This window comes from Excalfactoria chinensis, chromosome 1 (assembly GCF_039878825.1).
Source record: "Excalfactoria chinensis isolate bCotChi1 chromosome 1, bCotChi1.hap2, whole genome shotgun sequence".
Lineage (NCBI taxonomy): Eukaryota > Metazoa > Chordata > Aves > Galliformes > Phasianidae > Excalfactoria > Excalfactoria chinensis.
Window position 1 is genome coordinate 127,618,725 of NC_092825.1, and position 71,437 is coordinate 127,690,161.

Genomic DNA, 71,437 nt, shown 5'->3' on the forward strand with positions numbered 1-71,437 from the left:
CTTTTTTCTTTAATTTTGATGGATGATGTTTTGTTCTGCAGTGAGTTCTAATGCGTGTCGCTGTGAAACAATTTCAATTGTCGAAAACAACAACAACAAAAAGCAGTATTTCAATATTTCTCAAGAAAAGGCTTCAAAGGTTTCAGATCTTTTTAAAATGTTTCTGCTTTATTTTGACGTGGCATAAAAGTTTTGTATGCATTCTCGCATCTGCTATTGTGACAGCTGTATTTAATGAGTGCAAAATGATCAGAAAAACATCCTTTACTGCGGGTTGCCATTGCCAGCAGATGACAGGAAAGAGGCAGTGCTGTAATAAGAGAAGTGATGAAGTAGTTCACACTGCCTCTGATGAGGTATTTCTAACTCAAATGCCTAGGTGTGCCTTTTGAAAATAATGCATTGGTCACATTACCTGATAGTTTCATCAGATTATGTTTCTGAGAGCATTTTGAAATAAAATTGTGCATCCATAGCCTCAGGTCACGAAGTGGTTGGTTGTCACGTATTATTTGTGGATAACGTAGTCGGTTTCCCTAAGATGAAGAAGAAAAGGTCCCGATCTTGTCTATAAATATGGGCCTTTCCATCAAACTGATGCTGAATAGATGCACGGATATGTTAGAAAGGAAACATTACACAATATGCCTGCTGTCTATTACATATGCATATTCAATATCAGAGTATTTTAGTCCAAATTGGAGAGAGTATAAAAATAAATCTAAATGGATTTGAAAGGCAGGGTATTTCTTTTTTCAAAGCTTTGTCGTTCCTGACTTCCTCTGGTGACTGTTAGCTTATCATGCCTTTGTACAGGAGATCTAAGTATTTCTTTCTCTCTTGTGTCTCCATATGGTACCATTTCCCAGATAGTCTTTCTTTGGTCACAAGATGACAGTGAGAATGGATTGTCAAACTGGACCACTATGACAATTTACTCTGAGGGAGAAAATCCTGTGGGTGTTCAGAAGCTTTACTGTATGTTATATTTGATTAACTTATCCTTCTACTGACAAATAATTAGGTCAGCAATTAATTTCAAAATGCAAATGTGTTACAGGCCTTCACGTTTTAAGAAATTCCCTTTGTCTTTAGTTTTTCTTTGTGTTAAAGTCTTAATGGATTTAGCTGGGTGAAGGAACAAAATTATGTTTTCTAATGCTTTATTTACTAGGTTGAGTTGGACTTTTTTCGCAAATATTGACGGCAAATGTTTGTTCAGATATGATCATGTGTGATGGATTTTAATGGAATGAGAAAACATCAGAGTAATGATGAACCACTCATTTAAAAATATATACATTTTCACACTTCTGCTGCAAAAAAATTATCTACCTTTGTGGAGTAGAACCAGAGAGACAAATCAGAGGGCCAGGAACAGACCATGGTAGCAAAGTCATTAGTACCTGCTTAGATAGTCTAAGAAATAGGGTATGTTGGAAAGAAAATATGCTTAATATTGCCACAAGCATGGCTCAAATCCTGTCTACCAGACTATCTCGAGGACTTTATTATTAAACAAACACAGATTAAAGGCTCATCCCTTCCCAAGAGAAGCTCATGGGAGTTTTCTGTTGACTTGAAGGGAGGAAGGCCTTTAAGTCTTAAGTTTTCTGTGATTAAAATCAAGAAAATTTAGAAAATATTCCAAATAAGCAGTTGTAAACAAGCCCAACATGATATATAATCTTTTATGTAGGTGGCAGACATGTACTAATGCTTAGTTTAATTGATTAAAGTCAAGAAGGAGAGCAACCACTGTGGAACTGGGTGAGATTTCTTCTTACAAGATTTATACTGACTTTAAAATGAAGTCTTAAAATGATCATGACAACCCACATTTTTTTTTCTGCTTAAACATTTATTAAATGGTGGAATTTCATTACTGATATCTAGTTTCTGAATTTTCTTTGTGCGCAGAATGGCATTTTTACGTCACTTCTGCTTGAATTACTAACATTGATAATGACATGAAAAAAATAAGAATAAAAAATCTAAATATTATATTTTTAGAAGATTTTTCACACTGGAAAGTAAGATAAAAGGAAAACTGTGTGAGATAAAAATTATCTGTCTCGCTCATTCAGACAAAGTTTGGTTTCCGATCTCCACCAAAAGATTAAGCCCATGACCCATTCCATCTTAAGAAGAGTCTGAGGGACTTTTTAGAACTCTCAGGTGAAAGAGGACAGTATGAGGCAGAAGTTTCACTGTGAATGAGAGACGGTCTCTTTCTTTCCCCCCAGAGCTCTGGTAGACAAATCAGAAATGTAACTGGATAGGAGAGAGAAATCTGTTGGGAGCTCTGTGGAGAAAAGTTTCAGTATAAGACACAAGCAGTGTTCATTCTACTCAGCTGAGCACTGCTACGGACCCAGTTAAAGTAATGCATTTCAAGAAAGATGCATGTGACAGGCACTGTCCAAAGGAGTGAAGTGGGGATGATCAGAACCCTGGGAAGTGCAGCTTGCAAGAAATTTGGACTGGGATGATGTCATCTCAAGAAGAGGAGAAAGAGAATGGACATAAGCAAAGACTTTAAATTTGAAAAATCACTCTGCAGAGGGGTAGGAAAGAGTTCATGTTTCAAGTCTGTGGTGGAACAACAGAAGGTAACAAATCTGCACTGAAACCAGGGAGATTCATGTCAGACAATAGTAAAATCTTCCTAGTAGCAAAGACATTGAAGCTGTGGAAGGATTTGTATGTCTGGAGTCCTCCCCACGTAAGACCTCTGAGAACAGTTTAAACAAACGACTGTTCAAAACAATGTGAATGTAGTTTCTAAAAGCAAGATTGCTGATTTCAATCCCTCATCACTCACTGTTTCGATATTTTTAATTGACTTGTAGATGATGATGGGACCCTTACTCGTGTCCAAGTATAAAATAAAATTCCGAATTATTCTTTGGCAAGGAACATACTATGAACGCCCAGCAGGGCTGCCATTATCTGCAGGACATCTCAACAAGTGAGAGACAGAATGGTCTTTATGCCGAAATGTTAGTTCATTAAAATAAAAATTAAAATTAAAATTAAAAACTAAAAAAAAAAAAAAAAAACTAGGAATGATTAATAAACACTTTAAGCGATTAGCAAGTAGAAATTCAATAATATAGAAGAAAGGAAATCAATATGCCAGAACTCCTACCTGGAAGAGGTTTATTCAGCTGCTTTTAGGATTGTAGTTGCAGCAACTGTGACCAATTAGAGAAGTAGAAGACAATCAGACTCTGGCCCAACACTGATGTAATGGTGTTTCAATAAGGATACAAATAATGCAATTGGAAAAATGCAAGTTTGAATGTGAAAGATTATTTTTCCCAGGTAGTAGCTGTTAAGTTACATGAAAAATAAATGAAATGCACATTAATAGATCAATTCCCTTTTAAATTAAAAAATAAAATAAAATAAAATAAAATAAAATAAAATAAAATAAAATAAAATAAAATAAAATAAAATAAAATAAAATAAAATAAAATAAAATAAAAATACACCACCCTAGTAAATTTATCATAGGTCATATTGTTTAAAACATAAATCTTTCAAATCTGAATGATCCCTGGAGGAGTCTACAAAAGTGTTAAAACACATAGTAAGCTACATGAAATTTTAACATATTATCACACTCTACAATTAGGACATTACAAGATATTTTATTAAAGCATCTGTATTTATTTACACTGGAATGAAACCACTACAAATTCTAGCTGCTTTACAAAAGCTTCCTGCTAGTTTCTCTCCCCTTGGTTGCTTGTGTGCTGCAGTTCTCTCTTTGTCTAAAACATGGTATGACACATCCTGCCTCATGCAGGCTGTCTTTTTCTTTCTCACTTTCTGTCACCCTTGGGAACCAAGGGATTTTCCTTATCCTGCAAAATGGTGACAGAGGATTGCCTGGTGGGGATCAGGAGGGCATTTCCCTTAGGACTGCCAGGCAATGGCATAGGCTTGGAGAGTGTTTGTTCTTCCCGTCATCCATTTTGAAGGGCATAATCCCAAGGAAATCAGTGGGGAGCTTGAATATGGACTTTGAAGGCCAGATATGCCTAAGAATAAAAAGGTGACTAAAAAATTATTCTGCTGAAACTCTCCTGGCAATTTGGGCCTTTTCTTTGAACAAGAAACTAAAATAAAGAAAAACCCTTACTTGTTTTTTCAGAAATGTCAAATGATAAATCTTAGCTTTTTCTTATGGCCCAAACTACACTTAAGACAGAACTGCAAATGGTTGTTTCAAGGTTCATGTAACATTCTTATGCTCAATCTTTTCTACTGGTGTCATTTGGTTCCCAAGTATTGCTTTGAAGTTGGTCCAGTTCCTTTCATGTGCAGCTTCAACTCCAGTAACACCCAAATCTGCACATATAAACAGTAGTAGGACAGCTACTACTAAAAATAATTGGAATTTACAAACTTTGCATAAAAGTCTGAGTTAACAAAACTAAGGGGGAGAAAAAAATCTTTAATCTAACACACCGCTTTAAGTTTTCTCTTTAGCAGTATAGAAGACCTTTGTTTTCTATAATACAACAGAGGCAGATTCTACAGACTGTCCAGTGTAGTCTCAAAGCATGTGTCTTGTCCACACCATGCAGCAGCCTCGCAAGCTTTCTCTGGATGTCCACTAAGAGTCAGGCACTTGGCACTTGGCTTTCCTTTGTATCGGGCTCTAAATCTCCAAAACACTGAGGAAGCACAGACTCCCAAAGACCCGCATCCTTCAGAACATGCTCTTTTCAGAATGCGTTGGAATAGGAAGAGAATGAGTCTTAACAAGCCCTTTCAGCTGTCCAAAATCCCCACAACTTGCTGACTTCAGTATCACTTTCATGTGTGCCACTGAATATGTTGACAGGTAACAGGGAGAAGAAAGATGCTTAAAATCGAATGGGATGCTTTGCACTGTTAAGGAGCCATGCAACCACACACAAGAGCCAACCAGAACAGAGACAAGAACAGGAAAAAAGAGGAAAATATATTACCTGGAGGAGAATTCATTATCTGGGAATCAGGCTCACCCTTTTGGGGTGAGGTGAGTAGCTCCCCTTCCCCCCCCAAAAAATAAAATCAAATATTGTAGCATTTTCATTTTCACAGCAAACAGAAATGAAACTTAAGAGCTATTACCTTAGTGCTGCTCTCTACTTTATTGCCCAAGACAGCCACCAATGGCAGCTGAGACGATGAGAAACCTAGAAGGGAGGGAGGGAAGAAGGCAGGCAGGCAGGCAGGAAGGGAGGAAGGGAAGAAGGGAAAGAAGGGAAAGGAAGAAAAGGAAGAGAAGGAAGAGAAGGAAGAGAAGGGAAAGGAAGGAAGGGAAAGAAAGGAAGGTGAGAAAGAAGAGAAAGAAAAGAAGATGAGAAAGAAAGGGAAGACAGATGAGAAAAAAAATCCCACATTCCCCAGCTGCAGGCATTGTGGAAAAGTGCCTCAGGCCCCACACATGTGACTTCACAGCAAAACCTACAGCCAGCCCTGAGGGGTCTAGCACAAAGAGCAAAGTAATGTGACTGTGATTACAACATGTGGAAATTAGAAGCCCTCTTGTTTTATGAAGGTAGGTTATCTACTGAGCCTGTTCTACACTTCTTTCAACTATAATGTAGTGAACAAAGGCTGCCTGCAGAAGATGCTTTATTTTTCTACCACGTCGATGTCACTTAGAGCTCTTTATGCTAGACTAGCTTAAAAAACCTCAATTTAAACCAACATGAAAGGTCCTTAAACAGTAAATAGCATATTATATCAAAAACAAATAGATTAAAAAGTGAACATCCATAGCCAGTATATTTCTTTCCAGAAGAGTTTCGCTTTTCACACTAACAAAAACCGTAAGACTGGCAGATCTGGGCCAGAGGTTTGTAATGGGCCTTTTGCTTTCTTTTTTTTTTCTTCTCTCTCCAGTGATAAATAATCAGTTTTAGAGAATTGATAAAAAGAGACAAGAATGAAAAGTGAGTGTGACACATTTATGAGACGGATTTTTCATCTGTTTCTTAAATACAGCACCTTTATTTCAGATCATATTAAAAAAGAGATGGGAGAGCCACCCAATTTATGTAGTGCTGCAGCAGTGAATACATGTGAATATATGGAGCACAGCCTAGGAGAGCAAGAAAATTCACCAAAAAAAAATCCTGACACATTGAAAAAGTTATGTTATCATTCAAGAGCCGTTTATTTAAAAGAGAGAAATAAAAAACAGGCCACACGACTACAGGCAGCAGGGGATAAAAACACATTGTTTCCAGACAAACCTCCCATCAAAGACATATGACTGAGGATTCTGAAGTCAGAATATCTTTATATTTTAACTTTACACAAGCACTTTCAAGAAAAGTTGCAGTTTTGCTATATGATTTGCTTCATGCTTTGCACTGCTGACTGGTTACAAGAAGTAGCATTGGCAGTTTTTTTCCCCCACCATTCCTCTGAAGCTAATGGAGTTGAGGATTTGTTACTTGATCTAATGGCAATAGCTTTCCAATAGACATGCACAGAATCATTGATTAGTTTGTCCTCTCCTTGTTTGCGTTGGAACACTGTTCAATTTACACCAATTAAAGAATGCTTGGTTTGTGTATTGAAGAATAATTAAGGGATGGAATTCCCTATAGGCTACTAAAAATGACATCTGACTGGAATGGTGATTACAGCATGAAGGCAGCATTAGTATTTAAATAGTTTGATTGCTATATAAAATCATTACAGCATCTCACCATGAAAAAGAGCATTAGTTAATTTTGCCTATAACAAAATTAGTTGTATGTATTTGCCTGGTCACTTTAAGCAAATTTGACAAGGCTAATCTTAAAGCAAGCGTTACAGGTTTGTTAGAAAGAACAGATAGAGCACTGTCTAAAGTAACCATTGTGGTAGATATTTATAAAATCTTCAACCAATGTACAAATACGCAACAAATAAAGAGCAGAGCTTTGTCAGAGACTGTCAAATCAAATTTAAACACAAAAACATATTGGTTGTTGCAACTGAAAATCCAAGGGTAACAGGCATGTTAAATGTAAAATAATCAAGGCTTCGCAATATGCAAACACAGAAGAAATTCTTATTTGTTCTACACTGTGGTTCTCCAACACTTAACAGACTTTTCAGCACTGCATGGTATGACGCATCATGGGAGGCAAATAGACATGGTGGAAGGAGTCATCCTTACAAGTAGGTCTCCCCTATGAAATAGTCCAAAGAATTTAAAAAGATTGATGTAACCCATCCATGCAATGCTTTCTCAGACAAGCTTTTTTTTTTTTTTTGTCAAGATTGTAAGGTGAAGGAGAGGTTCGTTCCTGAATATAAAGTTGAGGAAAGAAGGCTTCTTAACCTCAATTTAACTTTCTCATGTGTATATTAAATTCTATCTCCTAACCTTAGATTATTGCATCTACAGTAATGATCTATCTAAAATGTGACAGTAGCATTACTGTAACATAAATTGCTTGGGGCCATTCCTGGAGCATATTTACCTTTCCATAGACTATTTAAATATTGTGTATTTGTTTTACTAAACTTAGATACTATAGTATATTTTATAAGGTCATCCGCCTGCTTCAAGACCTCACATTGCAGCTACTATCCTCCCTATGAGAATTTATGTAGTTCCTCTTGAGGGTTGTCAACACCCTCTTTAATTCATTAAAGGCTTCTCTGTGAACGAACATGAGACTATTCCATTTAAGACTCTGAGGATAGTGAGACTTATTAGCATGTCTATATTGTGCAATGCACAACTGTGTTAAAGATGCCCAAGATCATATTCCAAAAGAGGTGACACATCTGCACAGCACAATATATTCTCATTTGTGCGACCAAGAATGTGGTCAGTCTATAGCACAGATCAAACTAGCCTGCACTTCAAGCAGTGCCCAGTTCTACAGGTGGTATACAGATATCTTCATGCTATATTTCAGTAGATGGATGAGCCCTAAAGCAAGGTTTGGGACAGCACATTTTATCCGAGAGTACAGCCACTGACTTTCCTCATGTTTTGTTTCAACATTTAAAAAGTCTTATGTTCTGACTTTTGTTTTGATTCTGCACAAGCTGTTTTATTTTTTGTGCTAAACCTTCAGATGGGATCTCCCACTATAATCTGCCTGAGTAGACCTTGAGTGTCCAGGAGTTAGGCTAACGCTTTCTTTCAGTGAATAATCTTCTCTTGCAGCAAGGCTGATATTAGGGTGTATTCGTCCCTCCACCCACAGGAAGAATGTCCATTAATTTCAATAGAAACTCTCCAAGCAGAAAAGGGAGAACTGTGCCCTGGGGAACATTCATGGAAGATTAATGGTGAGGAGAGGAAAGTGATACAGTACAAGCAGAACAAAATCAGAACCACCACACAAATAAAACTGGACAAGGGTTCATTTTTTAAAAGTCAGTCAAAACGGCAGGAAGGCTTTGAAAAAAAATCAGGGCTGTTTCAGTGCACTTTTGCATACACTGGCTTTCAAGAAGACATGAATAGAAACCTAACAGCATCTCTTTTTTCATACCTCCTTTCACAGGTCTCACTGGCAAAGAAGGATTTAGCACTTAATTCCTGTATTTTTATGTGGCAAATTAGGAATTTGCACCTTAAAAGGAAATTGCTTTTCAAACTCCCATAAATTCTGGATTTTATTTTTTTTTAATGGTGGAAAACATTCCCTACCTTCATCCCAACACATAATAAATAGCATTCTCCAATACTTCTCCTCAGAAAGATGTAGGAAAGTAGACCTGGCCAAAGAGAGGTGTTTATCATTCATTCTGAGGAGAGGTTAAGGGTCTACAGCATGTCCTTAACCATTTCATCTTAGCCCTTTCCAGTTTAAACTCACATATTGCTTTATTATTCAAAACCCAGTGTTTGTTGAGGAAAATGTTTACCTTAAGACCTAGACATCTGATGAAGTAGGATCTGCTGGTGCTGAATAGCCTAGACAAAAACTAGAATATGAATAGAGTTGGAATATGTTTTATTTCTCAGCTTAACATGAACTAATAGTAAAATCCCTACACTATCTCCACCATTTCAGATAGCGACTGGCTGGTACACAATGGCATGAGACAGCAGAAATGGCGGACATAACATAAGAGGATAATATAAGAGCATGCAACAGACCACAGTCATTGTCCCTCTGGAAGGAAGCACTGAAGGTATGGCCAGTTCTGCTGACAGCAACACAACATTCATTTTCAGGGGTGAGGTGGTGTCCATTGGAGTGGGACAAATGGAATAATTAGGGTACCCCTGAAGGGCTTTTCTTCATAAAGACAAGACTGTCAGACAAGAAAGTGCAATAATATCCAGTGAAGAAGTATATTCACAATGTGGCACTGCCCTGGCAACCACGGCTGTCAGCAAAATGCCCCCTCTTCAGTCTGTCAACACCCAAGGAAAGATAAGCTTAAAAAAGGTTAGCACACATCCTGAGCTGATTTATTTTTGGCCTTATTTCTTCCTTTCTGCACTTCTAAGTACAACAAAAGGCCAGAGGCAGGTGTCTAGATGGCACTCAGTTTTCTCCTTTAATATGTGAGGCACCATCAAAAAACAATCAGTGATCACGGAGCACGCTCTGGATTTGTCTAAGCATAAGTGACTCAAATACTAACATGTGAATTCAGTGAAGTTAGAGTGTGTAGAGTGGAGATAAATTACAGCAGCAATTGAAGTTGAATGTGATATAGAAATCCAACCAACAGAAGACAATCTGGAAACAATTATTCAGAAAGCTGCTGACCCTCTACTTCTTTAAAGAGTTAAACATTTGGATTGGTTAACTGGCAGCCACAATAACAGGCATATGCTCTAATCTTTGATCCATAGCTGAATTTGCAACTCTTTGAATGAGAAGCAGATCACATACATTCACATATATTTAAGGTTCTATAGGGAGAAAAAGAACAAAAATTGCTCTTCCAAAATCACATCTCGACATCACACAGAGTGTCATGGGTCTCCCAAAGTACGCAAATATTCAGAGCCAGTTGCTAGACTCCTATTTTATAAATGGCCCTGTACTGTGACATTCTCACCCGAAGTTCAATCAGAATTCTTCCTAGAACAAAGAATTGCAAGCCAAGAGTTTGCTTCATAGCTAACTCCTTACAGAGGTATGTGTGTCTGTCATTAAGATCTCATTTCTTAATCCAAACTTGTGTCAGAACATTCCTAAAGCCTGAATGATCCCAGGGTTAATGGATTAACAAGAAGATTCTTTGTGACCGATCGAGAAACTGTTGTCTACTCTCAAATGTATATGCAAATAACAGATTTCTGCCAAGGTCTTGACTTATCATAGTTTTGGTATATTTTTTGCTGTTGATAAAAATTCTGCAACACAAGAAAACAATGAATCATTCCACTGGTAGCATGAATGCAAACCAAACCTAATTTTATTTGTGTTCAAGCCTCATTTCTTGCACATTTCTGTTTTCAACGCTCTCTTTACCAACCGAAGGATATTTACTTAGCACGCATCAACAGCATGCATCAACAGTAGTGTCTATGTCACGGGAGATTTCTCCCACTTGGTAGTATTCCCCCAGAAAGTAGTTCCCATGGACTGAAGTGAGAAGCATATTGAGTATTGTGAAGTGATGAGGTAATCATCCCTGCAAATGTTATCAATTGTGAGATATTTCAACAGAGTCCTTAGTCTATTTGACTAATCACTCCATCACTTTACAGTATATGCTTTCTGTCTTGATTCCCCTACAAAATACTGTCTGATATCTGCAAAGAAGATGGTGATTTCTGTTATCTGTTATTGGCTTATGGATACTTCCTATAAATCTCTAACAAAGAAGATGGATCACTACATGGGGTTCCAGGATATGTGCAAAGAAGGCACATTCCAAGAAATATTCTGTCTAGCTCTCTTTGCAATAAGCCTTACGGAGGCACCAGGAATGGTAGAGAAAGGTATAAGATAGAATAAAGCAGTGCTTCCAAGCACAATATGCCTCATCTAGTGGGCAGACAAAGCACAGTAAAATCCCAGCAACAATCTCACAAAGTAGGTGGTGCAGACAGTAAGTGGTAGGTGCAGGAAGAAGGTGACATGACACAGTGGTATTATTTTGGGGGTGACCAAACTGTCAGTAGGTGAACCAGAACCCAAGCCAGTAACTAAGTAAATATAAATATTAAACTAATTGGGATAGCACAAAATTGATGAAAGTTGGCAATAAACTGCAACACTGGTAACAGGTAATGTCATCATGGTGGTTTAGTCCAAGGCAATCACCTACACTCATTCTGTAGCTCAGAGGTTCCACCAGTAATAGAGATCTATTTTACTGCAGAGATATGAGATACTACCATAAAGTGGCCAGTGAAACTGGTTGAATGGATGAATATCTGGAGATGCCATTTGAAAAGGACAAAGAAAGAAAAAGTCACCTAGATCGGATGCCTAATTCCAAGGCAGATTTTACCTAAGAAGGTTTTATAAGTCCTGCTCTGTACGTAAATTCTCAAACTTTAGGAAGTTAAGAACCCAAATTAATTTCTAAGGCTTTTTGCTTTATTTTACCAGATATATTAGGGATAAGCATGCTTGTTGGTATCTTGATATGGATTTTTTTTGACAGGACTTTGATTGACAGTTCTAGAACTGTGGATCTTGAAATACGTTTAAGATCAACATTAAAAGGTCAGGAAGTTCAGAGTCTTACCTACTCACAAAAGCCAATTAAAAAGTAGAGCTCTTTTGTTTCAGATTTTTCCTCTCCTTCACTTGAAACAAGAAGTGAGTGAAATAAGAATAACCCCAATCACAGCAGAAATACATTTGTCATTTGACAGATGAAGTCAAGGAATCATTTTCAGTTTCCATACTTGTGCCTCAGGCCTGATGTCCATTCTATATCCATCTCATACCAAAGGGCAACATTGTTTGTCATATATCTCAAATCAAGTATATATATCTGGAGTTTAAGCCAGCCTACAGTGACCAGAGGACATGGAGAATATTTTTGTACCATTTCTAATGTTCTAGTTCTGTCCTTCATAATCACTGAAGATTGGCTAGGCCGTATGGCAGCTTCTATCTTTCTTAAAACAGAAAAGGAGTGGGAAGAAAGGAGAGTGGCTGCAGTAATGTGCAGAAATATCCTTCGGTGGAACAGCAAGAGAACACCAGGTGAGAGCTGAGCCTCACCTGTAAGAGAATATAAATCTTACGTTGGGTTGTGCACCAAAACACCCCAGAGATCCTCACAAATCCGTATAAAGTGGGTCAGAAGATAAGTGCAACAAGCTAACAGAGAAGTTAAATAAATCCCTTGCATCATGTCTGCTGCAGAGAGTCGCACAGAAATTCCTGTGCCAAAGGCACTTTGCAAAGAAAATCAGAGTGTGGCCTTTATACAGATTGAAGTCTCTGAGGAGGAAGTTGTAGCGTAACTTGAGAAACTCAAATGCAGTAAATCACCACAACCGGATGGTGTTCATCTGGGAGTTCTGAGGGGAAATAAAGTGAGAAAAAGCCAAGATACTGACAAGGGGATGCCTTCTTCCCTTGAAAAATGCAGCAGCACTAGAAGGCTGGGAAGCCCTATTATGTTGCCTGTCTTCTAAAGGAGATGAGGAAAATCCTGGGAATTGCAGAGCTTTGAAGTTTACCACAGTTTTAGGGAGCCCAAGAAACCGGTTCTGAACAGTAGCTAAAGAGAGTATGTTGGACAGAAGAAACCCGCAAGGGTGTCCCTCAGTCTGTCAAATGGCTTCAGGTTGGCACTAAGAGACAAGTCCCTCTCTGTTTTACAGGAGTGCCTTAAGGAGTCAGCAGAGCAGCCTTCAGAGGGAGTGACAGGAGGGTAACAGGGACTTGTCAGAGGAGGGTGGCCATGTGCAAACGATCTAATTAGTTATAAGCAATTGCTAAATAGGATGGTAACAAACCAAACTGAGAAAAATATCCTGAAGACAGTGTGATTCTGCAATGAATTATAAATTAGACCAGAAGAAGTAAATATGTGAACATTTCTCTTCACGGTGAGGGGAAAGTTGAGCACCCAGCAGTGGGTATTAGAACTAATTTCATTACAAACAAACAAGATTGGATCCCAAATCCTAGTGCATTTAAGTTAACGTATCCAGAGCCTACCCTAGATCTGGATCCAAGTTGCACATGTGGTTCCTATCTTTAAAAAAGGACAAATCAGTTCCTGGAGTCAAACTTGAAGAATTCTGAGGTTTGAATACACCCTATCCAAGAACTATAGTTCAAGCCTACTTGATATACATGTATGAAATATGGAATGCAGGCATATGTGTGCATAAAACACGAAGGAAGCAATTAGACGTAAAACACAAACCAATTTTAGAAAGGAATCATGGCACAAACTGCCCTGATACAGAGACTGAATGTATGAGTGTTTGCTCTTAACATTAATTTGCCTCAGCTAGTTGAAAGGATAGAAGTCACAAGCAAAAGGACCATCAAACACTGTAAGTTATTTGGACTGATGTGGCTTCATACCCATTTCATTTCTTTCCTATTTTTTTTCTTTTTTCTTTTTTTTTTTTTTCAGTTCCTACAGGCCCTGTGCACCAAAGGCAAAGCTACTTCACTTTTAATTCACTCTGTCTCTTTTGAATTCATTAGATTTCAAAGGAAGTCAGAGGTAGGAATTAAACAAAATATAGAAAGTGGGACATTTCTGACTGGCTTGTGCGCTTTCAGTGTCTAAAAAGAAAGCTTTCTTTTAAAGCAAACTGTAGGAGGGCTTGTAAAAATAGATATTTACATTTACATACTGGGACGGATTCTTAGCTGCCATCAAACAATATTGTTCCATCATCTTTAACAGAGAAAAACCTAACCATTACAACTGAGAAGCTGGCTCACACACATTACATGTGTGTTTGAAGCATGTTTAAGATCCTGTGTTTTACTGAATGCATGGAGGACGCTGCTTCTTCCAGGTGCTTTTGCTTTTAAACTAAGATGTGGAAGTTAAAACTCTGCTGTATTTGCCTGAGGGTAATGGGTTCAGGGAGGCAGTGTGGCAAGGAAGGGTGGAGGGCAAAAGGGAGATAGACACATGCAACAAGGAACTGGCATGATCAGACCCTCCTGGAAAAGACAGCTGGGGGAGAGGAACAGGAAATGGAGTGATGCCCAATGAAGCCATGGTAAGGTCTAAGATGGTTACTTCTTGACAGCAGCTGAGCACAAAGCAATATCTACCTTCAAAGTAAAAGGGAGTTAAGCAGAGGCTGAGCAGCAACCATGACTTCTGCCAAACTCCTTGAGTGTTTTCTGTTCAATAGCATGAATTGCAGGAGAGCTGCTATTGATAGCAAGGTTGAGAAAAGCAGTTCTGCACTCAGCTGCGCTATCGTCAGAGTCATGTAACACAGGACACAGAGTATGTGTCACATCAGATAGTGCTAATAGGTGCCAACAGTCACCTTTGCTCCCTCCCCCTTAGCCTATCCCTGCATGAGAGCCGGGTGAGTATACATATGGAACCAGGCGTATTGCTGTGTGTTTCTGCTCACTCAGTAGGACCCTGGTACTGACTCAGACAGTACTGGACTCTGGACACATAATGTACACTGAATATCCATCATAAATAATAATTACCACAGTAGGGGGCAGCAGCCAGCTGTGGAGGAGAAGTAGGGCCAGCTGCTGGAAGAGAAGTAGGCACTGGCTGAGCATGCCGGCTGGGCACTGGGGAGGGTGAGCAGGCCGTGGCTGGCAGCCAGTGGCAGCTCACTGCCAAGAGGAGGGAGATAAAAGCACAAAAGAGGTTCACCAGAGGGAGCTGCTCCTGGCCACCCCTCAGCAATCAGCAGCGGCCTCAATCCAGGAGGGAAGGCTGATGTCAAAAAGGAGCATCGCCAGCCATAGTGTGTACCCATGCTGCTCGCGTACCACTGGAGCTGGCAAGCTGAGCATCAGTAAGCCCAGCGGGCCTGCTGTGAGGAAGCAGCCCTGCTTATGCCTCTGGCTTGCAGGAGAGCCCTACCTCCTCCAGAAATGAGCACAGCCTCATCCCATTCACCTCAGTTCCTCCCCAGTGGCACCTCCAGCTGAAGCAGGGTCAATACTCCAGGAATGCAGTGGAGCTGCCCGAGAGACTGATCAATGCTTTTCTGAAGAGCCCTGATACCTGGATCTCCTTGATTGCATTAGGAGGGATGTGTCTGGGCAGCACTGAAGATCCCCAGGCAGCAGCACATTTAGCTGTCTGAATTCCTCTGAAGATCTGACACTTTGGGCTTTGGGTCCCCAGGTGATATGGTAAATGGTAAACTGCACACACTTAGTATTCCTGTGCTGCAGCTATAATTCATCATAGTTTTTAAATATTATTCTATCCACTCTGAAGTAATTTCTGAGACCAAGCTGGTTCACCAGCCTCATTTTCACAAGGCTGTTGATGGCATGCTCCCCACACACTGGCTGCTCAGCAAAGTCAACAGCATCCCTGTGTAAGCTCCCCTACCTGCCTCACATATAATGCATACCTATTTCACCAGCATAATAGAACGATGAATTAGCTCATGTTTTGCGTAGCAATTATAACAGCACGGCAGAATTTAGCTTGCTGAAATTTAGCTCTACTTATACTCACGTCTTATCTTCAAGCTTGCTTTTTGTGCCTGGTTATTTTTCACTGAGTTCAAATGCAAATAGATAAACCCTGTTTGCGTTTCCTTCCAAAGGAGGAGTGTGTTTATTTCCAGATTCTATATGCATCTACTGGGAAAAGTCACACAGGATAAACTAAGTATTTTTTATGCTCTGTCCCTAATTGGCTGAGCAGTGTGTGTGATGTGGGTGATGTTAAAGAGAAACCATTTTGCTTCTATTTCTCAACAGAGGGGCTGTACTTTTTCTTTTTTTTCCCCCTTTTTTTCCAGTGAATACAAGAAGCCTGTGTATGGCTCTCATTTTACGTAACCCACAAAAGAAAGGAGAATTCGATAGAGGGCAATCTCAAGCAAACAGTGCATGGTGTCGGGGAGAAACATCCATCATTTTTTCAGGTAATAGGCAAGCACTACTCACGTGTGAACTCGGACACAAATTCATGACGAGCCTAGATGCTACACTGAACATATATACATCCCAAAAACAAAGAATCAGATTCATTTCAAGCAACTTTTATCTGAACATCTGACCTTCAGAGCCAGACTCAGCTAAGTGCTGCTGGCAAACACCAGGATTTGGAAGGAAGTGAGGGGTGTTGCACTATTTTGAAAGCTCTGTTTTGAACCAGCTGTCATGGCGAATGTCTGCTGGTACCCTGTCTTAGCATACAGCCTGTCACTGTTAAGCAGAATGGTAACGAGCCAATGGAGTATATTGAGCTTTACTTTCATGTGTGTCTTTGTGGCTCGGAATTCCCCCTTCACAAAGCCATAACAGGTAAGCTTTGAATCTACTTATGCCATGTCCTAATTGATTGAATTTAATTTGTGTGTGTATCGATCTTTGAGTGCTTGAATATACATGTATTCTTATTTATATGCGCATATGTACATTTGGACATCAGCATTAAATGTAACTGTGCATATTGTCACAGCTTATTGCTATGTTCATCACAGATTCTTGGAGTAGTTGGCTTTATTATACAATAAAACAACCATAGAAAGTTAATGCCTTCTTTAGAATAAATAAGGAACACAGGACTCATTATACCATATACATTTAATGGTTTGAACATCTCAGTGCCCACATGAAAACAAGAAAACATATATTGCAACAAGCAGCATAATAATTCCAGAAAGGAACATCCATCCTTTATGCCTAGAAATATGAGATTCAGCATCATGAGATCCCAGCATTATGTCATCAGCTGCATGAGTTTCACAGCTTATCTGCCTGATTTTAGGTTACAGAAGTAAACTCCAACAAAAATGTATAACACTGCCAACTTAACAGCACATTTATGCTAATACTAGCTGAAATGTTTTCAAGAAGGTGAATAGGATCACTGTTTCTCTATATATGTGTGCACTTACGCATATATATGCATACATACACATGCACATATGTGTGTGAGCTATGTACATAAACTGTCTATAGAGACATCATTATGTTAAAAGGTTGATTCCAAGTACATTAAACATGAAAACAATGTTCTGTACAGTTGACCAATTTAAAGAAGCCCCTGCTGGTGCACGGAAGAATGCACTAGCTTATATCATTAAACATCATCAGATGAGGCTGTAGGTAGCTGAAACGTTCCTTAATGAAAATTTAAAGAGAGCAGATTAAAATGATATTCCTCCAATCCAACAGAACACAAAGGTAAAGACATTCAATTACAGCCAAGATTTCATTTAGCACTAAAGGAGTGTTGTTTGTTGATCAGAATTTATTGCCTGACGTGAACAGCTAGGCTTGTGCCTACGTATATAATTACTTTCCACAGTGTACTCCAGTGGCACCCAAATATAGTTACAAGACAACGTCTTCCATAATTTTGGATTGTAATGTCGATGACCAAGAGTTTGGAAATATCAACAATATATTTTCCTCTCTGACATTATATTTCCTAGCACTGTGAAAAAATATAATTTATTTAGTGACCCATATTTTGGTTTTGAATCACTAGGCTAAATGTTTTAACATTTTTTGTTGATGTTGATCAGTAAAACAGGTGTTATCAAGGAAATGATTTGAACAGGATGCTCTGCCTGCTTGTCTGCTCAGAGTGCCAGTGGCTTTCCCTTGAGCACATCAGGAGTGGTTTCCAGTGAGAAGATACTGAGGGTGCTCAAGTCTATGCCAGACCTGCAGTTAGTTCAGATAAATGCACCACATCTTTAAAATCTTATAGCTAAAAAAGATACTGACAGACAGGAGTGGGACAAGAGGAGATGAGAAAATAACCAGGAGACTGAAAGGACTGATTTATCAGAAAAAATTGAATGATCTAACTAGGTATGAACTGACTTAACATTAACTAAATGGAACATCACATTAGTCTGAAGACACTGGAGAAAAATAGCATCACAGAAGGGAAATAAGGAGGTTTGCAAAGGAATGTAACTGGGAGAAATATGATGATGTTAAGAAAGGAAAAAAACTTCTAACAGGATATACTAGGCAGCACAATCTCTCCTTAGGTACATGGCATTACTTAGGACATTTAATCCACGCATCCAAAGCAACCAAAAATATACCATAGGAGACAATCTCAATGTGCCAGCAAGCTGTACTGGATGACCTTAAAGGTACATTACTAATTTGTGTGTATCTGTTATCTGTGATTTTCCTTGCTTGTATGGCCAACTCATTGCAACTTGTGTGTATTTGGTTTCTCTGGGCTCAGTCCAACTCTTGCTATAGTTAGCAGAATTTTCCAACAGGAGCAATAAGACCTCAGCGTCTTTTCCATGTCTTTGCTTCAAGAACTCTGCAAGAACTATATCATTTATATCATGTATGACTGCACAAACAACTAAACTATATTGATCCCTTAGTGTTTCCTGAGTATTTAAAACTGTGTTTATCTATTTAACCTTGGAAATATTAAGAAAAATATGTGCTTTCTTTCATTGCTAGAGAAGAAACTTACAGTTCATCTAAAACCAACTTCTGATGAAAAACTGCTTTGGTTATAAAAAAATTAAGATGATTTTCTATACCAAACCAAAAAAAGATATTACGCAAAAATGGCAGAACTCTTTCTACTGTTAAAGCAGTAATGCAGCTAATGAAAGAAGTTGACAATGAATTCTGAAATCAAGGCTGTAGTTTTCAAATGTTTTTACCCAGTATCTGAATGCATACAACCCCATGACACTTCAATTCCAGCTCACTTGCAGGTAGGGAATGACTGTTTTGCAGCAACTCAGTGCTGGCCCCTCGAGAGGCACAAATTTCTGTGTAAGTGGGGCTGAATGTTCAGGGGTCAGGGTTGTGTTTCGGTGTTGTCCATACATCCAGCAGCTTGTATTGTAAATCTTAAGAGCAGCGTTTTTGAAAATACTAAACAGACATTTTGGTAGCCAGTACTGAGCCTGTGGCTATACTGCTTCAGGCTGTGATCTTGTCAGCTTTTAAAAGATAAGTAGGGTCAGGCAGGGTCAGCATTTGGATTGGTAACTCTAAGGCAAGTCAGTAGCTGCAGGAAGTATCTTAGGCAATAGAATGGATGTAACTGTTTTCCTTGAGCCTTTTCTAATACCCTGATGAAGGCATCACGCCCAGCTGTGACATGAGAGCAAGACTCTCACCCTCTGCAGTCATCAAGAGCCTCATTTTCAGAGGGGTCTTTCCCTGACCTACTGTAGAAGTACATGGTAAGGTAAACAGGAGATCACAGCATTCGGGTGCCACTTGCACATATGCACAGCACTGGCTGGATGGCCTGCCAATGCATGGCCCATGCACACTGCATCAGGAAGAATGATATCTCTGACATCTTTGGGGATGCTTGCAGCTCCAAACTGTCTTTGGCTATGTTTATAATACGAAAGTAAAGTCTTTTTAGCCAAGACTTTGTCCGCCAACTTTCAGGTTTGCACATTTCTACAGAAAGTACAGAAGGGCTGATAATGAAATCCTTGTCCAGTGGTCTACATTGCCAAGAATTTTAAATTGTAAGTTAACCAATTTCTCCTCTAAAGTTCAAACAATAAATAAAATTCTATGTGAAAAATGGAGCCTTTTATTCCTTTGTCAAAATCTGATCAGAGTAAACTACAGATGTTAAAAGGCACTATAGTTCAAAGAATTAAAAAGAATCTTAAGGGGTTTGTATGAAGAAAAGAGTTTTAGAGAATAATATGGAAAATATTATAATGCCATTATATAAATCAGTGGCACATCCTCACTTTGAATACTGTCTTCAAATTTGGTCACCTCATCCCTGTAAAAAAGAAAGTAGAAATAGAACAAGTCCAGAGAATGGCAATAAGAAATGATAAAAGCCAAAAGGATGGGGAATTTCCTTGAGAAGAGAGAAAGAACACAAACCCCAGCCTATCTCTCAAAGCAGATTGACCCTCACGGGACTGCAAATCTCACGTGAACCCTATCCATAAACTTGGATAACAACTGTTGCCTGAGTTAATGTAGTTGTCCTTGGCCTCTAGGCAAAAGATCTGGGGACTGCACATGCAGCAGACTTTGTGCTTTCACCACTGCACCCTGCCCTCTTTAAGGGAGGACTTTAAGACCATGAGCTTCTGGAAGTCAGAGTGACCTATGGACAGTGGACGGAGAGCTGTGTATTAACAACACGGTTTTTTTTTCGCTGACTATATACCAAACGTATTTCTTGGTCTTGGCTTCAGGGACTTTATTTTTCCATACTTTTCTTTCCTTCAAACTTTGGATTGATTTTTCAGAAATGCATTGGTGATTGAGAAGTATGAATCCATTGACTTGTCTGACATTCCTTTTGGTGAAATCATTTAGCTCTTTTGAAAATATGACATTCGTCTATTCGAGCAGTCCTGAAGGGACTGCGCAATCTCCCTCACTTTGTGCAGTGGGATCCCCATGCTTCATCAGAGCTCTCCTTAAGCATGACTATAATATAAATAACATTTTGTCCTCATGATCCTCCAACCTAATTAGCAGCAAAGGAATAAAAAACCCTTTCCTATACTGCAAGGTGAAACGAAGAGGTATCGAATTTCAAACGGATAAGAGGTATTGCTTTTCCAAACAATGTACGGTTAATTAATGGAACTTGCTGCTGCACAGATAGTACTCTGTGAAACAGTATCATATTTGTAAGTGATGAGGCATTTTTAGACATAAAAGCAAATCTACACACCGAGTTCAGATTGGGTTAAGTTCAGTAGCATATATTATGCAGAAGATCAGACTGGCTGATAATAATGGTTGTTCCTGGCCTTGAAAAAATCTGTGAGAGTTTTACTAATAAGTATTATGTAATAGTGTCAGTAGTTCTTGGTAAAAGCTAGTCAATGGATGGAGTCAGAAAGGCATCACAGAATCATAGAATTACTCAGGTTGGAAAAGACCTGAAAGAACATCAAGTCCAACCACAGCCTATCCATAGTACCCTAACTCTAACAACTCTCTGCTAAATCATATCTCCGAGCATATCATATCCATGGTAAACTGTTATGCACTAAAATACACAGGAAGGAGGGGAGAGTTCCCTTTCATACTGTCTGACATTGGCTTCTGGCAAAGACAAGTTGTGTTAAGGTTGACCAAAGCCAGCGACTGCTCAGAAAGAGTGAGGAGGAAGTTTCTTTATTCTTGAAGCAACTGCAGGACACCACTGAATATCTGTGTCTAGGAAATGAGATGCTGTCTGATCTACTAATGGATAATCAGGATGGGTGAGGTGGGCCTTCTGAGGTCTAGGGAAGGCTAGGAGGCTTTTCAAAGCTGTAGGTGTTCACCTCTTTTACTAGAGCTGTGCAAAACTTTCTCCCATAGTCCAGCATGGAGTAAGTAGCCATATTCATTGTAGTATGGTATGCCTTGTAGCCCTATCTGCAGACAGGAAAAAGCAGACTGAGACAGATAAATTATTGGGAAAACAGGTTAGGAAGAAGGTGAGAAAACTAAAGGCTCAGTGGATGCAACTAGATTTATCTTTTGATCTGCAACATTATGCTGTGGAGTCCCAGTCCCCATCACCCAGATCAGCATCCCTTCAGACTGTTACCAACCTCTGTATAAACCCTTACCCACTTCACCCACTCACAGGAATCTACGGGTATATAAGGTCCATCCTCATCTGGACATGGCCATGTTGTAGAGCTGAAACTTGAGGCAGAACAACATTCCCCATGGGTATCTGTAGTCTGTGGTGCCTCTGCTTCTCTTTTCTACTCCAGATATATCCTCCGATGGAGACAGTGGTCAGGAGATGTCTCAGTGATCCTTCTGAGAAACATTCCTCTACTGTGGTATCTGGTTTGTCTCTGAACTGTCAAAAAGGTCATAGAGACTTCATTCTAACAGAGCACTATAAGAATAGAGGCCCTCTTCTCCATGTTTACACTCACCTGCAACTTCAGCAATCCAACAGGCACCACAAGAAATCAGGGAGGATGTCTTCTAGGGAATAGCTGTGTTGGAGCCATTTGAATCACAGAAAGTGTTTCAGCTTTGTGGGCTGAAAAAGTTATCTGCCAGGGACAAAAAGAAGAAGAATCACATCAAAAGGGAGCCGAACAGATCCTTCAAATAGAAGATTTACACTGTACATTCACATAAAGATACAGAAAGTAAGCACAAAATCCCAGAGCCGTTGTGATTCCAGTATGTTTACAATGACAACTTAGATCTTAAATTTCTTCTTTTGGGGGCAGAAAGTGCCATGGAAAAAAAAAATATATATATATATGGATATTATTCACAAAAAGGATTGTCCTGTATACTCGTAAACCTCTGCAATTTATTCTGTAACAGCTTTTTACATCAAAGAAATCACTAGCTAATGACATCTGAAACTTAAAAAAATCCACTTATTCACAACCCTGTCCCTGAGGGAATTCCCGTGTGTTATCAGAAATTTTTCCAAAGATCATTAACAGATATTACAAACCAATTGAAACTGAGTATTTTCTTTGCAAATTACTTTTAACTTCAGAGCTATTGAAAAAAGACGTTGAGTGATTTAATTTACTTAATCTGTCTACAGATTGCAGCTATGTGCATATTGTGTGATTGCATTTCCAACAAAAAGCATATATAACTATCCCTAATAGAGATATTTTTCTAAATTATCATACAAGATCAGTAAGATCGCTGAAGATATTAATGTTTACTTTTTCATTTAGAAAATTGCACTCAAGAAAGAAATGGGCACCTTTATTCTGTTGTTATCTCTGAAATAATAACACACCATAATACTTATTTTACCTGCTATTTTAATTAAAACTCCAATAATCACTACATCTGTATATCCTTAGAGGGTATGTTCTACTGATTTTTCTGAAAAATCACTGTATTTTCATTAGGCTGCAAAGCCAATATTTTTGAAACCCCTTACACAGCAGTGAGCATACTGAACAAAATTCTCTATCTTGTGCCAATCCAAAACAGCTAACTGCAGAACAAGCTAAGTCAGCACAGGGGTGGAAAATGTATCCTATTCCCCACCTTATGGCTTTAAACTCCTCCCAGAGAACCACACGCACATGAGCACCCCTACTGCAGGAAGTATAGAAAATTTCTTGCCCCTTGAATACTCGTAGCTTCCTAACCAGAGTTCCTGCTCTCTTTGCAGATAAGAGATAAGGACTTGAAATCCGCAAAGCTCAGGTGAGCACTGAAGATATTTACTTTGAAGCAAAGTGAAGACAGCTGCTGTGTGTTATGTGCTGCCCAGTCCTCACTGTGTGTTACACGTGCTTTGCTAGGATGCTTTTCGAAGAAGTTTTGTTGAAGTTCAGCCCACTTAAGCTGGTGACTGACTGGCCAACAAGCATAGGCATGACAAAGGTGTTAGATGTCTTGGAATCTTTATTAGCAAAAATACAGGTGATGAACTTTGCAGATGTGTGGGCTGGAATTCCTAGCCTTGATATCTATATCCTGCCCGAGCCTCAGTCATCTCATTTGTGGCTTTTCACCCAGATGTGTCTTGGCAAAAGAGGTTAAAAGGAAGGTGAGAAAGTACCAAAGGCTCAGAGTCTGGAACTGGACTAATCTTGTTATCTTGTTGGAAATGGTGGAAAGAATTCGCAGAAGCGCTGATAGATATTTTGCAGGTGACAGTTACCACTGCTTGTTACTAAAGTATTCTGCATCTTCCCATTGTCTAGGTCAGTCTTCTGTGCTCCTGCTACTACTGAACTCCCACTCTTCTGTTCTATCCATTTCAAGGGTTACAGCAAAAATGTATTGAAGCGAGAAGACGATTTTTCAAGTGCATTAAAAAGTATGAGTTCTGTGAACTTGAGCCAGTTTGTAAAGAGTATCTGTAGCTGATGAAGGCTGAGGATATTACTCCCTGAGCAATGTGAGGACCAAGTTTGTTCTGTGGTCTTTGGGTACCTGTATTTTCAGCAGCATCTCCCTCACCCTTCTGTCATGCATGTGCAGCCAGAGCTAGTGTTAGCTCAGATGGTGCACACATACCACCAGAAAACCAGAGTCAGTGGTTTCACTTAGAGCTAGCAGAAAAGTCTCATGTACACTGAGCTCCAGGGTGACTCATTCCAGCACTACACCTTCCTTTTCCTCCTCCCTGATTTTTAGTAGCTGCCTTGCATTGCTTGGGCTCTAATATGACTAGCCATGCCGAGCTGTGGGGGTCCTTCTCACAAAGGCTAGTGGCATGGCAATGCCACACAGCAGTAGAAGCCACCAAGGTGTCTGTAGGGAGGACTTGGATCTCCCACCTGCCTGCACCGTGCATGGTGTTGACCTGCCGTCACTCAACCCAGGGCATCTCTGTGGAGTCTGATAACACATCTACTAATTAATGCCAGTTGTGATCCTTGGTCAGATCCTCAACTGGGATAAATTGACACGGCTTCATTTAAGCCTGAGACAGTTAGCAGCAGCTTAGAGCTGACCCGGTGGTTTTCTTTATAATGTGCAAATACATCTTGTTGGAAGTGAATAAAACCCAACAACTAATTGCACATGAACCACCAAACAATCAGAAAATGAAATGATTGTCAGTAACTCCCAGCTCGAGCCAAATTACAGTGGTGACAAAGAAGTGATAGCCTCAGATCTGTTAACAGCCCTCTGAGCTATCCAATCCCCTTATAATAATAACAATTAATAATAATAGACATGCTGCTGGATACGTTCACCTTTCTGTAAGGAAAGCCTAATGAGTATCTTTTTAAAAAAATAAAAAGGGACTTGGGAAATTCAAAAGTGATTCTATTAACTTGTAAGCATAGCATTTTACCTTTGAATAACTGAACTGATCAAATTTATTCTGAAATTCTCTTTTTGAATGAAAAGGAACAGTCAAGGAACTTTCTCAAGATTCCGTTTCGGCCATTTGTCAAAGTTTCATTTCGATCAGTACTTCTATCCTGTTAGGCCGTATCACCCATCCTCTCAACCATAGTAAGCAGAGCACTAGTAGGTATAAATCTTAACTAGAGGCAAGGAAGGCACTCCCTAAAATCAAGCAAAAAATTTGATAGGTTATGTCAAAAGGAACTGCTGTTATTATTATAATTTATTATTTGTTAAGCACTGACAGTGTGCTCAGTTCTGCTGATTAAGTTCTTCTGAGCAAGTTTTACTGATTAGCTTCTGAGGACAACACACTACTACAAAGAAGATATTTGACAGCTATCAAGACTTTTGCTTTCAAGGCTCACTTAGCAAAACAATTCCACGCCAGTTATGCAAGTTTCATGAAGAAAAAAGAGAGAAAATGCATAAACTGAGTAAATATCATGACTTTTGTGTTCACTAATATTCCTACTCTAGATCTCTCACTTCAGTACCATCTGACAACCTCAAAGTTACACTGAGATTTGAGTAAGATCTAAAGCCTCATCTCTGTTTATATTCAGTTTTAAGCATTGAGCTACATTAAAGTCAAGCATATAGGCTGTATTGTTAGGCTCCATCTTTGCGTTTGGCACTTGTTCCCCTTCGGGAGGCAGAGATGGGCTGAATGGGGCCAGTCCAAGACAGACAAAACTTGAGCAGATTCAAACTGTTGCACACCTTTCCTTCTCAGCACAAGGCAGATTAAGGTCAGATGGTGCTATGCACACGGGTGATGATCTGACCAGAAAAATACTTCTGGGAGTGCAGGCTCTAAAAGGGAACATCTTTCCCATCCCACTTGGTCGTTTCTCCAGCAGACCCATCTTTAAGTCTCTCCACTCTGAGATGTAAGGCATATTTTTTGCAGGGTACCTAGGAGTTGGGATGATTGCTTTGGGCTGGTCTGGAGCCACTGCAGCAATGTTATTCCTGAGAGCCCAGGTAAGCTTGGTCTCTCTTTAGCAGGTAAAGGAGTCACAAAGAGTTTCTTCCTCCACCCTAACTCTCCCCATTGGCGTTCAGCATACTGATCCCCAAAAAGTAGGCACTGAATGGAAAATCTGTGCATATGGGTGCAGGCAGGGAACAGTGCTCTAACAAGTGCTGGCCAAATTTGTGTGTCAGGAGGGTGCCAAGCAGACACTGTGCCTTGCCCCGGCCAGGTAACACCTCAGCATTATAGCAGCACCACTGCCAGGGCTCCAGCTGTGAGGATGTTCTTAGAAGAAAAACTCTCTTTTGTCTGCAGCTATCCTCAAGCTTGCACACTTCCCTAAATCCCGCCAGCATGCTTTTTTTTCATAACCGACAGAGGGAAGTGAGTTCTTATATAAATCCTTTGTGTGAAGATCAAACTGCGCGCATGTAGAACTATGGGTTTTTTTAGGGGAAAATCTGCCCTAAAATAATCATTCCATGTTATCCCCGTGGAGTGCCTGCTCTGCCTGTTAAAACGCATCCAAGGCCACCCTCAAGACCTGAATCAACACTCCCAGGCAGCAGCCGGCTCAGCTGAAGTCCCTATGCTTGCAGGGAGGGCAGAGCGTGGGCAGCCCAGGGCAGGAGCGGGGTCAGGGGCAGCGCAGCTGGAGGGGGCCGTAATCTGAGTTGCTCCTTGCAGACAATGTCAGCCATTGTATGGAGCAAGAGAAACTCGGGGAGCAACACAGGAGCCCGGCTGGGGCCATTCAGAAAGGGTGCCTTTGCCCGGCTAGCTGGAACTCCTGCATCCAGTGGACTACACAGGTATGGAAAGAGCCTGTATTTTCAGTCAAATCTGTAAGTTAATCTTCATTTATTAATAGATCAAGGAGTGGAAGATTTGGTTGAGAAAACAGAGCCTCCCTCTCACAAACTCGGACACATTTGTAATGGAGAGAGGAGAATCGGCAAAAAATGAGTGACTGATTACAATACTATTGAGAAATTCTTTAGAAAATGACAAGTAAAGAAGAAAGCCCCCCAAATGGCAATAGCACTGCAGTTTTAGGATCGAGTTCAGTGCAGCTTGGTGTTTGGTTATTAAGCAATTCAGTTATCATCCAGAAAATGCCCAAGCATTAGGCATAGCAAAGCCTGTGATACCAAAGCATAACACATCTCATATACTTGGAAAAATCTGTCCTTCCTTCTATCACCATCTCTGTTCCTCCCCTCCCACACTCCTGGTTTGCTTGAATACAATACAATCAGGGCTTTTATAGCCAGCCCTACCTTTCCCAGAAGGTACATCTCTTAAAAAGAAGCACAGATTCTCTCTGAGGACCATAAAAATGGACTCACACTTCAGTGCCATCATCTAAAAGATGGATGAACCAATTCCGTTCAAATAAAAACATTCTACCTGTGCCCATCCTCCAGCAAAATTTCAGCCAAAGGTGGAACTAAACCCAAATCTAGCCATTATTAAAGCGGAGAAAAATCAGATTCCTTTTATTCTCCTATTCATTCTCTGCCATAGTGATTTTCTGAATTTCTGACAAGACCATGACAGAGAGCTGAAGGGCCGAAAGGGGCTGGATGTGCCGTATCACTGGCCCAAGTAGAAGCAGGAAATACTAAACATCTTGAATGGAAGCCTGTTCTCATCAGGTTTATAGCCCAGCTTTTTCCATCAAAAGCAGTGAGGATGGTACAGACAGGGTGCAGAAAAGCATCCAAGCATATGGGAGTAGATTTACACTAATCCTCCTTTTGAGCTTCATCCAGCACTAAATCAGAGCCACACCATAAAGAAGAACAATACAATAACTTGTGGGGGGGAAAAAAAGCAAAAACATGCCTCCTCTCTATGAGGATAGGGAAAACTAAGCAACATTACTTGCTTTTCTCAGAAACTGTTAGAGGAATGTAATAATGTATAGCATTGCAGAGACTGGAAAAGAACAAAAATCAGGTACCACCTTAGCTTGGCTGCCCAGTATCTGCATGCCCAGTGCAGGGTAGCAGCACAGAGGGGCCAGCCTTGAAAGAAAGCAGGATAACAGCCAGCTGTGTGCCACGGTCATGTGGACATCAAATCTCACCTGGGGGGCCATGAAAATGCCTTTTTTGCAGGGCTAGGCTGTGCTGAGGCTGTCCAGCTACTCATGCCATCCATCCCTGAGGCACCCCGTGAAAGCACTGCTGTTGAACTTAGGGTGAAGGGTGTTATGGCCTTGTTCCCCCAGCAAGAACACAGGGCAGCCTGTGTGGAGCAGGAAAATGGCTTTCTCAGCACAAGGCAGAGGGCCCTATGGTTGCAGCAAGTTCCCACAGGTGTGCTGTGTATGAGCAAGCAGAGCAGGCTTACACAAGGAGCACCAAAGGCTTCCCAGGCTCATTCTCATCACATTAATCTCCCAGCCATGATCCTTGACTTCACCTACTGAAAGCAAAAGGGAAAGAGCTGCTGCTATAACATATGCACCAAGTGCTCTAACAGCAGTAACACATACTGGCTGGGACCCTAGCCCTTGATCACTTCTTCCCTGTGTCTGAAGCAAAAAAAAACAACAGTTTTTTAACATTTGGAGTCATGCTCCACAGCATCAAAACAAAGCTGTCTGGATCTTGAACCAGGGACATAAAGAAATAATTTCAACAGAGAGCTTGCTGCAAGAGATCTAATGTGTTCAGGGGATTAAAAAGAGATGTCAAAATGAAGTGGGTTGTTAAGGGTAAAAGTTGGGAGAGGATTTGGCTAAGTAAACAGGGATGGGAAACAACACATGCAGCTCAACACACATATAAACACTCATACACAAGCAGCACAGACCTACAACTTAGGCAGAGCAGCCTATTGTTTCCACACATAAAAATCTTCAAATTGGAATTTTCTTATTCATGTATACTGCCTTTTCCTGATTAAAACTGGAAGAAATCGTACTTATCTCTTTACTTATAGAAAGAAATCAATACATGGATCCACAGGAAACTCCCCAAAAACTCCAGTTCCTAAAAATTACTGACAGGTTTTGGCTGGTGTCAATCATCAGAGCTGAGTAGACTTCCAGAGGGTAGATCATCTTTACCCCAGCTTAAATCTGCCCCCATACGCTGTTTCCTTAGAACAACTCGTCTTCTCTTTTTCTCAAAATATGCATCTGGTTTAAGGTGACTTTTCCTCTCCCAGCATATGGAGCTGAATGATTATGACGATTTACATTTATTTTAAATCACAGTCTATTAAAAGGAAAAATAAATGCTAATATGTTGATATGGTTTACTTCTGAATGAATTATTGATATGAATGAGTAGTTGCAGCTATCATAATTACTGTTTATTAAATAAATATATTTTGAATTAGAGACCCTTGATTAAGAAATCACATTTTTGTCTGAAAATTATTTCCCTGCTGTTACTATAAGCAATGCCTCACATTAATCTAAATAAAAAATAAAAAATAAAAATAGTGAAATGATTCTCCTTTTTATCTTATCCTTTGCTCTGTGAACTTGGCAGCGCTTTGTGCATATTCCCTTTCACTGCTTCTCTCCTCTAATCAGTTAAGTGAGGCTCTTTCCCCTCTGTTGTTTGTGTGGATCTGTCACATAGCACCTAGAGACACAAAAAACATTTTAAACAGGAAAATGTGAAACAGAAAAACTAAAGGATTGAGGATCAGATACCTGAAACTCCTCTCAACATTCTCTTTTAAGCTGAGCACGTTTCATATTAATGGTGTCTCTTTAACATAAATAATGATCTAATGAAATAAATATGAAATCGAAAGAATCATAAAAAGAATTTTACATTTAAGAATGCCATCTGTGTAACACTTAGTCTAACAATGAAATCGTTTCAGCGCCAGAACAGCTCACTCTGCTTCCAGCAGAAGTTATAGAGCGGCGCAATGGTTCTGATGAACAGCACAAAATCAAAGTTCAGCTGAAGAATGACACCTGGGTTCAAATGCACATTAGTCTATGGATATCACATGGGACTTTCGAAGTAGGCCCTGCTAATGTTTCCCACCTCAAGTCATCAGTAATTTTTCATGCAGTTGCCAATGTTCATCAAAAGGAGATTTAGATATCAGAGTAGATTTTGCAGGTCAGCATACTGCTACAACTACTGCACTAATTCTCTGCTTTTTCACAGCACAAATGCATTCTGGAACTCAGGGCTAGTTGGGTTTGGCTGAGAAGCCTAGGCCTCAGAGGTGAGACCACGTGTAAACACACTGGTAGCATGGAAAGGCCTACCTATAAAGCACTTGTGACAGTGCCAAACTTGAGTATGGCTTTTAAGACCAGCGCCCTAATTCATGGGACTGTGGATGGTGATGCAGAGTCAGAGGCTGTGTTTCTAATTCCTGGGAAGCAAAACTCTGGTCTCACACACACAGCAGAGGCCCGCCAAGCACAATGGAGATTGTTTGTTTACACCAGCTGAAGAGAAGGGAACATATTTGTTTTGAGCGAGCTGTGTTAGAATACATATTGTTTTATATGCCCGGGCCTCATTACGCAGTGCTTGTCTTCAACATGGATCAGATCCTAAAGCTGCTCCACATACTGAAATAAATGTGAGCTCTACCCACAGAACATCTCCAGACTTAGGCCTCACGTCTATCAATGTCATCTTAAAAAAACAAATGCTTAAGAAGAAAAACAACAAAAGTATCTTAGAGACTGTGGAGGATGCTCACGTGCAGTAGATGCCATTCAAGGGGATGCTGAGGAGAGACAGAAACCCATGTAACGAGGCTGGAGAACAGAGTGGGCCTGAAAGAAAATGAGAGATAATTAAGGTTTCCTGAAAGAAATATGAGTTGCACTAGTCAGTTTTGAATTTCAGAAGTTTTCTTAAAACTGAGAGGGAATTCTCCCATCACATCAACAGCGGGTCTGTACTAACACTCCCCCCAGGCAGAGGTGGCCGCAGACTCTGCTTTGCTCAAAGGCACAAGAGCATTCACGGGGGAAGAGTTAAAGTGCTGCTCAGTAAACAACCTGAAGAGCTGCACGCTGTATTCATGTACGGGGAGGTAGGAGCCAACAGAGAGAGACGTTCAGAGGCAATCAAAGAGGATCTGAGCCTCCCTGAGCTCTCACATGACAGTTGGGATCATTTCGGATCCCTTCCAATGAAGATAAAATGGCATCAAAAGCAGAGAGGCTTTTTTTCTTTCTTTTAAGGATGAAAACACAACATCATTAGTCAAATTTACTCTGAACTTCCGCCTCCTCATGTTGATTTGTACTCAGGTTGAGTAAACATATCTTTCCATCAAGGTAAATAAACGTAAAAGCCTATCAGTAACTTAATTGCTTAACGAATGATGCAGTGTGGGGTGTAACACTGTTTTTGACTATGCTGCTGGAGTTAACGACCTCTCAAAAACACCTATTATACATCTTGGCAGTAAAAAAATCTTCACATACTTGAAAATTTGCTTGTAAAATTTCAGCCGTTTTCCAGTCATTTTTCCCTGTTTTGAGGAGGGGGTAGACACCTCATATGGCAATTTGCTCGGTGCACCTGTGTCAAAATGAGTACATCGGTGCAAGATGCTGTCTTTTGCAGGTCTGCATGCCACAGAGAAATTCAGTTTGAGAAAAGATGAGGTTCCAGAGCAAGGGCAAAAGTTACCAGGTGAATGGGAAATGTATCTCCAAGTACAAATGGCTATGTTTCACTGAGGTGGGGAGGCTCAGACTTCAGGAGCCTCATCTTGGGTGCGTGGCACACACCTGGGTACATCTGGGAACACACACTCCTCTGTGCTTGTGGAGCTGATGCCCTGGGCTGAGAGGACCCCTGAGAGAAAGCAGTTCTGCCAGTTACAGGAAATCCGTTAAATAGAAGTGCAAGCAAAATGAGCTCTCCAGTGAGGTGACAGCCAGGGAGGAGGACATGCCACGTGTTGGAGGCTGAAATCTGGCTGGCGGTGGGCAGCAGGCAGAGCGCAGAGGCGCAGATGCCAGGCTAACATGATGGATCAGAGAAGCTACCGAGGAACTGTGAGAGTCCAGGAGGCTGAAGTAAAGGGAAACTTGAAAAGGTAATAGTCAGCCTGTCTTTACAATCTACCAATTAAACAATTGTCTGCTTCCAAAAGCGTGTTATGTCCTGAGCAGTGGATATCTCAGCACGTGATCACTGCCATGATGGAGCGACAGGCTGACAAACAGGAATGAACAATAATAATTACTAGGCAGGCTAATAATTTTGGATAAGCCATTCTATAGCGAGGCCCTCCAAGGAAATAACATGGTTGGGTATTTTGGCTTAATTATACAGTCGCGTATCGGCTTTACTCAGCCCACTGCAAAACAAAGGTGTGTTCAAATTTGTCCATTATGTGGGAGGGTTTCGCCAAAATCTACCCTGCTTCGGACAGCTAGCGGGGGTGAGAGTGGCACACAGTTAGCTTCAGCTGCTTTCTCCAAAGCCCTGAAGCTTTCAGAAACATTCATTTCTGTTGGCATCACTCAACAGCTCATTGTTAGGGTTTGTTCTCATTGGCATGCATGAACTAAGACTGATGTATCGGGCGATCCAGAGTGACAGCCTTCAGCCCAAAAAGTGAATACCTGCTTCCCTTGGAGTCCGGGGACTCACTCTTGACACAGAGGATATATGCAAAAATTATCTTTCCTCTTTCATTTGCCTGTGTTAAGCCTAGGAGCATTCATCCAAATTAGCAATCAGGCAAACTGTGCATGCAAAGATCTGCACTTGTACAAACTGTGCATTTTCTTTTTTTTTTTTCTTTTTTTTTTTCTTTTTTTTTCTTTTTTTTTTTTGGTAATGCTGTAAGATTAAATATCTTGACAAAAGATGAAAACCCTTTAGCAAATGTTCCCCTAGAGAAAAGTAACATTTTTTTTATTCCATTTACTGTCAAATGACATAAAGAAAGTATAGCTGAACACAATCCTATAGGTTGATTTGTTGCTTTAAATAATGTCACCAACATCCAGATATCAATGTGATGGTGAAAAAAAAAAAAAAAAAAAAAAAAAAAAAAAAAAGTTCACATTGAGCTAGATTCAATTACAGACCTAGAAACTGAAATTAAGTCTGATGCTACATGCCTAATTCATGTTTGTGTGACTGAAAGAGTATCTGGTTTACCTTGAATTTCCTGCCTTAGTGTGGTGAAAACATGACCCATCACATTAATTAAAAAATAACTTTCAAACGTGGCTTAAGTCACATTGCACTGGCAGGAGGAGGCGAACTCTTCTTTGTCCTCAACGTGTTATACGATATAATGGAAAATGTTCAATGTTTTTTTTCCTCGATTCCTGGGTATATCTTACAATTCTCACTGAAGAATTAAAAATTATTAAAAAAGTAAAAGGGTGATCTCTATCAATTAGAAGTCAATGATTCTTCTTTGATTAAAAAAAAGAAGTCCTTATAAACCCTTAATCATCTTCTGACCACAATGGTTGAAGCAGGTGCATACTGGCAATTGTCAGACACATTATCAAGGCCTGTACTTTGCTCTGTATTACCCCATTCACACATTACACCCAGCATAGTATGTTCATGTTTAATACCCCAAGATACCATACCATATCAGTGGAATTTAAACCAGAACACATTTGACTACTGATTTCACATATGGGTCTGGGACTAACTTTTCTCCTAATATGGTGATGGCACAGGCACTATTTAAATGATTCCTGAGCCTTGTAAATATACACCAGATGTATCTTTTGTAAATGTTACATTTTTCAACATCTCAGCATTTGTGAATAGTTGAAAGCTATGCCAGCCATGCTTTAATGGGGCACAGAAGCGTACTGCACTCAAAGAAATGGCACACCATTGCGATAGTCAAAATTACAAGTGCTGTCAAAAGCTACATTTTCACTTTATTGATTAGCACCAGGTAATAGAGCACTCTGCATCACACGCTCGTATGGGCCATTCTCAGCTGACGCTTGTGTGAGGGTGCGCACAGTGGGACGTGGAACTGGATACACAGAGGAAGGAGGAGAGCAGAGCCATGGGGAGAGCAAAACCCTCGGGACACAGCAATGCCCCCATGGCCACAACAGACAGCCCAAGGTGAGGTGGGAAGGGCAGCAGGGGCTGCAGAGCCCAGCATCACCAGCACATCTTTCCCACTAGCACTAATGTGGTATAAGACTGCATTCCTGCTGCTTGGGCCTCCCTCATTGCAGAGGTACCCCAGTATAGGGGGAGTCATCACCCATTGGAGAAGGAACATGGGTTGCATTCATTTGGCTGCCACTTTGAGGGCTTTTCTAGATCAGGGCTTTTCTGTGCTGCTGCAGAAATTTAGTTGGAGATCCAAGAGCAGGTGTGTGGCAGGTCACAGAAAATGTCCCTTCCTCACTTCCCACTTCCCAACACTTGCCATACCCACTGCCACTATTAGTGATGACCTGTCTGATAATGCCAGATAAAAGGAGCCATCAGAAAAGAAACCAGAACATTTGCCCAAAACCACACTTCTCTCCTTTGCAAGATTTGCACCCCAGCTGTACCACAAAGTGGGAAGGCATTTATAATGCCACATGGTTAGTATTATTCAAAAGGCAGAGTGTTTTTTCCCCAGAGAATTTTAGGCTGGAGTTGCACCACTCGCCTCAGCCCAGCAAATCCGCTAAAAATCAGAGCTAGGTGATACATGACAATAAACTTAGAGGGAACAGACTAGCTGTAATGCCCCACTACAAGTATTATTTCCAAGTTCACAGGCTTGCAAATTAAAATGTCCCTGGATCACTGCCATAAAAAAAGAACACTAAAAATCAGGGGAAGAGGTCTGGGCATCTGTTAGAAGCATCTAATATATACCAAATGTGTATGCTGAGCTTCTTAGATATATGCGTTGCTGAAATGTAGCCTACAACTAGTGCAAAAGCAGAAATATTTTAATTGTATTTTTCCATTTGATATTCAAATGAAAAAAATATATCTTATTAAACACAACTCTTGGCTTCGCCATTTTAATAAAAAATAAGTTGTTGAGGAAAAGAAAAGCAAAACTACTGATTCCTTCCCTTATGATGATCAAATGAGCCTTTCATGTTTGTATCTTATACTTCACTTTTTAGCATTTTGAGGCAAATAGCAGATATCAAAACTTAGTAAATAATCAAAGACATATTCAGTTTTTCCAAACTGTCATGCTGCTTATCTTGTAATAGCTGATCTCTTAGGTAGCATAAGCTATTTAATTGCTACTGAAGATTATTTGAATGAAAAAAAAAAAAAAAAAAAAAAAAAAAAAAAAAAAGAGGCGACATTCTCCCCTACCCCTCAAAAAGACAAAACTATATTCTTCAAAAAGACACATGCCAGCAGATAGATTCTGATCTCTCATACACACGCACAAGAGCGGCAGCTAATTTTACAAGATTTGATATGAGCCGTGGATCTGAGATTACACCCTGTCCTCCTGGCTGCACATTCCACACAGAAAATGGCTTAATTTGGAAATAAATTTTATAGCTGATAAATCCGGACTCTGTGGTCCTTCGGTACCAGAATAGCCCAACTTATTAAAGCAGCTGAGTACGCACAGCAATTGTGTTTTAAAGGGACTTTTCACAGTGTTGCCAAAGTGTGTATTCATGTATCCCCTCTGACATGATAGACTGTAATGGCTCCGGTCTGTCATGTCAACCATCTGCATATTAAACAGTCCCTAAGTACACATTGACACAGCAGACCCTAATAGCTCTGAAGCCGTAACAATCTATTGAGTCAATAATATGCATGTTAAAGAGCATCTCATGTACTTCCATCAATATCTTTTATCTTTTACTTAATTTGTATCTTCTTTTCACACGTACAGCCAGAGTTAAGGTTTTAGGAACCTTTATCCTTAACGTGCTGCCACAGATGTGAAACATGTGGCACAGAGAGGCAGATGCAGTAGCAAAATCCTTCCCTAGGATCTGGGCCAGATCTTAAAATGACGACTGTAATATTTTTACACTGGCAGCATGCATTCTTCCCTCTGTTCCAGATAAGGTGGAAATATCCCCTCTTTTCTACAGGGCCTGATCCAGTGCTCGTGAAAACCATGGGAAAGATTCCCGGTGATTTCACAGTCTTTGGATGGAGCCCAGTGTGATGCTACTCATTTCCTATTATACATTTCCTTCTAATTAAATGAAATAGGTCACAAGGGGAAAATGAAACAAAAGACAAATGTATTTACTTACAGTAATATCAACCCCAAAAAAGACAATCAGAAACAAGAGAAAAGATAACACAAAATACACTGTCTCTTCATTAACTTGAAATTACATCTGGTACCGTAGGCTTAATTCATTCCTGTGTGATCCTGAGATCTTTTGTGCCACAGAAGAGGAAGACTGTTATTTAAGAACAAGAGAATGGTGACTTAATTTCTTTTGTCTAAAAAACTGCAAAGAAAAAGCTTGATTTGCTTTTCCTTGACTTTATGTCCTTGTAGTATGGCACATTCCCCTCACACTCCGATCACACAACTTTCCCACTTTCTTCCACTCCTCCATCACTACTTGGCTCACACTCTTAAAAGTTAATCCAAGGTGCAGTCTGTGTTTCCAAAAGGCAGAACAGGGGCCAGGGAGGCCACTTGACCCTATCGACAGATCTTAGTGGTCTGAATTCCCCTCTCCTTTCCACTAATTTGACACTGATGTGTCTTTGAAGCACATATGGATTTATTCCAGCATATTCTTGACTTTCACACCAATGAGGGCAGAAAGGTGGTAGACTTTCTATTGTATTTCAGAAGCATGCAATTCATCCTCTCTCCCTCTTTCCTCCCTCCCTCCCTCTACCTTGCACCTTTTTGGGTCCCTGCACATACCAGACCAGGTCACCAACCCCTGCTGCTTGGCCTGCTATTCACCAGTATGCCAAGAACTGATGGTATCTACCTGTCTTCTACCAGTTCCTCAGCAGCTTTCCTGCTGTTCCCAGAAGTCTTTTTCTTTCCAACACAACATCAAGAGAAGCAACTGGATGTCCATATTGCATGTCCAGTGCCTTACCAAATGTCTAGAACCCAGAGCCTGGGAGCGGTGCATGTACTTGATATCTTACATACAAGAGTGCATTATCAGGATGGAAGTTTGCAAACTGTGGATAGCTTTATTTATTATTTGAGCTTATCCACTGAACATCTAACAAGCAGGTTTAGTTTTGGGCAGGACAGGTTTTCCCTAACAGGAATAAAAAGCTACTGAAAAAAAAAAAAAAGCAAATGAAGGATGAGTGTCTTAAAAATAAAAAGATAAAAGCCAAAGTCACCAAAAGTCCTGCTAGCTACATTGCCAGTACTTCATTTAGCAAAGGGAGTCAACATAAGCATGTCTCTGGAAGGGCTTACTCCTGAGGGAAACTGTTCATTGTCAGCAAGGACGCAAGTCAGCACCAAAACACAGATGAAATGCATTCTTCCATTTGCAGCATTGCAGGTAAAGCCTTGTCCTTTTAAGGAAATTGTGTCCTCCCTGACCTTGCTGCAGGGGCTCTCTTTTGCTTTTCTCGCGCGTCAACCTTGGTACTTGCTATGTAAACACAAGGAAAAGGGTCAAAGTCTTCTAGCAGCCCAACAACCAGGGCTAGTCCAGCTCTGATGAAAGTAAGAATGTCACACAGCAATAACAGAGCAGCTCTGAATCACATACATGGCACCTGCCTGCACATCTGGCTCTTCTGCTTGCACTTAAGTAGAGACAGGCTCACTAGAGTTATCAGGTAGTGGAAAAGGACTGGAGAAAGAAGACTGCTGGCCATGCCTTCTGGTCACGCTGCCAGAAGTAGTTCTTTAATGCAGATCCTCAGCACTGAAGATTACTGAGTTGGGTAATGTTCACTCAAGACTGCAAACACTTCCAGGAATTGTTCCACTGATTTATGAGGAGAGGTTGTGCATTCCAGCTGTGCATTAGAGAAACCTATGTCTGCCACAGGGCTAAAGAAGATGCACTGTCTTCTGTCAGTAAATGAGCCTGATGTCTAGGGGCATTGAAGAGAGAGGGACTGAAAGAAATGGGGTACCATATGCAGGGTGCACCATGTCACCCAAGAAACCATCCTGTGAATGCTGCAAAGTACAAGGTAAGTTCTCCAAGAGGGATGGCTTTTCGTATTTGGAAGGTAAGAAAGGTCTTGCTTCCTCTTGTACCACATCCAGCTGCTACTGAGCCTACCCAAGCCTGGCCTGGTCCTGAGCCCACCAAAGCCAATGGAAGGATGCACAATGTCAAGACAGCTCTGTATCCTCAGGCAAACGTGGGAGAGAGAAATTTGGGTAGGGCTATGATTTCACTGTCTGTGTTCATAGGATGTCTCCTTTCCCACACGGAGGAACATTGGCCACCCTTCCCACTTTTTTGGTTCTCAGTGTTCAACACTGCACCTGGAGTTATCTCCCATTTACCAGTGAGCTGATTTAAGTGTCTGACTCAGTCACATATGTTTGGCTCACTTATCCAGAGTAAGATTTGGCCTACTAGCTGCGAAAACAGCTTATATCACATGTGCTGCAAAGCCTAGCCAGAACAGGCTGAATAAAGGATGAAGTTTAATCATGGAAATGTTGACCTACAAATAGAGAACAAAATGTTAAACCACATGGTATAGGGTGCTGCACGCCCCAAATATCAAGGAGAGGAAAGAAGAATTGAACACATTTGGAAAGTAAAGATTACTGTTTTGGGGTTGTTTTTTTTTTCCTGTTTTTTTGTGTTTTTTTTTTTTCCTTTTCTTTCAGCAGGATCGAAGAGTCAGACCTACACTGTTCCTGCTCGCGATGACACCCTGGCATCTGAAGAACAACATAACACCCACCACAAAATGCTGCTGTTGGCTGGCACTGTCTAAAACGGTGAGGTTTCGTGAGGGAGGTGAGACTGCCAAAGTAAGGCAAGTGGGGGTGTCACAGCAATGGGACCAGGCCACCAGTGTGACTCTAGTCTATGAGACTTGTCAAAACTCCAGAGAGGTAAACATGGTGGAGAAGAACATCCCTTTTATCCCGTGTCCTTGAGAACGATCTGTGGGTTACCTCTAATAGCTGGAGGGTGGCTTTGTAATTATTTTCACTCCACCTTTCATCTGGAATTTTCTCACCTTTGTGGGTTTCACACAAGGAAAGGTGGCTTTTTTAATCGCAACCATCACACAAACAGTCTGTCTCACAGAATGTGAAAACTTTCTCATAGGCTTATTTAACATAACACTGTGGGTTGAAAAAGACAAAAGAAGGATTTTTTTAAATCAACAATCGTGGTGCTTTCAATGCTTCCCATGCTTAGTCTTTAGGTACACTGCATTTTAGATAAATGTAGTTAACAACAGCCGGCCAGACCTTACTGACTGACAACTGTTTCTTTACAGGATCTCTATGTGCCAAGGAGCTGGACAGTAATATCCATTTGGTATTCATGGAAAGTACTTGCAGAACAATAATGACAATAATTGCTTCTGATTCTTGTGTTTACAACACTGCCAAAGTATCATTAGAGCCTTATTTATAGATAATAATGCTTATTAATCACACATATTTGAATTCTGGAATGTATTAGATTAATATTCTTTTGTAACTTGGTTCTGCACTAATGCTATGAATGCACTTTCTGAATGCAGCCCATTGGGAGCGCTTTCCTTCAAAAAGTAAAATCATCCAGACCATCTGCAGGTATGGACAAAGGGCACACCTCTTCCTTAGCAGTCAAACACCGGGACTGTAAATGTAATTCCCAAAAGTGGCTCCTTCAGACTAAAACTGGGGATGGACTACTGAAATAAAAACGTTCTGAAAGTTGTGATAGTAGCGTTACACTTGAGCTCGCTTTTTGATGCCCTATGAAACAGCATGCTTTAAAAAGAAACCAGTTTCTTTCTTCTTACCCAGCCTACCCCTAACCTACGGGCAAGTTTCGGATACGTGATCCCGGACTTTAGGATTCATGATCAGTCGAGGGGCTGGTAATGAGAAATACGGTACAAAAAGCACTCCTAATTTTGGTTATTAAATAATTCCAGCTTTTATATATCAGCGTCTGCTGTGATACAATAACGTGATAGGATGAAAATGGATTTTTAAAAATGACAGTTGCAACAAGCAAAAATGTCACCCAAATCTCAGTATCTTCTGCCATATATTCATATTCTCCTTTGTCTCCCTGTAGCCCATTACAATGCTGAAAACAACCAAAACAACTGCAGTACCAAACTCTCCAATTTTTGGTGTGTGGCCAGCTCCATAAATTTGCATTTAAACAAATAAAATCCAGAACAGTGCAGCATATATTTTCTTTTTTTCCTACTTTTTCTTTTCCCTGAGATGGTTCTTCAAGCACATTTAAAGAGGTTCTGTCAGTTAAGAGATCCCATTTCTGCCTGCTTTTTTTTTCTTCCTTTTTACCCGCCCCTGACGTAACATCACTACTACGAATGCAACAAATAAGAGAAGCTGTTCTTTTCTCTTTCTGCGTGTTATTCTGTGCCCGTTTTGTGCCTTTTAGGGCTCTCTGTGCAGCGTCAGTGCAACCTGTCCCTCAGTGTCACGGTCCTCATTGTCTCCAGAGATCTTTTACACAGCCACAGTGGCAGAAAAAGAAATAATAATTAAAATGCAGAAGACTTACACTGCAAAGAACACTTGTGGCTTGATGAAACTCCCCTAAACTGCTCTCGGCTGACATATTTTACCAGACTAAATTACCAAGTGGCAGTGCCCCTTTTAAAATGCCTTTTACCTATTAATATGCTGGTGTGCTTTGCTTACTGTGTTTATAAAATGCGTGTTGAGGTTTCCCAGGGACTGCAAGCTTATCAAGGCAGTTGGTGCTGAGCAGAGCACAATCATTTCTAAATGAAGCAAAGATTTTTTAGGGGGAAAAAAAAAAAAAATAGAAAAAGAAAATAGAAAAGCTCATAAGCATGGTTAAGGATGAAACCAAAGAGCAAAGTTCGGGCTGTGGTCTCTAAGCGTGCCCAGACAAGAAGGGTATATCCCGCAAAGCCTCTGCCATGAAGTAGGACAAAGAGCAGCACAACTCATGTTTAGGGGACATGATTTGATGGATTTCACTGATTTTAGGGGTTTCTCTAGGACAGGAGACTCATTTGTGTTGTTGCAGGCCCAACTTGCAGACAAAGCAATGAGTGCCGAGGCCCAAGCGTCGGCTGTGCGCGGAGTGGCCCTTGGATCAGGCCTGTTCGCTGCTTTCCGATCGGCACCATCCAGCCAAAACTGACCACAGAATTGGCCTTGCTGCATTGAGGGAACTTTCACTAATATCTGCTCATTTGTCTCAGCTCTCCTCATTCTCCTCTTTTGAACACAACCCCACAAAGCAAGTCAGAGGCATGACTCCCCAACACACCTTGTCCCCTCTCCCACCACCATCAGTCCCTCCAAACAGCCAAAATATTTTCCTCAGGTTTCAGCATGCCACAGTACAGGAAGCTGTTCCTCAAACAGTCCTTTAGCCTTTGCATGTGATTATTTCCTAACGCCAGTAAGAAATACGTGGGAGCATTTAGTACTAATGTCCTAATTTTCAAAAGTCAAAACATCAGCATTTAAAATCATAATCCCCCTATAGATGTTCCAATCTTCTTATTTTCTTAATTGAGTAATGAACAATAATTTATATTAGGTCTTTCTTTTTTTTTTTTTTTTTTTTCAGGGTTTTTTTTTTTTTGTGGTTTATCGTTTCTTCTACCCCTGTGAAGTAAAAGGCAAAGCTAACAGTTACCATATGGTAAAGGTAGGTTAATGATTATATAGCCATAGAGCTGATACTAAACCTGAAAGAAGAGAAGAGAAGAGAAGAGAAGAGAAGAGAAGAGAAGAGAAGAGAAGAGAAGAGAAGAGAAGAGAAGAGAAGAGAAGAGAAGAGAAGAGAAGAGAAGAGAAGAGAAGAGAAGAGAAGAGAAGAGAAGAGAAGAGAAGAGAAGAGAAGAGAAGAGAAGAGAAGAGAAGAGAAGAGAAGAGAAGAGAAGAGAAGAGAAGAGAAGAGAAGAGAAGAGAAGAGAGAGAGGAGAGGAGAGGAGAGAAGAGAAGAGGAGAGAAGAGAAGAGAAGAGAAGAGAAGAGAAGAGAAGAGAAGAGAAGAGAAGAGAAGAGAAGAGAAGAGAAGAGAAGAGAAGAGAAGAGAAGAGAAGAGAAGAGAAGAGAAGAGAAGAGAAGAGAAGAGAAGAGAAGAGAAGAGAAGAGAAGAGAAGAGAAGAGAAGAGAAGAGAAGAGAAGAGAAGAGAAGAGAAGAGAAGAGAAGAGAAGAGAAGAGAAGAGAAGAGAAGAGAAGAGAAGAGAAGAGAAGAGAAGAGAAGAGAAGAGAAGAAAAGAAAAGAAAAGAAAAGAAAAGAAAAGAAAAGAAAAGAAAAGAAAAGAAAAGAAAAGAAAAGAAAAGAAAAGAAAAGAAAAGAAAAGAAAAGAAAAGAAAAGAAAAGAAAAGAAAAGAAAAGAAAGGATTTCCAGAGGTAGCATTTTTCCACTTCTTTTTCAAACAGAGATACAGGAAGTCATACTTCCATATCCACATTCAATTTTCTCAAGAAAAGCAGCATCCCTTTTTTTGAAAATAGTGAGTTTTAATAATCCTCACTGAAGTCAAAGGAAGATGGAAGTGCCCCACACCTCTTGAGAAATGGGCCCTTCTCCTGCATGTACAAACTCCTGATTTCAAAACACCGGTCTTTCTGCACAAAGTCAGTAAATGAGCCAACAGATACTGCTCGCATATCTCAGCAATTTTAAGCCCATGAGTAAGCATGTGCAAAAGCAGATCTCTAGCAAGTCCCAAGCGACAAACAGTAAAACCACCTTCCTAACCTTCAGTGGGATTGCTACCGGTTACATTTTTGGGTTTGTAGATACAGGATATGAAAACCAAGATGGAAAAGTTTTGACTAACTTGCTCGCTAACAGTGACCGAAAACAGAGCTAAGCAGAAAGAGAGAAAACAACAGAGAAGGTTTCAAAAGCGCTGTTCCGTTATATCATTTTATTTGCTATTTTTCTCCCTAGAACAATATTATCCTGTTTGTATTTAGTGTTGGTTTTATTATCAAATTGTTATTCTTTCTGCTATCAAATTGCATGATTATTGTGTATTTATCCCTCCAGATACGTAACGTGAACATTTCTCTTCCTTATTTTTATATCATTTATAGCCACTAAAATTTAGAATTTGTGATTCTATGTGGTCTTCGTAGAGCTGTAAGATACAAGCAGGAATAAAAACAAAACATACCTTTTCATCAAGTATTCTGCTAACCAAAAGGAGAAAAATTAATCTCTAAATAGTCCTGTAGGAGTCGTACACTTTTACTAGCACTCTGTATACTGTACAGCTCCTTCTGCTGTTATGACACGTCTCATTACTTAAAAAAAAAAACCCACTTCCAAAACCACTAAAGCACAAATTTTTGTACGGAGCCCTTTTAGCGTGCTTTTTATTCTGACAAGATTAATAATTATCCTATAAGCATGACACAGTTTTAAAATGTTGTTTCTAGTATGAGTTAGCATTGTGCACGTGGGTATAGATGTGGAATGAAAAGTTATTTCACAGCAAAGAAACGTATATTTAAACAAAGAGCGGTAAAATGATCAAACTGTTTTAAAAAAGGAAAACTTTTTTTTTCCCCCCATCACCATTTTCAATCTAAAATATCTATAGTGAGTTTCAGAAGGGAACTGGGCATTTATGACGAAAAAAGCGGGAGCTACTGAAATGAGCTGGAAGCAATTCGAGGAGGTATATCAAACGCCCCAGAGCTCTGGGCAAAGAAGTGAGAAAGTGATCTGCCACCTGGAGGGTGACAGGCACATTCCTTCCCCCCCAGTCACCAACTTTTTGCCCTATTCTGTGGCACCTGTGACTGGCTCCTGCTGGGAAGCAGGCTACAGACTTCCCAGGTTTTGCTGTCCTTCAGCAAGATGGTTCCTAGGTGTTTATAGTCCTCATGACAGCCGTAGCACTTGCCAGAAGGTGTCACTTCCCTCTTTGCTAAGCTCATACACATCCAGTGCTTTCCACTGGTGCAAACACACTTTTTTTTTTTTCTTTTTTTCTTTTTTTTCTTTTTTGCCTTAGCTGTTCAAAATGCTCAATCATATGTACCTAAGGTATCGTATGCATCAACTCATGTTGTTAGTGACCTGGTTCACTGAAGGGAGGGTATGAACTGCAGGTTAAGAAACATAAGCGCAAAGTTGGTGTGGCCCTCAGCGCGAAGCCCAGCAGAACTCCCGTTTGAGGTCCCAACCATACATCAACAACCCCTTCATTTCTATTAGGGTCCAAAGGAGTCACACCAGGGAGAAGACCGGGGGCCAAACCCTGCTCTTTTCAGTGAGGCCCAACTCCAGGTGTCTTCAGAAAATGGGGCAGGATGAATCTCCTTTGGGTCAGAGCAGGGCAGAGATCTGGTGTTAAGGAGAGGACTGAGGGCTGCACCATCCTCCAACTAAAGCCAATGGCAAGGCAGGTAGCAGCACGTAGCAGCACCTCCATCTCCCCTGAACAGAAGCGCAGGATTCATCCGTGCTGCTCTCTCCCTAACTTCTCTTGCAGGAGTAATTTTGAGGTAACACAGTGCCAAGCACCACAGGGCTCACTTCTACAACATCAAGCTGAGCAGTATAAACTCCCATTCTACATTTAAAGCGTTACTGCACTCCTTGACTTCATACTTTTTATAAATGTCCCGTTGTGGTATATCTTCACTACGTATAAGAGCACAGGTAGGTATTATGGGCTGTATCACTTTGTTTTGTCTCATTAATCAGCAACTTTAAAATATTTATTTTGCTGTACAGTAGAAAAGAAAGCAAACATTCTTTTGTTGTTGTTGTTTTTTCAGTCATTTCCCAAATTAAATTTATATTCCATAAAGACTGTATTCCACGTGCAAAACAGCAAAACAGGCTTACATACCTGACCTCCCTTCTTTGGTGAATTGCCTCATTTGTGAAATGGCACATATAAATCTGGAATCTCAAATGAATTACTTGTTTTTTCTTGCTACGAAACCTTAAGTTCACAGCAATTTTAAATACGATATGTTTAAAATATTAATATTTCCCATATATTATTCACTGACTTTCAGGTTTCATCTCAAGTTAGAGGCACTTCGTATTTCAAAGGCAGAACTGCTTCTTCTTCTTCTTTTTTTTTTTTTTCAGTACTAATGTTCTATTAATTCACTTTGTAATATCACTCCAGTTCAGACAAATAAAATTGCGCTAAATTGCTGATGCCAAGAATCGTGCTAAAGTTGTTGGCGCGATAAAAAATTCCACTTTCCATTATTATTTTATAAGATTTTTTTGTAATCTCTGCATCGTCTTTTTAGGTACGATTCAAAGCCCCGTGTAGTGAGTGCTATGAGGACAAATACACACACACAGTCATCTGCGTGCTGAGATGGGGCCGAGTGTAGGTATATGCAGCAAAGTCTGTAACTTCAGTGACTTCTATGAGGAGGTAAAGGCAAGCTCCCAGTGAACTAAGAGCCTCCACAGATGATCCTTTATGAACGTTTTGTATTTGGTGTACTTTCCCTTAAAGCAGCGTGAGGTATCCCATCACACGCATATATATATATGCGTGTGTGTGTGTGTAGACACTGGAAATGTCTTATGTGCATATTATACAACATATGCCATTCGTGTAATCACTTGATATATTTAAATAAAATTCGTTTTATATACATAAATAAAATATGTGAAGGTATTCCTTAAAGGAGCCATAAAGGCCCACGTGTAGGTGGATTCTTCATCACATCCAAAGAACTGAAAGACTGTGGATATAAAGCGGAATCTTTTTATATTGAGCATCTATCTTTTATAATCTCTCCATAAAATCCACGTGGCTGCATAACTACTTCCAGAGATGTGGATGGAAGTTATACCTGGACGGCCCGAAAGCCTTTAATAAGTAAAGCAGCATATAATCCTATGAAATGCCTTTCAGGAGTGAAATAATTACAAAGCTCTGGAGCAAGAGTAGCAAACAGCAGGAAAATCACCTGTGAATAGATGTGAGAAACTTATCAATATACTCCAGTGTTTGTGTGGTCATCAAAATCAAATGATGAGGAGCTGGAAATCCAACACCCGGGAATGCAGATTGATACATATATAGCCTGTGCCTCAAACTTTGAGTCTGCAGCGTTGTTAGTGAGGTATCCTCCTTTATAATGCTTGGCATTTGTTCCCTTGGCATTTAAGAAAAAATAAATAAAATAAAAAAGATGGGTTGTTTTAATTAAAATTTGACCGAATTCTTTAATGAATAAATAAATAAATAAATAGAAGCCTGCAAAATGAGTGATGCAAACCCCTGTCGCTCGTGAGCACAATGAAATTCTACTGAGCAGAGAGAACGCGGGGAGAGGCTCCTGATCAGCTGCAGCAGAGAATGCCCTGCGCTACGCAGCCCTCAGACGCCGGGATTCTGAAATACGAATTAGACCTCCAATGCAAATCAACCTCCGAAGCGGGAGAAGAAGAAGAAGGAAAAAAGGAATCAAGGAGACATACCGAGTCAAACGCTCCCTTTTCTGCCTATCTCGTCCCTAGTGTTAAAACAGGCTAAACAAAACAAGTGCACATCAAGATAGAGCCAATTAAGGGGAAGGCAGCGCGGAGGGCGGGTGGGAGGCAGCCACCTCGCCGAGCACATGGGGAGCGGGAGCGTATCGCCCCACCTCGAGCCGTCCCTGAGCCTTCCGTGCTCTCCCAGGAGGACAAGGGGGGTAAATCGGAACGGGCTTTGATTCTGTCATCCAGGTTGCACCTGGGATAACGCGGAGAAGCGGGGGGAATGGGTCGGTTTGGCCGGGAGCGGATGGGGAATGGAAAGAGTTCGAGAAGGGAAAAAATACCAAGCGAGGGTGCCTAGCGGTGCGCGAATGAATGGTGATGTTTTTATTAGGATTATTTTTTTTTAGTAAAGGGGTTGGGATAGATAAAGAGGTGGGGCAGCGGTGGGCGCGGGGGAGGGCGGCGGGGAGCCCCATCGGGGCTGGGGGGCAGGAAGGTGCTATGGGGCGCTATGGGGCGCTGCTCTCTGCCTTCATTCCTCGCCCCCCCGGCCCGCACAGCCCCCCCGCATCGCCCCCGTGTACCCCCCGCGGCTGCCTCACCGCTCCCGGCTGCTCTCCCCGCTTGGAAATGGAGAGCGGCGGCGCTCGCCAGGGCTCGCCGGCATCCCGCGGTCCTGAGGAAGGAGTTTGGGGCGGCGGGGGGAGCGGGTGTCGGGTGGGGGGTGGGGGGGTGTTGTTTGAGAGTGACGGTGAGGCGAGGAGGAGGAGGAAGGAGGAAGGCTGGGAAGAAGGGGGTGGTGGGAGACGGAACTCCTGAAACGGAGCCAGCCCAAACGGGAGGCGATGCCGGGGCGGGGGCTGCGTCATTTCGGGGCTGGGAGAGGGCTCGGGCCCCCCCGGCCGCATGCGAAGGGACACCCTCCCTCCAGCGGGCCGACCCCCGACAGCCCCGCGGCCGGGACGGGGCAGGAGGAGCCCACGCATGGGGAGGGACCGCGGTGTGCCCGGCGGTGCGGGGGGGTAAAGAGGCAGCGGAAGGGCCGTGCGTGGGCACAGACACGCGTGGGGTCCCCGCGGCGAAGCAGGGCCGGGACAGGAGGGCTGGAGCAGGAGGAATGCACGGCATTTCTCTGTGCCTTTCTAAGAGGTTCCGCCGGGTGAGTGGAAACGCCTTCTGCCCCTTTCACGTTTTGAAGCATAGTCGGTGTTTAAGGGGGAGGAAGGGGGAGAAACGAATGGTTTTTTTTGTTGATTTTTTTTTTTCACTGCCGGATAGTGGGTCTCTTTGAGCCTACTGTAATGTCCAACGGCTGCAATTACAAACTTTCCTTCTCCGAGAGGAAGTAGCTGAGACAAGACGTGGAGCCAAGAGAACTGCCAGTAGCCACCCAGGCCCTCTGACCCTTGCAAAGGGCAGGGATGGTGGTGGTATGGCCATAGGGACCATGCATAGCAAGCCATGTGTCCCCAGCAAAATGACTGCTCCCTTCTTTCATTCACACCCCCAGTCCAAGTCATTTTCCCTCTAGAACACATCCTCCCAAGGGCTTTTGGAAGCATTCATTTCCATGTGTTTGTATTTATTTTCCTACCCCAGCATTCAGTCAGGCTACCCTGAGTGGGGATCGCAGGTGCCGTCATGGAGGCCCACAGTGAGCACCTGCCACTGCAAAGGGGGCATATTCCCATACTGACCACCATCATCATTGCTGTGTGCACGCAGCTTACTTCTGCCTGTGCCTGCGTGTGAAACACATGTGTACAAGCACACACATCTGTGGATATGTGCATATCCAATAGCAGCGGCCCTGTTAAACCGAGCAGTGATTTCTCTCCTCCAGATAGATGTATAATGCACACACACGGTGATGATACCTAAGGTGTTTGGGGGTGGGGATGCATAATATCTTCTAAATTTGAAGTTTTTATCAGGCAGAGCAGATTACTTTAAGCGTTCCATTTCTCAGCGATCCAATTTTATTAGGATTTACTATCATTTGTGCTGGGCATCCCTGGGGAAATAATGCTTTGATTAATGTAATCCTGGGCTGGGATCCGCCACATGCCCCTCTCCCTGGAGAAGGGCCCTGTTTGACAAACAACAACAGAGCAGCAACTCTTGCAATCCGCGCTCACCTTTAGGAAACACACGGCCACACTCGCACAGAACGCTGCCACCGCCTCCCCCCAGCCCAGGCACAATAGCAGCGCTGCAAAACAATGTGCTCTCATTCATTTGCACACAATGCCCGCGATTCACAGCGGGCTGTACAGCCCAACCCTCGGCTGCACGGAGCCAGCCCAAAAAGGACACCGCGATGCTCCCCGCTGGGAAGTCGCAGCATCTCGGGGAGCTCAATGCCTCTCTGTATTGCAGCTCTCCGTGGGCTCACAGCACTTCTGTCTCTTTGTTTCCCGTTGCAGGCCTTGCTGCAAACTGATTTCTAAGCTGTGACCCCCCCCCCCCCGCCCCGGGCTGGAGGCTCCTCCAGAGAGTGTGGTCAGAACGCATGAGTCCATTTCTCTGCCTTTTGGGGTGTTCCAGACACTGCCACCCACATTTGTCCGTACCAAAGGCTGGCAGGGGCTCTTGTGTTATTCACGTGGGTCTGGGGGAATACACACGCCCAGGGCAAGGGGCCAGCACCAGGTGACCCAACGCTCCTCCCTCCCTTCACCCCCAAGCGGTCAAAATGGCAATTTAATGATTATTTCTACCCCAAACACGCGGGTCCCACTGCAGCCAAGGATAGTGACAAAGGCCACGCGTGGGCTACTTTATTTCTAGTGTGAATTGTCAAACCCGGGGGCAGAGGAGGGAGGGGTACCCTGGGCTTCACCATAGGGCACTGCTCTGTGCTTGCACACCACCGCTGACCTCGACGCGGTGACTCAGCGCTGCGGTGGCTGAGCGACCGCACGGGGGGTCCCCCCCTCTCACCCCCCCCCTTTTCTTTCCTGATGAAAAACGATGCAGTTCCGTCTCTGCGTGCTGGTCGAGGAGTCCAGCTAGCACGCTTTAAACGCGTTGTCAGGCTCTGGTTAAAGAAGGAAGGATGAGGGGGGAGGGGGGAGGGATAAGAGACAAGGGGGCAAAGCCAGGCATACAGTGTTGTACGTGCCCAGAGTGCGTGTCCCTTTCCCTTCCCTCTTCCCATCCTCCCACCACGGTCTCCGTCCCCCGTTTCCCACTTCCCTCCACCCCTTCACCCCGCTGCCGCCGGGCAGGGGGGTCCCATCCTCTGCGGGGTGGGAGGGAGGTGATGAATAACTTTGGGCTGTGGTGGAGTTGAGCTGAGCTGCGGGGCAAAGTGGCACGAAAGCTTCGAAGCACCCCGCAGCAGAGAATGGATAGATCAGGGGAGCGAGTGTGAAACGCGCACGTAGAAACTCAACGCAGGGCAGTGAAAGCCCCAAGCGGGTTAAGTCAATCCAAATAGAAGGAGATGAAGTAAAAAATAAATAAAGCAGGGGAAAAGCGTGGCTGCAGCATTCACGCACGGAGAGAGGAGCCGGCAGCGTGTGCGTGTTTAATGTGCGGTGCCAAAAAGAGCAGCTTCCAGGTCGACCCGCCGCAATCTGCACCGCGCTCCTCACACAATGGCCAAGTTCAGATGGCAAAAATTGTAATAAGAAGAGCAGAGCTGCCAAACTGCGCCCGGACTGCTTGCTGGTGCGACACAATTCTTCTCCTCCTTATCCACTACGAGAGTGCCTGTCCCTATGCGCGTAAAAGAAAATCTATGCAGTGCATATGGATCTTTCCTTCCCCCCCCCCCCTCCCCTTTTGAAACGCCATTGAGATGGCGAGCACGCAAATGGGAATGCTATCATGTCTCATAAAAGCGGGGCTACGGTTTTCACCGTCTTTTAAGACAGACTCCAACTTGCAAATCCCCTTTTTTATGTTCCTACGTGCAGAATTACTCCTATAAACACAAACGTGCATGTGAGAGGAGCTGCTGGGTAACAGCACGACCCCGCGATTTTAACGTCGGAGGGAGCACTGGGTTTCCATCCCGTGTACCGCGGGTCAGAGGAGATTGTTCCCATCCTTAGGCAACTTTCATCGCAGGGTGGGGTGAGCCCGAGCATGGCACCTCGGGAAACTGCGCAGTTACGGAGCTGCGAAGGATGGACCCTCTCTGGCTTTGCACGTTTATTGCCCTAAAGTATCACAAAACCAGAAATGCTTTGTGACTTTCCAAACAATAAAGAAGGTGCAGAGCGAAGTCTTCGCAATAAAGGGACGGGTAACCGATCCCATTGTGCTTATCGTTGTCGTCGTGAGTAAACGTGCCTATTTTCCTGTTCCCATAGAGCGGACAGAGCCGTCCACCCTCCCGCAGCCACGGGCAGTACGGACTCGGCACAGGGGAGTTCGGACAGCGAGGAGCGGAGCCCGTCGGCCAAGGGTGGCACCGGGCTGCGGGGCACCCCGCTCCGCGTTCCCAGCGCAGTGCCGCGCTTCTCGCAGCTGGGCTTGACGTACAGCGGAGTATGCGGGAGGTGTCTTTACGTTTAACGTTTTAATTTGTACGTGCTAATTAGGCTGTAGGTCTCTACGGTTCTATCTATAGCTGATCGCTTCCCTCTGTAAGTAAGTGACTGCTAAATACATTTCCTGTCCCCGATCTCCGTTCCCAGATGCCCGTCTAGCGGAGCCGTCCCGTCGGGCAAAACGGACCTTTACTAATGGAAGGCCAAGGGAGGTTCTTTGCAGCACCGCACCACCTCGGGCACGGCCTCAAAGAGGCCCTCTGCAGCAGAGCCATCGAAATAACTCCGTGCCCAGCGAACTTGTTGCTCGTTTTCAGCTCTGCTGTTCACCCCGGCTCGGGCCGATGCCAGGCACAGGGGTAGAGGCAGCCTGGGGGAGAAGCCGCCGTTCTCGGGATGAAGAACTTTTATGGGCTCCAAAGCCGCCTGCTCTGGGGGTTCGCTGACCATCGAGGGGCAGCGGCCGCACTGCTGCTGGGAACTGCGCCCTGGCCATGTGTTTTCCCTGTGTGGAACATTGCTCGCAAGTGCAGGAGGTGGAAAGTTTTGTTCACGTCATTATCTCAAAGCTTTCCCTGCACGGTCAGTGCACGTAGAGGCTTCACTCTGTTTTCCATATGGGAACCCACGGACACTTCAGGTGAAAAGTGCATACTGCCGTGGGCCGTGTTTTCTCTTTGCTTACTTTCTTATTTCTTTTCTTTTTTCTTTCTTTGCTTTATCCCGATAGGATCTCCCTACGTTTACGGGCTGTACGGTTTCCAAGGCTCCAATGGGGCTTTCCCTGATGGAGGCGAGGAACAGAACTTTCCCACTCGCTCGGAAACTGCCGAGGTTCCGGCGGCGGGGGGAGGAGGGAGAGGCGACAAAGAACTCCAAATTCCCCCCGGGGCTCCGGGGCATCCCCTGCAGGTGCTGGACCAAAGCTGCAGGGATGTCCTAAAGAGGTGCACGTGTCACTCCCGTTCCCTCTTATAACCACTATGGGAATGAAAAGGGAGTGGGAAGCGATTCTTGGGACAGCGACTTGAGCCAACGCACGTTGGTGAAGGGAAACGAGGGGCCGTGCGCGCCGTCGGGCTGAGCCAGGGTTAATGCCTGCGGGCCCAGACACGCTGTGCTCGGGGCGGGGGGAGGCCGAGGGGGCTCTGCCAGCTGCTCCCGCAGCGTGGGGAGGAAAGGAGGGGCCATCAGTTTACGGCATAAAAATAATAAAAGAATTAAATATATATATAAAAATAAGGAAAAAAAGGCTACTTTTCCAAGTTTAACACAGCCATTAGATATCGAATGTTCTTTTAAAAAATAATAATAATAAAATAAAATTAAAAAAAAAAAATAAAAAATAGACCACGAGTCGTTTCATTGCATCTCTACAGGCTTAAGCTCTTTATTTGGACAATGAAATAAATAAATAATAGGGGAAAAAAAATATATCCAACCCTGTGTGTAATTGGTGCCCTCACTCCCTTGACGGTCTCGGATCCCTTGGAGGTATCGCCCCCCAATCCCGCAACTCCACCCCCCTCAATCCCGGACCGCTCCCGGGGGTGCTCGCACCGCACCAGAAAGCGCCGGGCTGAGACGGACCGGGAGGGGCCTATGGCGCCCCCTGGCGTCCTCCCTCCGCTCCGGGAGCGCTCGGAAAGTTGGTTTTGTGCAGCAAGCCGTGTCGTATAAAATTAACGAGGACCAATAAAATTAGCTTCCATGTTTCAACTGTAAAAGTCCCCGAGAAAAGCGAGGTGGTTCGGGGGAAGCGGAGGGGCTCTGGTTTGGCTGCGCTCTCTTTGGCCGAACTGGGGCCCTTTTATCTAAAGCCCAGTGCACAAACATATAGCTTAATGTGACTAGTGTTCTTCCTTTTATTTCTTTCTCTATGGCAACCAATATGTTCTGCTCAGAAATGTTCCCCCATCAAGGAAACAAATGATCGGGAGGGAGCTGCTCTATGCGGCATCTGTTCCGATGGAGCGCACAGAGTTAACCCCGCTCAAAGGAGAGCCGGGCGGCGGCGAGAAGTGGAAAATGAGCGATTCTGCTCCCCCCGCGCGGAAACCGACACCTCCCGGGCCCCCCAGCCCCCATTGATCTGCCCATCGACCGCTGCCAAAGGACTCATGCGAGGGAATTAGGATGATGGCGAGGATCGCGCGTCCAAAAGAGCAGCGGCGGGGGGAGATAGGAGGAGGGTGGAGGTCGGGGGGAATTGGGGGGGGCAATATATCTATGTATTGAAAATAGTACGGAAAAATGAAAATAAAGGCAAGTCGCGTCACGGGATATTGAAGCCGGGAGAAGTTTTCAGGCGCGTTACAGGGCCTACTGCCTTCACCCTGCATTATACAGCGCAGTACCGACGGCGCTGACCCCAGCGCTGGGGGTTCTGCTCTGGGCACACTGCCCCGGTACCCTCGGGCCCGAGTGCGGCCCTCCGCGCTCCCTGCTCACCCCACTCCCAACCCCGAACCGCACGACCCCTCCTCACGTCGTTCACCCCCTGCGCGCCCCCGGGGCAGCAGGTGCCGGCCCGGCCCGCGCCCCCGCGCTGCCCTCCGCACGCACAACGCTGTGCATTTTCCAGACCTTTCCTCATCTCCACCCCACCCTCCCCCCCACCCCCCACTCCGCCCCCCACCCAACCCACCCACCCACCCACCCCAGGCCCTAGCGTTACAATAATGAAAAGTGAAGCAGCCTCCAGCAGCCTCCCCAGCCCCGAGGAAACGTTGTGCCGCCCGAGCGCTGGAACCAATCCGCGCTGGATGGAATATTTCACCACGGTGCAGTTTGGTGAAGATTTTTTTTTCCCCTTTTTCTCCCCCCCCCCCCCCCCCCCCTTTTTTTTTTCTTCTTTTTTTAAGGCTGTTGCCGTGGGTTTCCCCGCCTTGTCCTAAAGCTGTTGAAAACACCCATCCAACAGACAAGAAAAGTAGATCAAAAATGCCAAGCACTTACCGAGCGCACTCCCAGCACTGAGGAGATACGTTTTTGCTTTCATACGGGGGGTTTTAATGGGGGTGAAGGGGGGCACACCGCGCCTTCTCGGCTCCGGCGCGGCTCTCCCCGCTCCGCTTTTCCCTCTCACTGACTCCTCCGAGCCCCGCTCTCCGCCCGTCTATTATTTTCACCAAAATATATGAAAATTTATGCAAATGGAAATCAGCACTAACTGTTCTCCCCTTGTTATACTTTGGGTTTTTTTCCAGACAAAACAATCACACTCCGCGAGGGAGGGGGCGGGAAGAGTTGGGGAACTAAGTTGGGTTTTTTTTTTTTCTCTCTCTCTCTCTTTTAAATAAAAGGCGCTGCTCTCCGCCGCAGCCTGATTTTGCTGCTGCTCTCGGGAGGGAGGATTGGGGGGGGGGGGGGGGGGAGCGGTGGGCGGGGGGGGGGTATATATTTATTATTATTATTATTATTTGGGTGGGGGGGTTCTCTCTCCCCCCCCCCCCCCCCCCCCCTTTCCCTCTATATTCAGACGTGGATCTGTTTGCAGAGGCGCTATCACGTTCCATCGGGCCACCTGAGACGGCTTTTGAAAGCGCGCACTGTGAAATTCATAGCGGTAATTTAGACAAAATCCTCACTGTATATTAATGAAAGACGGCCCCATGGCACCGCTCCTATCCTCCCCATTCAGTGTAAACAAAACCACGAGACTCGCTCGGCTTTTTGAGCCCGATCCAAGCAAAATCGGCTGGAAAGGAAAACACGGGGCTCTGGCACGGAGCGCTCGAGCGGCTGCACCTGGAGATCTCCCATTGAGTCAATGGAATCTGTGTTGGGGCTTTGCTAGAGATTTGAAGAAATATAAAACAGAAGACCTTTGGGGACACTAAAAGTCAACCCACCCCCCTCACCCCCACCCAGCCTCGTTCTCTTGGGGTTCAACCCCGCTTTCCCCGCGGGGTTCCCCCACTCTTCGGCGCGGACACTCGTGGCGTGGGAACGTCGAACGTCCGAGCGGTGCCCCCGCTCTATCAGTCCCCGCGGAGCGCTCCGTCCGCCCGCGCTGTTGTTGTCGCCACTTTCCCTTTTCTTTTATTTTTTTTTTTGCCTTTTTTTTTCCCCCCTTTTCTTTTTTTTTTCCCCTCGGTTCACTGAGGCCGCCCGTACGCGGCGTTTCCGCTTGGGCGCATCTCGCTTTCCCCCGCCCCCCTTAACCCTTTCCGCCCGCCCGGGGCTCCCTTCTGTCCTCCCCCCCCCCACACACACACACACCTCTTTCCCTCCCGACGGGGCGGCCCCGGGGGCAGACAAAGGGAGAAAAGGGGGGAAGAATGAAATAGGGGGGGGGAGAGGAAAGCATCCCGGGTTGGGGGGCGGCGGAAGGGGGGGGGAGGGCAAAGAGATGGGATGAGGGGGGAAGCATAAAGGTGGGGATGGTGCTGTTGTCTCTGGTGCTGCTGTTATTGTTGTTGTCATTAATTATGGTGCCCCCCCCCCCCACCCGCTCGCCGGGCGCGAAGAGTTAAGGGGAGGAGGGCAGGGACGGATGGAGGGGAGGAAGGAGGGAGGGAGGGGAGAGGGGGGCGGAGGGAAAGGGAAAAAAAAAAGGGAGAGGAGAAACGGGGAGGGGGGCGGGGGGGGGGGGCACTTCCAGCTTTGCCTAAATTAAAAGGCAGCCAATCGGAACGGGCGGAAGGGGGGCCGCGCTGTCCGTCACGGGGCGAGCGGCCAATCGGCGGGGGCGGCGGCGGGCGGGCGCCGAGAAGCGGGGCCGGGCGGCCCCGAGCGGGGAGGGCGGGCGGAGAGAGGGGAGGGAGCGGGCACGGCCCGGGAGAGGGAGGCGGGGAGAGGAGAGCGGCGGGACTCCGGCCCCGGCAGTGCGCGCAGCCAGCCCGGCAGCCAAGTTCCCCGCCGGAGTTAGTGTATAAAGGATACCATATATGCACACACACATACGCACACCTCTCCGGCAAAGGCGCTCCTCCTCCGCCTCCTCCTCCTCCTCCTCCTCCTCCTCCTCCCTCGACCAACTGCTGGAATTAAAATAATAAAAAAAAAAAAAAAAAAAAGCAAAAAAAAAAAAAAAAAAGCAAAACCAAACACCGAAAAAAAAAAAAGAGAGAGAGAAAAAAAAAATACAGCGAAACGAAACGGGAGAGAGAAACGAGAGAGAGAGAGAGAGAGAACGAGAGGGAGAAACAACCCGCGAGGTGCCGAGAGAGCCCAACTTTGGGATTTTTTTCTTCTTTTTTTCTTCTTTTTTTTTTTGACTTTTTTTTTTTCTTTTTTTTTTTTTTTTTTCTTTTTTTTCTTTAATCCGAACGACTGGAGGAGACGTAGGGAGCGGACCATGCCTGGCGAGGGCCGGGGCTACGGAAAAAGGGTAACGGAGGGGAAGTGCTTACGCGGGGCAATGAGCGCTCCGGCGGCGGCGCAACTTTGAGATATGCATCATCAACGCCAACAGCATCACCGCGGGAAGTTTGCTTCGGACGCCGGCGAAACTTGCGAATAAAAGAGCGAACCGAAAGCGAGGAGGAGAGGAGAGCCGGAGAGAGAGGACGAGAGATTCCCCCCCGCCCCCCTCTCCCTTCCCTCCCCCCCCCCCTCCCCTCCCGCTCCGCGCCGGGAGGAGGAAGAGGAGGAAAAGTTTCGCTCGGAGCGGGGAAGGCTGCGCGGAGGAGATGTACTCCTAGGGGAGCGCCGGGGCGAAGCGCGGGGGCTCGCCGGTCCCCCCCCCCCCCCCCCCTCCCGGCCGCTTTTTAGCCTTTGTTTGGTTTCCTCCCCGCGAGCGGCGGCAAAGTCGGACGAGAAGAAGGCGGAGGAGAGAAAAGCGCGAATCTCCTTTTATTTTTTTTTCCCCCACGGAAAACGAGAGAGAAAAGCCAAAAAAAAAACCACCAACAACCCAACAACAACAACAACAAAAAACAACCGTCAACAACGACCCCACCATCATCACCTCGGCGGCACCGGCAGCACCGAGCGGCAGCAGGCGAGCAGTCCCGGCGCTCGCCCAGCGCAGGACGGCCGGCGGACAGGCGGAGCGGAGCGCGGCGCGGCGCTAGCAGGTGAACCCCGCGCCCGGCGCCCCGGCGACGCTGGGAAGGCGGCGGCGGCGGCGGCGCGGGCGGCGGCCCCGGCAGCGGCCCCGGCAGCGCCGGGCAAGGGCGCTCGCGGCGGCGGCGCGGCGGCGGCGGCGCGGCGGGGGCGAGCGGCGGGCGGCGGGCGCGGGATGGCCGCGGCCACCTCCAACCCCTACCTCCCCGGCAACGGCATCCTGGCTGCCGGCTCCATCGTCCACGCCGACTCGGGCGGCGGCGGCGGCGGCGGCGGCGGCGGGGGCATGCAGCCGGGCGGCGTGGCCGTCACCTCGGTGGCGGGCGGCTACCGCGGCGACCCGGCGGCCAAGATGGTCCAGAGCGACTTCATGCCGGGCGCCATGGCCGCCAGCAACGGCGGCCATATGCTGAGCCATGCCCACCAGTGGGTGACGGCCCTGCCCCACGCCGCCGCCGCCGCCGCCGCCGCCGCCGCCGCCGCCGCCGAAGCGGGCTCGCCCTGGTCCGGCAGCCCCGTGGGCATGACGGGCAGCCCCCAGCAGCCGCCGCCGCCGCCGCCGCCCGACGTGAAGGGCGGCGGCGGGCGCGAGGAGCTGCACGCCGGCGCGGCGCTGCACCACCGGCCGCCCCACCTGGGCCCCCCGCACCAGGGGCACCCCGCGGCCTGGGGCGCGGCGGCGGCGGCCGCCCACCTGCCCGCCATGGCCGGCGGGCAGCAGCAGCAGCAGTCGCTCCTCTACTCGCAGCCCGGGGGCTTCACGGTGAACGGCATGCTGAGCCCCGCGGGCGGCGGGCAGAGCCTGGTGCACCCCGGGCTGGTGCGCGGCGGCGAGACGGCGGAGCTGGGCGAGCACCCCGGGCACCACCACCACCACCACCACCCGCACCCCGGGCACCACGCGCCGCACCACGGCGCCGTCAACAGCCACGAGGCGCACTCGGACGAGGACACGCCGACCTCGGACGACCTGGAGCAGTTCGCCAAGCAGTTCAAGCAGCGGCGGATTAAGCTGGGCTTCACGCAGGCCGACGTGGGGCTGGCGCTGGGCACCCTGTACGGCAACGTCTTCTCGCAGACCACCATCTGCCGCTTCGAGGCCCTGCAGCTCAGCTTCAAGAACATGTGCAAGCTGAAGCCTTTGTTGAACAAGTGGCTGGAGGAAGCCGACTCCTCCACCGGCAGCCCCACCAGCATCGACAAGATCGCGGCGCAGGGCAGGAAGAGGAAGAAGCGGACCTCCATCGAGGTGAGTGTCAAGGGGGCCTTGGAGAGCCACTTTCTGAAATGCCCCAAGCCCTCCGCCCAGGAGATTACGAACCTAGCGGACAGCCTGCAGCTGGAGAAGGAGGTGGTCAGGGTTTGGTTTTGCAATCGGAGGCAGAAAGAGAAACGCATGACCCCGCCGGGGATCCAGCAGCAGACCCCCGACGATGTCTACTCGCAGGTCGGCGCCGTCAGCTCCGACACGCCGCCCCCTCACCACGGACTGCAGAGCGGCGTGCAGTGAGCTGGGCTCCGCGGGGCCGGGCCGGGAGAGCTCCGGCGGCGGCGGCGGCGGCGCCGCTCTCACACACACGGACACGGACACTCACACTCACACGCACGCACGCACTCACACACACACACACGCGCGCGCGGTCCGGGCTCGCTCGGGCCGCCCGTGTCGGTATATGTACGGATAGAGGCGGGCGCCTGGATCTATCTGTCTATACGGGATCGATAGCGAGAGGGAGCGCCGGGGAAGGTCGAGCCGAGCGAGAGCGTTTCCGCTGCGTTGGGAGAACGGGGTGGAGATGCGTAATGCACCAAAACTGCAGATGTGCCGGGGGCTGCTGTGGGAAGAGGGCTCGGCCGGGTGGGTTCTGCCATGGGTTTCTGTTCGGGTTTTTGCTTTTCGCCCCCCCCTCCTCACCCCTCCCCCGTGAGCCCCTCTCTCAGAGATGGGGTCTGCATCTCTCCCCTCCTCCCCCCCCCCCCCCCCCCCGTGCTCTCCCCTATCCCCAAAGGGCTCTTCTCTCAATCACGGAAACTTTATTTTCCCCCCTCCTTTTCCTCTACGCCTTCCCCCTCCCCTCCTTTTTTTTTTTTTTTTTAATTATTATTATTATTTTCCCCATTATTTTCTTTATTTATTTTCTTTCCTTTTTTATTTTTATTTGATTTTTTGATTTTTTTTTTTTCTCAATGGGAGAGATCCAAAAGAAAAAAGAAAAGGGGAAAAAAAAGGGGGGGGGGGGGAGGAAGCAGAAGCGAAAGCGATGTGATCAATCAGAGGGGGCCTGCTGCGTGCCAGCACCTCTGTTTTTCTTGGCCAAACCGTAGGCTTTTGGTGCAAGGCAGACATCCACTCTGAGAACACAGATATCTATAGAGCGATATATTCCGCAAAATGAGAAGGGCCACTTGGTTGTTTTGGTTTGTTTGTTTGTTTGTTTTCCAGGAAGAAATAATAATAATAATAATAATAATAATGAAAATATGCACACAGCACTAAAAACAAGCAGACTGCGTAGGGAGGCAAATACATATATATATATTTATCTATATATATAGGTATAGCTATAGAACAAAACTATGGGAATACATGCCCTCACACCGAACACTGACCCTGAGGAGAGGGGGGCGGGGGTGGGGGGGGACAGACAGAAACCGGGGAGGGGGTGGGGGGGAGAAGGGAGGGTTGGAGAGGCCGCTGGTCCCTAAAGTTGGAGCTCCATAGAAGGACTGCGCTGAATTAAGGGAGCAGCGAGAGGAAGGGAAACCGTTCGGGGGCTGTCACGGTCCCGCTCCTGACGGCTGCCAATCATCACGGAAGAGTCATTAAAAAAAAAAGAAAAAAAAAGAAAAAAAAATTAAAAAAAAAATCCACCGCTAATATTTTTTTTATTAATATTTTTATTTTTTATTTCTGGACTGATTCAGATAAAAAAAAGGGATTTAGAAGGACTGAGCATCTGCAGCTGCACTTATCTGAACTTCTCCTCTCCTTAAAATCCGTTGCCAACTTTGATTGAATGGGTGCTGTGGATGTGATTCTAATAATACTGCCATTTCCAAGCAGTGTTTTTTTGGTAGGTTTTAATAAACAGACTTTTCAAAAAGACGGCAATATAGAATTGTTTAGATCCGTTGTTGATCTAAAAAAAAAAAAAAAAAAGAAAAAAAAAAAAAAGGAAAAAAAAAAAGAAAAAAGAAAAAAAAAAATTTGCTTTATATTTTCATTAAATGACTTCTTTTAATATTTTATTCAGAATACCTATGAACTGCTGCAAAAAAAAAAAAATAAAAAAAAAAACAAAAAAAAATCGGTAATTTATTTTTTCCCCAGATCTTGTATTACGTGTTTTTTTTCAGACAGAGCACAAAAAAAAAAAATCAAAAAGATGAAAAAAAAAAAAAAACAAAAAAAAAACTATGGACAGTTGTTAGGTAATAAGGGTATCTTTTTTGATGTGATCATTTTGATTGTAATTTAATTTGAGTAGTGATTCCGTAAGAGCCGATTGAGAAAAAGAAAAATAATAATAATAATAAATTTGTTAGAATGAACGACTCCGTGTTTGCTGCATCCGAAACGGGGCCGAAGAAAAAGTTCAACGCAGGCCGCGCCGGGGGAGGAGGAGGAGGAGGAGGAGGAGGGCTTTGCGCTGAGTGCGGGCACTTGCGCGGGGCACTGCGGAAGGGACAGCGCAGAGCCGCGGGGCTGCGCCGTGTGACGCTGCGGAGCGGGGAGGGTGATGGTTTGGAAGGAGGGGGGGGGGGTGATGAAGGAGACGGCGGTGCTGCCAAAAGTTCGGTGTCGTTCAAACGAAAGGGAGGGGGGAGGTGGGGTAGAGGGTGAGCCGTGCGTTGTTTTGACGCGTTATCTGTCTCTGGAAAGATTTGTACCTGATTTATCTGAGGGGTGTATGGAGAAGGTGCTTTTCTTTCCCCCGGAAGGATGCCCAAGGGGCATTGCTTCCAGCCCACCTCACACACCGCTCTGCTTACTGCTGGGGTTCCGGCCCTGGGTGCTCCATGCTCCCTCAGCAGCAGCAGCAGCAGCGATGTTACACGGGTGCGGCTAAACGCGTCTCGGTGCGCCTCGGCTGCTGCGCTGCTGCGCTGGGACGCGGTGGGGACAGGCCGACTCCCCAGCAGCCGTGCGGGGGACTCTCAGTTAGCAGCTCCAGGGCTCGCGGCTCCTTCCTCCCCTCCTCTCCCTCCCGAGCGGTCGTACCCGGCGGTGTCAGCCTGTGAATCGCGGCCGTGCGCTATACAGCCGGATCGCGGCACATCGCAGAGCGGGGGGTTTTGTGCGATGCGCGGGGCCTCATTGGCACGGAGGAAAGGAGAGAGGGAAAAGAATGAAAAAACAAAGAGAAAAAAGAATGGAAAAAAAAATATTTATCATAAAAGAAAAAGAGGAAGGAAAGGAGGAAGGTGACGACAGCGGTTCTTTGTTCACCTCCCGGAGCTCCGGGCCGGGAAAGGGGTGTTCAAAGGCGAATGGCAGCTACAGAGAGGGACCGTGAACATCTTTCGGTGGTGTTTGGTGCCCAGGTTTGGGTGGTCACAAAGGGCTGGAGTTCGGCTTAGCTCTGTGCGCTGTTAGGGGACGGCCTCGGCGGCGTGCCGGGGGAGAGTGGCCAAGGCTGGGCCGGGGCAGCGCTCGGTTGTGCGGACTCTGCCAAATGCTCCCGTTCAGCGGAGTTATTGTCAGAGAAAAGTGAGGCCGTGGTCAGCCCCCCTCCTCCTCCTCCCTCCCTCCCCACCCCCCCCCCCCCCCTCCCGCCCTCAACTGAGTCTTCTGAATGTATTTGGGAACGTCAGAGATAACCGGGATAGGTGAGAGCTGAGGGCGCTGCGTCCGGGTTCGTATCGTTAAACGTGTAGATAATGAAAATATCGTTGTGTATCACCACATCTCCTAATGCACTCAGTAATTGTTTTCATTTATTATATCAGCGTTCTGTGCGTTGAACTCAGTCGGTATCGTTTTCCTCTTCCTCCCTCTTCTTCTTCCTCATTTTTTTCCCCCTCTCTAAAGCCAAAGTCCCACAAAGTTTCCATCGTTCAGCCCGGGCCATCCCGGTTGGGAATCGCTCTATGCTTCTCATTCCCACCCCCCCGGCCGGGCGCTCCCACTCCGTCCCCTCAGGTGCGTTGCAGCCGCCGTCCGCGAGTGTCCGGAGCTCAGCAAGGGGCTTCGTGTTGGTTTCGGAGCGGTGGTTCCCATCGGAATGGGCCCGAAAGAGCCCTCTTGTTTCGTGCTTCATGTGTGCGCACCGCGGTGCTCGTCACCTGCTCTGCGCGAATGGTTTCACGTAGAGACTAGTCGGTTCTGGTACAAAAAGCGGTACATACTGTTGGTTATTCTATCCATAAGTGTAACATCTCAAATAATTTGAACAACTCGATTAGGTGTTTTTTGTTGTTTGTTTTTTTTTTTTTTCCCCTTAAATTATATATTTGTACAATATTTATCCCGTCGAAAGCAACGACGTCTTGTTGTATTTATTCGTTTATTTTTGTAATAAATGATGGACACCTCCAAGCCGCTGCTGCTGTGTACATCTGTGCAGGTGCGCACGCATCGCTCCCCGTTTGCACGGGGCTGCGGCTGCAGGCGAGGGCCCTCCGTTCGCTCCATGTCTCAGACTCAAAGGGACGCAACAAGTGGCGGTCCCGGGTGCGGGTTCGGGGCAGGGAGAGCAGTGCGGGGCGGATGGCAGAGCCGCAGCTCCGGGTACCACCGCGGTAATTTCAGTTGCACTTTGGAATAATGGAGTGGGCGCAGGTTTCAACGAGAGGCTCGAGGAAAGCGAAAAGAAAGGCAGCGAGCGACCCCGCGGTGTCAATGACACAGCGGTAGGGAGCTCCTTTTTGGCCGAGACTCTTTGGCGAGACAAAAAAGCGGAGGGGTGACCGCCGGCCGCGCTCCGAGAGAGCAGCGGGGCCGCGCTCTGGGGGCCGGCGGCGCCCACGCGTGGGAAGCGGCCTCGGGCGGACGGGGCGGCGCTGCCGGGGTCCCTCCCGCCTCCTTCCCGCAGCCTCCCGGGCATCCGCGGGCAGCCCGCCGGCGGCGGAGCCGGGCCGGGGCCGTCCCGGGGCGGAGGGCGGCGGGGCGGCAGCTGCCGCGGGTCCCACGCGGTTGTTTTCCTCGTGGCGAGCATTGAGCACAGCGCAGCGTCCTTTCTGAAAGATTTAAATTTCGCGGATGAATTACCATACAGCGGTTGCTTAGCAACTAAATTCAAGCCGGGCTAAGAATATGCAAGCTTTTTGTGTTCTCATTAATAAAAATGCCACTCTGACACAGCAACCTGACTTTGGATCACTGCAACTTCTGTAAAAGCCATAGGAGAATACAAACCGGCTCCTCCGTTTAATTACAGATCAGAGTGGCTTGAAACGCGATGTTTTGTTAATCCATCTTCCTAAAAGCGATGTAAAAAAAATAACGGCTTTTCGAGAGCACTGGAAAACCACTTTTTTAATGGAGCTGTCTGCCTGTGCCACCAGGAGCTGGAAGGCAAAACCTTCCCAAGCACTGCGTTCAGGCAGCATCTCTCTCTCCCCCCCCCCCCCCCCCCCCCCCCACCCATACCCCCCTCCCACCCTCAGCACTTTTTCTAAGTCCAAAAACATTGAGACATTTGGAGCCACGGGGGAAGATATATCTGTATGTTAACCCACAGTGCAATAGAGGAGAGCATCGCTGTAGAAAGGGATGGAGAGTGAGGGGGGGCAAAAACTTGAAGGTGCAGCCCCAGCCCTGCTCTGAGCTGGCTTTGGGCATGGGGTGAGCAGGTTCTCGGGTAGGAAAGGAGCCTGAGGGACCCATCATGCAGCTTGTGTCTCTAGAGTGTGTATCTCCCCAGTGTAGTTCCACTTCTGTGCTTGGTGCTGTCTCAGATCTGTGGAGATAACGGGATCTTGGCGATGGATGTTGGCATCGCGCACCCAATCCCATCTACATGGGAAAATGACCTCATCCGAGGAGGGCTGTGTGTATATATAGGAGGGTTTAAACATAGACTCTACACCTACATCTAGATCTATATATAAAGATGTATACACACACACAGCCTTCTGTGTGTATATACGCCTCCATTACTCCCAAACCCCCTTGCCTAGCCCAGGTTGCTGTGTGCCACCCCAGCAGGCCAAGCACTGTACATGGTGTGGGCACAGGGTGCTGCTGGAAGCGCTCAGAGCTTTTTGTGTGCCATTGTGTGCCTCTGGTCTCCTCCCTCGTGGAAAGGTCTGTCCGTAGGACAGGCACACTCATATTGCCATCAGCTGAGAGTTTGCTTGTGGTGCTTTCTTCAGCAGCAAATGGTTAAATCCAAACTTCCTCTCCCCACTCCTTTATTTATTTGTTTATTTATTTACTCCTGGAAAGTACTAAAATGGACACTCAGTTGTATGGACCCCAAATCACGTTAAACTGGATCGGGTGCAGATGTGGTTTTTTCCATGGGGTTTATCTGCAGGAAGGCCGCCAAGGAACCAGGAACCCCCCCCCCCCGCCCCCCCCCAATGGTTCTCTGTCAAGGTTCTCTTTTCTTCTCTGGAAGGGGAAGGTTGGCTTGAAGGTGGAGGCACTTTCCAAACGTGAGCTTTTGTGATGGAGGGAGAGAGCTCTCCCAGCAGGATTTGGCCTCTATTTACTTTAAAACATGGAATAGCAGGCAAAAGAAAATTAAAAAAAAAAATAAAAATAAAAAAGAAAGAAAAATCCTATATAACAAGTCTGAAGGGAAGAGAATCAGTGAAGTGAGAACCTGTGAAGCCTCGGTTCCCCTCAGTGTCGGGTTCACCCAGAGCTCCAGCAGAGTGTTTTGCTTCTCTTCCTAACGGTTACAGGATGACTATCAGGAGGATGCAGCACAAATAAGCACGTTCTCTTCCATTTTGCATCTCCATAACAGAGTTGAGACTAAAAGCCAAAATCTGAGTGCAGCCCTTACAGAGCAGTAGAACTGTGCCAGTGCATATGTTTCCCACTCACATGTTGAAAACGATACCTTCCAACATGGGCTTGTTTCTGATAGCACATGTTTCTGCAGCTACACGGGCAAAAAGCTAAACAGAACTTCCCTGAATTGTTCCTATTGAGGGGCAAAGAGGCAGTGCTCCATCAGCATGACACCTCCAAGGCAAAAAGGGGAGTTCAGCAAGGCACACTCACTGGTACTGTGGCAATAGACTGAGCAGAGGTCTTTATTGTAGGCTTCGGATGGTTGGAACCCATTTGACAGCAGCACTGAACCATATAGAGCATTCGGTTTGGGAACAAACTTTCCTTACTGGCAGCTTGGGGTGGATTTCAGGCCTCCATTGCCAGGTGTCTGGGCACCCCATGTGTTACCGTGCTGTCCTGTGGGTAGGATTGCTGCTTAATGGGGATGATGCCTTCAGGTCCCGCCGTTGTGCCATGCCCTCCAAGGTCTACGCATGGGGTGCCAGGGGAACTATTCCCTCCTCAGAGAGAGCTGGAATGGGAACGGGGGAAAAGTGTTATAAAAGGGAAAAGAGCTGAGGATGGAGCCCTTGTCTCTGGTAGGCCTGCTCCTAAACCCAATGTCAAGGCTCCAAGATGTGCGCGTGAAATGGCACAGACAGACTCTGTTTCTTTCCGAGGTCCTGAGGTTGAGTGCAGAAATCCCAAGCACTGCTGACTGTCCCGCGTCCCGAGTCATCCTTTCAAATTGAAATGAATTTCTTTAAAAAAGCAAGGGCTGGCTAATGGGGAACCTCGTGGCTGCTATATTTATGTGCATAAACTCGAAATTTAAACAACTTGAGGCGGTGTGGGATGTAGTGAGGCTTTTATATATAGTAACCTTTTTGTTATTAGTTTTGGAAGTGCTCGGCAATGCGCTGCTGCCAGTTCTGTCGGGCCGATGCACGGTGCTCGCTCAGCTGCAGGCTCTGCTTCCAGCTGGAGCTTCGCCGCTCTCCAGGCTGGTCGTACACAGCCAGGTAGACCACTTGTCCAATGCTGGAGTACCCAAAGCAAGTGCGTGGTTATAAAGGGGGGTGTGGGGTTGGGGTTCTTTTGGCTGCTTTCCTTTGTTTCTTTGGGATTTTTCCCACCCGTCTGCTTGCGGGTGGGAGCCAGAGGAGGTGGACACCAGAGGTTGGGTCTGGGCTCTGCTCTCCACCTCCCTGCCAAGTTCGAGGCAACCCGAATATTTACCACGTACAAAAGGAATGAGAACCGCTGGGCATTGATCACTGTGATAGCCCTTCCTCGACAGAAAATGGGCCCAGAAAGGCAGAGCTGAAACTAATCTTCCTAAACGGGGTGGTAGGGGGGAGGAATGGGTGGCTGAAGGATTGTGCTGGAGCTGCACACATTTCTTTCATCTTCTGGATCTCTCATTCACAACAGGGCCCCATCTGCCTGAGCGGGACGTTGCTCAAAGAGATCCAATAGATGTTTGTTCCAGAGTCCACACTGAAGCCACAGACTGACGTGGAAGGGTTTCCATTTGTTTCTCTGTCACTCTCGCCCCCCTCACACACACATGCAAACGCACATTTCCTTCTTCTCTTCAAACCAGAAAACCTCTGCTCCCCACTTCTGCTCTCTCCCGTGTTTTATGCAGATCCATACTCAAATGTGTACCAAAACTCTTCACTCCGTTTGCTGAAATCGCCAAGATTTGTCGGGGAAATTAAACTAAACAAGGCACTGTGCGAAGCGTTGAACTTTAAATACCATCCGCTACCTCGAGGAGAAGAAAACGAGTCAACAAACGCTCAGGTTTCTGCTACCGTTAGGTTATTGTAATTAAGAGAATTATTTGGTTAGGTTTTTGTTGTTGTTGTTAAGATGGTGAGAGCTCTGTCATGCTCAAGCAGCGTGCGTGTGAATGCAATGCTCGTTCCCTTCTTTCTGATGCTGGGTTGAGAGCTGGTATCTCCCCGAGCTGATGGCTATGGATGCAGAGGTGGTTGATGCCAGGACGGCAGGTGGATATCTGGGGACGGCAGCCCCGAGGAGGCAGATCGTACCCTGCAGCCCTTGGGCTCAGTGCCCTCCTTGGTGCGGCGGCGGTGAGGCTGCTTTGGGCTCTCCCATGGTGCTGCTGCTCGGTCAGGTCAGTGCTAACGCCTCGCAGCGGGGCTGGAGGGAGTCCCGTCGCGAACAATGGCATAAACAAAGGGAGGGGACCCGTTACCTTGACACGCTTTGTTCCTCGGTCCCCAACTGCATCCTCACGCCATACAGGGAGGCATTGCCCGCGGGAACGAGTGATGCGCTCCGGCCATTGTCCCGAATCCACTGGAAAACAAACCCTAACGCCAAGCGGACAGCCCCCCCATCCCCACCCCCCCACGCTCCGCTCGGAGCTGCGGACGGCTCCGTCCCTTCCTGCTGCTCCCCGCGCTTCCCCCTGCTGCCACTTCCCCACGGGGCCCTCCACAAGGCTGGGGGCAAATGGGAGGCGATGAAACCCACCCCCCCATTCCCCAACAACCCGTCCCAGGCACTGTGAGCGCGGCATGGGGTGGCTGAGTGGAGCTGAGAGAGTGCGTGGGGTCTCCGCTTTTCCCCTGCGTGGAGGGGCTTCCCCGTGGAGCCGCGCAGCGGGGCTGCCGCTTTTGTTCGCGTTGGATTCGCATGGGAGCAGGTTCCAGTCCGGGGAACCTTCAGGGGATGGAGGAGACGCAGTGGCACGGCCCGAGGCGGACGGAGGCCCACGGCGGGGCACGCAGCGGTCCTGGGCACAGCCAGATCCGTCCTTTAAATGCGAGCGTGTGTGGGGGAAAGAGGGCTGTGGGGCTGGTTTGGTACCAAAGTCCTCGCTTCGAAGGTGGAGGGCTGCCTCGTCCCTTCTGGGCTGGAGGCAGCTGAAGAGGGAGAAAAAGAGCAGCAAAACTAGTGGAATTTTCAAAGCGCTGAAAATTCCGCTGAGGGATTGCTACTAGCCCTTGTCCCTTAGACACACGATGGGAGAAAAGGGTCAGTGGGAGATCCTTTCGTTGTGGTTCCCGCACCTGCAGCCTCGGGACCGGGGGCCCCGTCCCACTGCGGGCTGTGCCGGCAGTTATCTACCCGGCAGGAGCTCGGGGCGATGCTGCCTCCTGCCTCCTGCCCCCGCCCTCGGGCCGTGCCCCGCTGGGGCGGCCCCGCGGCCCTTTATGCGCGGCGGTCAGCAGCCGGGGCCGCGGGCTCGCAGCTGCATGCAAATAGATCCCGGCAATCAGCTCATGTGTGAGCTCTGCCTCGACGACAACGTGCCTCTACGAACGCAAGGACGTTTCGGTTTGATTTTATTTTCTTTTACTTTATTTAATTTAATTTTATTTTTCCGGCTGCAACCGAAGAAATAAACACAGGGAGAAAGTTGGTTAGGATGAGTGCTGCGCCAAAAGCAATTCGCTTTGGTGGGAAACCAAAGGTGGGAATCCGTTTCCTGCACCTCTGTGAGGACAGCACTGCCGTAGCCGGAGGGAACGACCCCACGCGGTATAAACAACCGAGAGGAGTGGGACATCTCCTCCATCATCTGCTGCCACGTGGAAAACGCCTCTCCCCACAGTTTGCATTGAGTTATGGCTGTGTTCGATACGGGGTGGGAGCGGGGGGCCGTACACTTTGCTCCCTGGCAGGTAGAAATTGCGTGGTTGGATCCTGCCGCTGCTCTCCACCATGGTCTGTCTGCAGGCACAGGGCGAGGGCGATTCGGTGTCTTCAGCAGAGGCTGAGTAAAGTGAATGAGATGAGAAAAACAAAAACAACAACAGCAAAACACAGAGGAGGAGGGCGAATCATTAAGAGTCGGAGTGGAAGAAGACAAAAGTAAAACTGAAAACAAAATAATCACCAAGAACCCAGTTCTAGAGAGGATGGGACAGGCTACAGTTCCTCAGTTGCCATTTGGCAGACTCACATGAGAGAAAGGAAAGAAAAAAAGAATCATACTGAATAGCGGGGTAGTGGTAGGGAGCAGCGCCGTGTTTGAGGCAGCTCAGCCTTTGGGGCCGCTTTCCATCCCCTTCCCCTCCCCACGTCCCTCACTTTGGGGGCAGTCACTCCTAAGGAAAAGGCCGAAGAGTGGCAACCCGACTGCAGGCTCCCCCCTGGGGTTCGGGTAAGCTGTGTTCGGCCCCCCTTCCGGGGTTTTCCAAGACTTCACTCCACTCTCAGGGCCAACTTCTGCTGCTCCCTACGGGGCTTTTTTTCTCTCTCTCTCCCCCCTCCAGCCGCCCCGGGTAGAGGTGCAGCCCCTCCGCGGGGCAAGCATCAGCCTCACTGCCTCCCGATGCTTCCTTGTCGCTCCGCACAACGCAGACTCCGTAGGGAAATCTCCTCTGGGACCCCGCATCCTCTGCTCCGGGCGGCGGTTTAGCACCGATGTTCCCCTTTCGCACCTCTGCGCACCTCGACGCGGGCACCGGGACAGGGCTGTGCCGCTCTCCCGAGCCTCGTGAAGCCGGAGAGGGGAGGGGGGAGACACCCGAGTGTCCCCCTCCCCACCCGCAGCATCCTTTTTCCCCTTTCTTGGAAAGTGTGTTTAAAGCGGCAGCTGAAACACAATTAATTGTAACTGATTAACATGGATTAGTTTGGCCTCCGAAGCACTTTAAGTCAATTCAGCAGCCATAATAATAATTAATTCATTAATAAGGACTATTGGTGCCGCCGCACCAAGCGCCGGGAAAAGTTTCGCCGCGAAGCCATGAAGTACAGGTGGCGGCGAGAGCTCAAACGAAAACATTTGCATGCAACTTTTTAACCAGAAGGGAAAGCACTTTGGTTCTATGCGGAGACATGTGTCTCACACATTTCCAGCCCCCCTTCCCATCCCCTCCCCCCTTTTCTTTTTTTTTTTTCTTTTTTTTTTTTTCTTTTTTTTTTTTTTTTTTGTAAACTATGTAAGAATAAACATTACAGCTCCGGGCTTTTAATTTCTCCAGATGGAATCATAAAGTACCTAGTCGGGTTTTTCATACCACACAATTGAGGACACATGTCTGCTTTTCCCAGTGAGGACCGAGAAGCGACTCAATTTCAAGGCACGCCGCCACCGCACCGCATTTCGGATGGCGAACTGCAACGAGTTCGTTCTCTAACAGCCGGGGAACCGCTGGGAGCCCCGCTTCGCGCTCCCTCCCTCCGCCCGAGCGCAGCCCTAGGCTGACCCCATAGGCGAATGGGAGCCCCGACGGGACGAGCGAGCCCTGCGCTGCTCGGAGGTTGACGATTCCTTCTACCCCCCTCCCCGGGGCTGAAGTGAGCCCCGGAGCTCTGCTGCCTACATGCACATAGGCGGGGGGGAGGGGGAGGGGGGGGGTTGCAGGGAGGAGCCCCCAGACCCTCCTCCTGTCCGCCCCGTAGAGCCACGCGTAGCCGGGCTGAGAGGCACCGGAGCGCGGAAAACGTAGAGACGAGGAAATAAATGACGAGATGTCCGGCCCTGAAGCGCGTTATCACTTCTGCGATAGGAAGGGGGCTGCTCACCGCCCCGCCTGGCACCAGCATCCCCCCCCTCCCAGCCCCCGGTGCTGACTTACATGGGGCGATGGTACGGGGTTCCCCGCTGGGCCCATTGCAGAGCGCGTTGATTTACGCCCCAGCCGTCCCGCTCCGGCCCCGCGTCATCTGCGCGCTGCAGACAAACAGCGTTCAGTATGCAGAAGGAGCCGTGCCTTTTCTTAAAGGAGAACTCACCCCGGCGGAAAGTTCGCAGCCGAACGGAGGGCACGGGGGAGGGCGGGGGGCTGTGGGTTCGGGCACTGCCCTGAGCCACGGAGTTGGGCGGCGGAGCGTGGAGAGGGGCGGCCGGGGGACACCGCCGGGACGGTTTGGACTGTGGCACCTCCGAGTCCCCAGACGCGGGGCTCCTAATATCCCCACCCCAAACAAACAAGCGAACACCGAATGTACACGCGGAACAGATGAAAATGACACCCGACAAAGCCCCGACGAGCTCCGCAGATGGTCCACGCAGCTTTGGGATAGAAAAAGTGAGGAAGAGGCCGTCCCATCTCAGCGCCGGGACTCTGCTCGCCCCGTCCCCGCACTGCCCCGGGTCCCCGGGACCGAGGCCCCACTGCGCGGTGCGGGCGGCCCCGGACGAGCCCCGTGAGGAAGAGGCATCGCGTTGCCTGACGCGGCCGCTCCCCCGTTTCGGACAATTATACTACATATTTTGTTGTTCTCTCTCTATATATATTTTTTAACACGTGGTTGGAAAGTCTGTAGCGCCATCTAACGGGAGGCGGAGGCTGTTCCGCGCCGTGCCGCTCCGCAGAGAGCAAGGCGCAGCGGGGCTGCTCGGCTCGGCTCGGCTCGGCGCGGCTCGGCTGGTTCGGCATGGAACGGTACGGTACGGCACGGCTCGGCCCACATAAGGCTTCCCCACGTGCTTGCCTCTCTGCGTCTCTTGCCACCTCCGAGCATCTTAAGTGAGAATCTGGGAATACAGTCACTTCTGCCAAACCAGGGTAGGGGTTTTTTGTTATGTTTGAAGTTTGCTTTCACTCTGCTTCTGT

At 45.9% G+C, this 71,437-nt stretch overlaps 1 protein-coding gene and 3 long non-coding RNA genes across 4 annotated transcripts; 2 read left to right on the forward strand and 2 right to left on the reverse strand.

The window, feature by feature from the left end:
- The first annotated feature begins 4,877 nt into the window (after positions 1 to 4,877).
- On the forward strand, positions 4,878 to 23,404 carry LOC140253275 (uncharacterized). Its single transcript, XR_011903818.1, has 4 exons — positions 4,878 to 5,035; positions 9,039 to 9,159; positions 15,890 to 16,015; positions 23,206 to 23,404. It is a non-coding gene; the product is annotated as an uncharacterized lncRNA (long non-coding RNA).
- On the reverse strand, positions 16,668 to 54,094 carry LOC140253272 (uncharacterized). Its single transcript, XR_011903817.1, has 4 exons — positions 53,885 to 54,094; positions 30,580 to 30,655; positions 21,980 to 22,102; positions 16,668 to 21,900 (listed from the first exon to the last, which is right to left on the reverse strand). It is a non-coding gene; the product is annotated as an uncharacterized lncRNA (long non-coding RNA).
- Positions 54,095 to 57,113: 3,019 nt separating this feature from the next.
- Positions 57,114 to 60,493, forward strand: POU3F3 (POU class 3 homeobox 3). The gene has a single exon (XM_072338773.1). It carries the CDS (start codon positions 57,114 to 57,116, stop codon positions 58,446 to 58,448), a length of 1,335 nt encoding a protein of 444 aa, XP_072194874.1. The 3' UTR covers positions 58,449 to 60,493.
- A 7,757-nt stretch (positions 60,494 to 68,250) lies between these two features.
- On the reverse strand, positions 68,251 to 70,590 carry LOC140256391 (uncharacterized). Its single transcript, XR_011904701.1, has 3 exons — positions 70,457 to 70,590; positions 69,196 to 69,468; positions 68,251 to 68,643 (listed from the first exon to the last, which is right to left on the reverse strand). It is a non-coding gene; the product is annotated as an uncharacterized lncRNA (long non-coding RNA).
- Between the last annotated feature and the right edge of the window lie 847 nt (positions 70,591 to 71,437).

Bases quoted from the DNA above. Each gene is read 5' to 3' on its own strand.
- POU3F3 (XM_072338773.1), top strand. From the start codon at position 57,114: ATGGCCGCGGCCACCTCCAACCCCTACCTCCCCGGCAACGGCATCCTG.